The sequence below is a fragment of the Nicotiana tabacum genome, chromosome 20 (genome assembly GCF_000715075.1).
Source record: "Nicotiana tabacum cultivar K326 chromosome 20, ASM71507v2, whole genome shotgun sequence".
Lineage (NCBI taxonomy): Eukaryota > Viridiplantae > Streptophyta > Magnoliopsida > Solanales > Solanaceae > Nicotiana > Nicotiana tabacum.
The window spans coordinates 136,236,156-136,308,244 of NC_134099.1; the positions used below are offsets into that span (position 1 = coordinate 136,236,156).

The 72,089-nt window shown below is 37.5% G+C and overlaps 3 protein-coding genes across 6 annotated transcripts; 2 read left to right on the forward strand and 1 right to left on the reverse strand.

Moving 5' to 3' along the window:
- The first annotated feature begins 1,996 nt into the window (after window positions 1–1,996).
- On the forward strand, window positions 1,997–5,243 carry LOC107764761 (ethylene-responsive transcription factor RAP2-12). Its single transcript, XM_016583363.2, has 2 exons — window positions 1,997–2,394; window positions 3,938–5,243. Exons 1-2 carry the CDS (start codon window positions 2,109–2,111, stop codon window positions 4,807–4,809), a joined length of 1,158 nt encoding a protein of 385 aa, XP_016438849.1. The 5' UTR covers window positions 1,997–2,108; the 3' UTR covers window positions 4,810–5,243.
- Window positions 5,244–26,320: 21,077 nt separating this feature from the next.
- LOC107824420 (uncharacterized) lies at window positions 26,321–26,659 on the reverse strand. Its single transcript, XM_016651204.1, has one exon. The coding sequence runs from the start codon at window positions 26,657–26,659 to the stop codon at window positions 26,321–26,323; it is 339 nt and encodes a 112-aa protein (XP_016506690.1).
- A 3,422-nt stretch (window positions 26,660–30,081) lies between these two features.
- Window positions 30,082–59,647, forward strand: LOC107824498 (GDSL esterase/lipase 5). Of its 4 annotated transcripts, XM_016651307.2 has the most exons (5): window positions 30,082–30,578; window positions 30,866–30,993; window positions 47,097–47,318; window positions 47,875–48,130; window positions 59,338–59,647. In XM_016651307.2, the coding sequence occupies exons 1-5, from the start codon at window positions 30,308–30,310 to the stop codon at window positions 59,361–59,363; spliced, it is 903 nt and encodes a 300-aa protein (XP_016506793.1). In that variant the 5' UTR covers window positions 30,082–30,307; the 3' UTR covers window positions 59,364–59,647. The 4 variants fall into 4 exon arrangements, 1 of the variants encoding a protein (XP_016506793.1); XR_012703774.1 differs by lacking the exons at window positions 47,097–47,318; window positions 47,875–48,130; window positions 59,338–59,647 and adding an exon at window positions 32,113–36,248 and having other exon boundaries at window positions 30,098–30,583; XR_012703772.1 differs by lacking the exons at window positions 47,097–47,318; window positions 47,875–48,130; window positions 59,338–59,647 and adding an exon at window positions 37,090–40,909 and having other exon boundaries at window positions 30,106–30,583.
- Window positions 59,648–72,089: the final 12,442 nt, after the last annotated feature.

Consider the following 72,089-nt stretch of genomic DNA (forward strand, 5'->3'; position numbering starts at 1 on the left):
AATTAATTATTCTATACGCAATTATGCGTTTTTGCATTGTCCATTCCTCATCTATCCAATGACTTGTAACAGTTAGATAATCACAATCATTACCACTTCTACCAATATCAGAAGTAATAGAAATCCGATTAGGTATATGAGTAAATAAATACCGCAAATATTGTTCATATTCATGTTTGAATTTATAAATATCACTCTTAACTGTTGCGCGAGGCCAACCTTTATAAGTAGGATTAAAAACTCTTATAATATAATGAACCCAATTAGGATTAGAAGCAAAAGTATAAAGTAAGCACATAACAGTAATCATCTTTGCTAATTCTTTACGATCTCTATTTGGATCGTAATATAAAATACCTCCGGTGACAGTGTTAATTCCTGGTTGAACTAGATTTGAACCTGTACTAGGGTTAACCGCAGAATCTACACTTGTCCCCTCTAGCTGCGCTTTCATTTGTAAAAATCTAGCCTTATCTCTAGGGTGTGTTTTTATGTGCCTAGTCAAACTACCCGTGCCGCTACGGTCTCCAGTATATTTATGCGACATTAATTTCCCACAAGTTTTACACTTAGCCTTATTTTGTTCTCTTACTTGAGTAAAAAAATTCCAAACTAATGATGTTTGTAGGCGTTTAGCAGGTTCTCTATTAAAAGTAGGAGTTTCTACGGGTGGGTCGGCCGGTGCATCAGTTGGGTTATTAAGATGACTAATAGGTGTATCATCTAAATCCGGTGCTTGGGTTTCATCATCATCCTCATTTTCCTCATTATTTTCTAAGATAGTTTCATTAGGATAAAGAGCATTCATAATTTCATCATCTAATGTTTCACCTGGTGCAACATTATGGCAAAATTCACTATCGGTAAATTGAAAACAAGGGTGATCACTATCAAGAATTACGGAAGGAGGAGGACGTCTAGGTTGGCGACTACTTTCAACTTGCTTATCTTTTCTAGGTCGGGGAGCCGGGGGAAGGGTAGTTGGTTGGCCACTACTTTCACCGGTTTTATCTTTTCCTTTACCAAATATTTTTTTCAAAGAAAATGCCATATTAATTATAATTATGCAAACTAAACCACACAAAAATATATTCTTAAAACGTAAGAGTTGAAACGAGTTTACCGGATTGCCGAACAACTTCTTGAAAATTGAAAATCGTTGAACACTTGAAAACTTCAATTCAACAACTTCACAATTTTTCACGAAATTTCAACAATAAATTAAGTAATTGTAGTAGAGAGATTGAGAGATATTGATGAATTGGTGAATAAAAATGAAAGAATGAGGGGGTATTTATAGTTGAGAAATGGAAAAAAATGTAATTATGTAAAGTTTGGGGGCCAAATGGCCATTTTCTAAACTTAAAAACGATCAAATTGTCACCCCAAACGGCTAGATTTTAAATATGGACAATTTTTTTTTTAAAAAAATAGCCGTTGGGCCCGTTAGGCCCGCCAGGCCCGGCTGACGGTCCCGGGCTCGTGGGCTAATCTATGAAGACCGGCCTGTCACGGGCTTCTCAGGACCACCAGGACCGGCCCACCAGGCCCGTTAGGACCGCGGGCCCGGTCCGGTTCAGGCCCGGCCCACCAAGCAGCATTACCTCAGTAGAAGATTATCTATACCTAGTACAATGAGCTTATCCTTTCAGTACTCCGTTATGGATAAATATTACTCTCAATAGAAGATTATCCATATCTGGTATAGTAGCAGCTTACACAACAGCTCGCAGTAGCAACTTACACAACAACTTCCTTTATTCTATAAATAGAAGAGATTTCAGTTCATTATATATATCAGTTTTAATTCGAATAATATATCAATTTCTCTCTATACTTGTCTTTATTTTATGTCGTTATTTTATAACATGGAGTCCTTTTTTCGTTTTCAATATTGGTAAAATGTAATTAAGCGCCTCCGAGAGGGGCATAAATGTAAACTAGGCCAACCAAATATCCGCCGCGCCTCGTTGCTGCTATATTACAGCTCCACCATATTTAAGAGTTATCGTATCCCTTAGCATAATTCCTAACTCGTAGTAAGATTCTTTCTCGGAAAATCCGCAATAAACAAACTTTCCCAAGAAAATAATAACTTAGCAAAAAGAATGTGCGGTGGTGCCATAATCTCCGACTGCATACCCCCACTCCGATCATCCCGTCGACTCACCGCCGACTTGTTATGGGGTTGCTCCGATCTGAACCAAAAGAAGAATCCTTTTAATTACCAATACTCAAAGCCGTTGAGATCTGAGGTTGTTGATTTAGATTATGATTTTGAGGCTGACTTTCAGGACTTCAAGGATTGCTCTGATGATGATGAGGACTCTTACAAGGTGGACGGACTCAAGCCATTTGCTTTTTCTGCTCCTGAACAGTCTGGAGCTTCTGTTGGTAATTTTCTCACTATTTTATTTTCTGGATTTTTAGAAACTGCTGAGGAACATTAATATATACTGCCTGCGCCCCAATTTTTATGTGATGTGTTTGACTCGTCACGCGGTTTGTGGTCTAAAACAAGCTATACATATTTGTGGCTATAAATCATTTCATTAAGTGTAAATTTAGAAGTTCTTTAGTGATAAACTAAAAAGAAATACCATTATAAATTAGGGCGATGGAGGTATTAATTAATTTTTTTTTTTTTTTTGGTGAGTGAAATGAACTCAAGTCGAGTGAAATAGATGTTGAAGATTAATATAGCTGACCCAAGCTAGTTGGGGTTAAAGGGTAGTAGTTTGTTTTATTTTCTGGGTCGGTTAGGTTTTTTTTCTTCTTCTTTTAGATTTAGTATCCTTTAAGTTTGGGCATTTCTTCTCGGGTTCCGGTGAGGAATGTATTTTTTTTGGGGGGTGGGGTGGGGTGGGTGGGGAGTGAGATTAGCAGCCAGCAGTTGACGTTATTGGGTCAATGTTATCATGTATTCTTCACTCGATTTATTCCAGATTATATGGCTTTTCGTTGGGCTTACAATAGGATTTGTCGTTCTACCTAAGAAGCTGAATTAAAAAGCTGAACTTCGCTTGAAATGAGTTGTAAAAATTAGTACTTTTATTGAAACTATGGTATTCCATTTAGTATATGGCTACTCCATGGGCTGGGATTGCATTTTTTGCCAAAATGTTAGCTCGAAATGGGTTGTAAAATTATTACTTGTTGAAATTATTGGTAATTTATTTAGCTAATGGTTATACATCTAAGAAAATAAGATAACTTTATCTGCACCACTGGAAAGAGAAGCGAAGACGCTATTTCCATTTTTAACCGGAAAAATATTGAAAATTTATCAGGATAGAAGATGGCCATTAATTTCATTATGGTTCCTTTGGAAGTTCTTGTTCGGTGTATGATATTTTCATAGTCTGTCGTGGTTGTGAGCATAATTAGATGGCTCAGTTGCATTTAGTTTTAGCTAGCTTCAGTTGTCAATCTTATGCTGGTTGTCTGCTCTTTCTAACAAATTCTTTTGGTAAAATTACCAAGATTCATGTAATCTGTTTATTCGGGCCGGAAATTAGTGTTCAACTAGAATTGGATTGTGAAATTGATTCTTGCATAGCAGGTTCCCTAGATTATGTTTCCTCTACCTGATAGGGGTTGCCACATGATGTGTCTAGAAAAATTCTAAAATAATTTTGTTTTATCTAAGCTTTGATCTTTTGGCAGTTTAGTGCAGGTATTCTGGAACATGCTCTATACTTGTTTTTTAATTAAAATACCAAGACAAAATTTTCGCAATTACTTGGCTTGATGAAACCTGTTGTTTATTTGTAATTCACTATCAGCTATTATCAGGGAGCACGTTCTGTGTGAGTTCTTTCTCTAGGTTGCTCAATTTCTTAGTCATCTTTATGTAATTGTGTTGCTGGATTGGTTCTTAGAAATTACGCTGCCATTGTGGATGACTGAGGTGCTTATTTCATTTTATATGTGAAAGGCTCCAAATCCTTGAAATCTGTTGATTTAGACAAGGAAGTTGAGAAGTCTTCCAAGAGAAAGAGGAAGAATCAGTATAGGGGGATCAGACAGCGTCCTTGGGGTAAGTGGGCAGCCGAAATACGTGATCCACAGAAAGGGGTCCGAGTCTGGCTTGGAACTTTCAATACTGCAGAAGAAGCTGCCAGAGCGTATGATATTGAAGCTCGGCGGATCAGAGGCAAGAAAGCTAAGGTAAACTTTCCTGATGAAGCTCCAGTGCCTGTCTCGAGGCAGGCTGGTAAGATAAATCCTCGGAAGGAGCTCTCTAACCCTGTTCTGTGCGACACCACTTTTGTGAACAACTTGGACTTTGGATGTTATGATAACTTGGGCTTTTTTGAAGAGAAACCAACAAAACATCTTGGCTATCAAGATTTGTGCCCTACTCCTGGAGATATGGGGCCTAACTCATATGTCCCTCCAGCTGCTGCTGGTGCTTACTTCAATTCTGACCAAGGAAGTAACTCTTTTGAACCTTCAGATTTTGGCTGGGGAGAAACGTGTTCAAGGACTCCAGAAATATCATCTGTTCTGTCAGCTGCTGTAGAAAGTGATGAAGCTCAATTTGTTGAAGGTGCCTGCCCAGAGGAAAAACTTAAATCTTGTTCCAACATTTCAGCGCCTAACGATGGGAACACAGCCCCCAAGCTATCTGAAGAGCTTTCAACTTTTGAATCCCAGATGAATTTCTTCCAAACCCAACAATCGGAGGGAAATTTGGATGCATCAGTTGATGCCTTCCTCAATGCAGATGCAACTCAGGATGTTGAAAATGAAATGGACCTTTGGTTCTTTGATGAGCTTTCTTCTCTAATGAGAGGTGTCTACTAAGCTAAGAATGCTTCTATGGGGACTCTTTGTAAATAAAGCTTCACATGAGTGAAGTTCTCTCGTCTCTCCTCTCGAAGCAAGACTGAGTTACTTGCTGTAAGCATTTATTTAAAACTTACCAGTTTGATCTGTGTTTCGTTCTTCTTTTAGGCGTCTCTGGAGCAGGAGGATGGCAAAGCATTCAAGCGATGAGTAGATGTTGGTTATAGACCAATAGATAGGTAATTAGGTTATTAACAACTGTAGAGAACAACGTGAAGATTTCAACTTGGTTATTTGCTATGGCAAGTTGCTTTACATGGTCTGTTCTTTGTATTCATTGTTATGCATATGCTGGCTAAATATAGTTCACCTAGCCTGCTTGTCTGTGAGACTGACTGTATTACAATGCATTTTGTTGGCTATAGCAGTCCTGCAACAGAAATTAATTAATGTAAGTGGATGATTTAAGCCGTAAAGGTTGAAAGCAGAGATGCACGATCTTTTGATCGATTAAGAATTGAATTCACTGGAATGTAGTTATGTGTTGATCAGGATCACAATTTTGAAGGCAGATGTTAATGGTAGGACACCATGACAGCAGAGATATAGTAACAAAATCACAATAACTTTCTCATCTTGATCATTACTACTACTCCATTATATATTAGATGGCTTTAACATTTCGCTATTTCATGACTGCCAGTCCTTTCCCTCACCTCAGCTCAGGCTCCATATTTAATTCCTTGATGACTGCTCCAAATTCAAAATAATGTGGTGTATTTCTATTGCATAGTAGCTGCTCCCCACATGGAAAGTGAAATTCCCACATCAAGGCAGGTAGATCTTTTCTCCTCCTCTTCTCCTCCTCCTCTTCTTCTTCTTCAAGAATTGCTCTGCATCTATTTACATCTAAATACTAATCTGATATCCATTTTATGGCACAAAGTGTAATGTTTCTAGTCACTTTTTACATTTATTCACTATTTTTTTTGTTTCCTATCCGGTGTCTAATACCCGCATTAGGCTTCTGACTATAATTCGGATTTGTATTGCATAAGGCCTATTAAAAGGGGAAGCACTCGGGTGCAGATTTAGTGCCAAAAATATAGTGTATGTGAACTCATGGTCTCTCCGTTAAATTAGGTATTTTATGTACATATTCTCCAAAATTGATCTTATATTATTTGCTTGCTTTAATGCTCCAAAAGGATGAATGGTGCACACTTAATTGAATGTTGAGTTATTTACCTAGAAGAATAGGGATCAATTCCCACTTAATATTCTTTTTTCTTTTTTCTTCTTTTTTTAGTAGTGTACCCATATTCTAAAAATTCTAGACCCGTCTTTGAAAATACTGCTTATCAGGATTGTTTCCATTCCAAGGCTTGAATCCTAGACCTGTTCATTCATCCGCCATTCATTTCTTTTACCTCAAAGCGTTCTTATAGTAGTTAAATTTGTAGTAAGTAGAGCCCTTGTTTCCGGATACCTATACACCTCATTCGTGACTGCAATTATAGCCTCAAACATAGATATTCTTTGTCCTAACTACTTTAAAAACATTTTACAAATAACTCAGGACGTCGTAGTGATTATTGTATTTCTACACTTTGCCGTGAATCAATGTGAAAGGAAAAAAATGTTGGCGCATCATAAATCGGTTCTGAATTTGGAGAAATGTTTGAATTAGTCTTGGTTCGCCTTAGAAAGTCAAAATGCTAAAGTTCACATTGATTTGAGAATAATGATTTCGATACCTTAAATATTAGCAAATTGACTATTGTGATTCTCGTAATATGTGACTAAACTTATTTAATCTTCAATTAGTTAAATGTGTTTAATCCTATGTTACAAGAATTGAAGTGAAGCTTATCAATAATTGAGGAACTTAAAACACAACCATTCTTTTGTTAGATTTACTTTGGAGCTTAGCATTTTACCCTCTAAAAAGGAAAATAGTAAATTCAAAATGAAATATTCTTTTTCCACGAATTTGTTGGAGGTTGTGGACAGGGGCAGAGCTACAAGTCCGGATGTGGGTTCGGTCGAACCCAGTAACTGATAGAAACATAGGGTCCACCAAACTGTATAGAGAACCTGGTTCTCTATTAGTTCCCACAGAACACACACAATAAGAGATAAGTAAATAACACATCAGAGTTATATGTGAAAAACTCCCAGCTCACAGGATAAAAACCATGACCTACACTCGTAGGATTTTAACTTCACTACTGAGCAAACTTCAGATTACAAACTATTGTAACCTAGGAATTAAACTCTTAATCTCTCACTCACTTGTAATAACTCTATTACAAGCCTCTTTGTAATAACTCTATTACGAAGATCACAGCTCGACTAACTCTAGCTAAGACACAAACACAATATTTATGGTTTTACAAATGTTTTCCTACACAATGCTTTTGGCTAAGCTAAGTAGGATTACAAGTAGATCACTCTAATAAAGTTACAACACAACTAAGGACATGTGGTAACACACTACATGAAACTATTCCTTTGTTCTGTTGTTCTTTGTTCTTGAAGCCTTGATTATCACTTGTAAGATGACAGCACACTTGAGAGAGAACTTGATCAATTTTCGGATATGCAAGTGTGTGTTTTTCCTTTGCTTCATGTTGATAATATACAAGTGATGTAACTTGGATAATGCAAGCAATTATCAGGTACAAGGCATTCCCCAATAAAGTGACTGCTGCACTGTTGCGTATGTGCAGAGGAACAGTTGTAGCGACTTTACAGCTGTGGGGAGTTGATTGGTACAGTCAACAAGGGAATTATGTCCATCTGTTCCCTTTGTCGTCTCTTTGAGTCTAGTTGTTGGAACTTGTGCTCAACTTGAGATTTGTTGTTCTTGACCACTTTCAGAATGTGTAATAGGTTCCCGATCTGGTTCTTATCATAAAGTTTGTTAGATCATCAAAATATAAAAAGGCACATAACTTATCAATTTTTCCCTTTTTGATGATGACAACTTATAATTGAAGTTCCCCCTCAGACCCAGATCACCATACAATATTTCCTGTATTCCCCCTGAGAACCTATTCTTCATATCAAAATTTTATTCTCCCTTTTGGCATCATAAAAAGATTATGCATAAGTAATAAGAAAAAAAAGTCCAGCATGGTTAACTCATGCCACACGTGTGCACACAAGCATGGCTAAAAACAGAGCATAAGAGTAAAATATACATAGCAAAAGGACGAGATGCTCATTAATTTGAAAGATAAGAGAATAGAAATAGCAGTACCATTGTTATACAACAATTCACAAAAAAATAACTTAAAAGTACCAGCCATGAAAACAACAAAAAAGACCAAGATAGGATAGACATCATTGATTTGGACATTGGAAGGGGACTGTTTTAAGGAGCACTAGAAAGAGGAGGCAAGGGTTCTAAGGAGAATATCCATTCGAGCATTTGCAGATACTTGTTCGTTAAGCAGCCGCTCCTTCAAGTCCTCAACCTGTTTCTTGAGATCTGCATTTTTCTTAGTCAGGCGAGCAACCTCTGTGCCTTAGTGCACTGCTGGAACCAGGTGCCTTCTGGGCCTGACTAAGTTGCCCTTCAAGAATGGCATTCCGTGCCTTCATCCTCCTTATCTCCTCATTCGCAACATTCTGAGCATCAATCAATTAAGAGATAGTGGAATTGCTGCCGACACCTCCTTTCTTATCAATACACTCACATTCTTCTAAGGTGGTATTTGAGAAGGTCTGCTTGAGAGTTCCCACTGTTGCTTTTCCCAAAAGGACTTTGAAGAAGTTAAACACCTTGGTGAGCAAGAACTCATATGGCAAACCATGATTCCCATCCTTAAAATCTGCTACTTTCGTCATATGTTCTATCATGAGACCAAGCAAATTGATAGTGGTATAGACATCTAGTGCTTTCATGAGGAATATGTCTGCTTTTGACGTAATGGAACGCCTATTTGCACGTGGAAGCAAGACCTTATTCGCCATCTCGAACAAAAGTTGATACACTGGACGGAGGGCCTTCTTGTGTACCCGTTCCCCTTGCTGCACAACATTATCCTTCAGAATGACACTTTTGAAATTTGGAGAACAAGTCCCCTCAATGGATGAGATCCGTTGAGGAGGCACTCCCAAAATGTTCCCCAACACTGCCTCGTCCATCACAAAATCTACTCCGTTTACCTTTAAGCAGATGTTGTCATCTTCCACAGTGAACATACCTACGTAGAAACTACTCACCTCTTCCTCATACACCGTGGGGCTTTCACTGGTGAACAAGTGTGTCTACTTTTGAAACTCATAAATATCAACCAGTTGACGCATCCCTGTTATGTCAAGAATGTCAGGAGCAAATGTTCTGCCCCACAACAATCTCTGTTTTCTAAGGTTCTCGCTGCCTTCATCCTTAGACACACTCACTTTGACCTTCTTGGAGGAAACAGGTTCCTCGTTGTCACCAGCCTTTCGCTTCACAGACTTTCTCACATTTTTTTTCTTTGTAGATTTCTCAAACAATTTTTCACCAAACTTCTCAGAAAATTTTTTACACGACTTTTCTCCCTCAACATTTTCTACTTCCACAGTTTTCACAAATGTCTTTCTCCTTGGTTTTGAAACCACGGTTTTCTTAGAGTACTGGAGGCACTATCTCCTTATCAATATCAAAAACAAGTGCTGGAGGCACTATCTCCTTATTCACCAGTTTCCCTTCTTTCACAAGCTTCCTCATTTTCTTCTCTTCTTTGTTCTTCAGAATAGATTCAAGGGCTTTGTCACGACCCAAACTGAAGGGCCATGACTAGCACCCGACCACACTTGCCGAGCACCAATGCACATTTCATCTAACCTTCATTATTATCTTTTAGGGCTGACGAGATCAATATAAATGGTAGACCTAGATCATGGACAACCAGCAATAAAATATGACGGCATGAACATACATAGCAGGGGATGACCAGACAATCAAGAAACTACATATAAGGTATGAGCTACCACGCTACTATGAAAGACTATACAACAAAAACTAGCCGACAAGGCATACCAAGCTATACATGAGCCGACACCTGTCTATGAGCCTCTAAAAGAACATAAGTGTTGCAACATAGCCGGAACAGGGCCCCGACATGCCCATAATGTCTATAACAAAAATTGCATACCAAGACCAAGGCAAGTCCGGAGAAGGGATCTCGCCAATCACCGCTGAACTGGACAGTCTACTATGGTGGGGGAGCTGCACCTGCCTGTCTATCAGGACCTGCAGCACGACATGCAGCGTCCACAAATAAAAGGACGTCAGTACGAATAAAGTACTGAGTATGTAAGGCAAGGAACCATAAATACGATCAGTAATGTAAGCAAGGATAAAGAATATACCACCTGTAACATCTTAGTACCTCTGAGGGCTACTTACATGAAATGCATGATACATATGTATAAATACATAAACCTTTAAAGCATTCGCCTCTGTGGGCATCATCATCATCATATCGTACCCGGCCATAATAGGCTCGGTAGAATCGTACCCGGCCACGTGGAGCTCGGTAAAACCCAACTGATCAGTGGTTGCACAATAGGTGCCGTACCCGGCCAACTATAGCGTGGCTCAGTAGAGTAAAATAGATACATATATATAATGCATGCTCGACTCATGGAATCACATTCTAAACCTTTCGGAGTGACGTAAGGTCGGTATCCTCTGTACGCGTTATTAGGACTAACTCTTCACTATGAACCTTATAAGATTTAGGAAGTACGAACAACATTGATAACATAAGAATAAGAGAAGCAACATTAACATCAATCGTTCCATAAGAGGGAAAACAATGTAAGTACTGCTAGCTTCTAAGAGTAGAGTATCTTGGAAGCTCGTTCATTACATTATGTACAATCGGAGTCGTGCAAAAGAAGGAAAGGGATAGCCTCACATACCTTGTATATACTTCCCCAATCTCAAGCTATGCAATTGTCAAAACTCCTTAGTCTACAATAAGAGAAACGATACTATCGTTATCATTTAAGCGTCATAACTATTATGTATCGACCACAACCTATTTTACGATGAAACGGACAGCACCTCCCCTATATATATGACCTCACACCATTCAAAATAGTCACCAAACAGCCCAAACAACATCAATAATAAACATATTGAGCCTCCCAATATAGTCCACACGCAGCCTAATCACTCCATACATACGACGACCACCATAGTCGTGTCAAACAATCTGGAAATGTTAAGAATAACTATCAGCCCATAACCCTACATATATATGGTGTTTCTCCACACCCTTCCTCCTCCAAAACTCCACAAGATAGTAGTAAAATACACAGCCCAACAACAACGCAAAACAGTCCACAAAACAATAACATTACTTCCAAGCCTTTCGATATGTATTTCACAAGTTCTAGCTTCAATGGCTTAGCTGCAACTTGGATAATCTTAAATACATATAGAGTAAGAGGTTCCTTACCTTTATACAGAAAGAACAACTCCAATTTGACCTTAAACTTCCATGAAATATCCCTCCAATGCTGCCACAACAACAAAAAAGCGAAACTAGCGATCAATTAGTGTTTTTCGGCACTAGAATCACTTTAGAAGGCTTGAAATCACCTAGGATTGATATTAAGAACATGAGGGAGTATTTACAGAACATAAACCCTTTAAAACAACCTCCCACACGGGCTGGAACGACACAAAAATGAGCAACAACAAGAAGAACAAGAGACTTACTAGCGCCACGGAATTCCCGACACTTGATTTGTGTTGTTTGCCCTTTTTTGGGTCTTGAATCTTGAGAGAACCTTGAGAGGATGTTCCTAGGGTTCTAATGTCTGAAAATAGTGAAAAGAAATGACTTAAAACGGGTTGTAGTCATCCTATATAGGTCCAAATATCTTAAACCGACTTAGTGGGCCCCATAGAGAGGTGCTTGGTGCAGTCTCGCGAAAACGCGAATATCTCTCTACTCCGAGATCGTATCGATGAACGGTTTAATGCGTTGGAAACTAGACTCATAGATCGTTAATTTGGTGGGTAGATCACCCCGTAATTCCTTGTAAATATTGAGAAAAGATTAGAAACATTTGACCTAATGTTTAAGTAAAATTATGAACCTAAGTTGCGACAACTTTTGTCGACTTTTGTTTCATAACTCGTTTGACTTCAAGACTTATGATACGGATATTATATGATTAAAATACCTTAATAAATGACCTCTTGAGTGTATTAAGCACCGCTAGATTACCTGAAAATACGAGTTACAACATCCTTGATTCGTTTAACTTCTAATACTGGTTAATCACCCTTATACACTCTTGTATCACTTAAGACCAATAGGATTGACTTCTTATCATCTCAAAGATAATTCCTTCTTGGATTTATGTTAACTAATATATGGCATGAACTAACACATGTGGATATGGGTTGTAACACCCTCCCCCCTTAGGAACATTCGTCCTCGAATGTAAGGGTTTATGGGGAGTTTAAATCATCGTGGATTCCAATGGAAATTTCCGATCAATTTTCCCCTATAAAATGGTCACTAGCAAAACTTGCAAGTAATTAAGCCCAACATATGGTTTCACAAGTCTACACAAAGCATTATGCGTATTTACATTATCTACATATCATCATTTTGTATTAAGGAGGAGTATTCTCAAATTATTGCTTACCTCATAGAGCCGTTTCTTCTTCCAACGTATCCTGTCTTCCACCAGCATCCTTGTTATATTCATTCTGGAATAAGTAAGGGTATTTTGACTTCATCTCCTTTTCTGCTTCCCATGTCATTTCTTCCATATTTTTGTTCCTCCACAATACTTTGACGGAAGCTACATCTTTTGTTCTCAGCTTGCGGACTTGCCGATCTAATATCGCCACTGGCACTTCTTCATATGATAGGTCCTCTGTAACTTGTACATCTTTGATAGGGACGACTCGAGAAGGGTCTCCAATACATTTTCTCAACATAGATACATGGAATACCGGGTGGACAAATTCCAATTCGGATGGCAATTCTAACTCATAAGCAACCTGTCCAATTCGTCGAAGAATTTTATACGGCCCGATATACCTTGGACTCAGCTTACCTTTCTTCCCAAAACGCATAATACCCTTCATTGGTGAGATCCTCAGGAAAACCCAATCACCAACCTCAAACTCTAGATCACGACGTCGGACATCAGAATAAGATGTTTGCCTGCTTTTTGCCGTCCTCAATCGCTCTTGTATCACTTTCACCTTCTCAATAGCTTGGTGAATCAATCTGACCCATATAATTCTGTTTCACCGACTTCGAACCATCCAACTGGTGATCTACATCTCCTCCCGTATAGTGCCTCGTATGGGGCCATTTTAATACTGGAATGGTAGCTATTATTATAGGCGAATTCTATGAGTGGAAGATGATCATCCCAATTCCCCTTAAAATCTAGAACACATGCTCGTAGCATATCTTCCAGTGTCTGAATGGTACGTTCAGCCTGTCCGTCAGTCTGCGGATGAAATGCAGTGTTGAGATTTACCTGTGTGCCTAAACCCTTCTGGAAAGACCTCCAAAAGTTAGCCGTAAATTGAGCTCCTCGGTCTGATATAATAGATATGGGCACACCATAAAGCCTAACAATCTCCTTGATATACAACTTTGCATAATCTTCAGCCGTGTAAGTTGTCTTCACTGGCAGAAAATGGGCACATTTTGTAAGTCGATCAATTATCACCCAGATGGAGTCAAACTTATGATAAGAGCGAGGTAATCCAATAATGAAGTCCATATTAATCACCTCCCACTTCCAGGTCGGAATCTCTATATTTTGAAGCAATCCACCGGGTTTCTGATGTTCTATCTTTACTTGTTGACAATTGGGACACTGGGCTACAAATTCAGCAATAGACTTCTTCATATTATCCCACCAATACTGCTCCTTGACATCATGATACATCTTTGTCGAGCCGGGATGGATGGAATATCGGGATTGATGAATCTCATTCATAATCTTCTCTCGCAACCCTACCACATTAGGCACACACAATCGGCTCTGGTATCTCAGTGTCCCGTCTTTTCCGATCCTAAAAGCCATACTTTTACACTGTTGAATGCTTTCTCTTAATCGTACTAAGATAGGATCTTCATATTGTCGTGCTTTTACCTCGGCTACCAAAGATGATTCTGATGTATTCTGTACAGTAACACCTCCGTCATCAGAGTCTAACAATCTGATTCTCATATTGGCTAGCTGATGAAGCTCTTTAATCAACCCCCATCTACCTGCCTCAATATGTACTAAGCTTCCCATTGATTTACGGCTGAGAGCGTCTGCCACAACATTGGCTTTACCGGGATGATACAATATCTCGACGTCGTAGTCTTTCAATAATTCAAGCCACCTACGCTGCCTCAAATTCAACTCTTTCTGCTTGAAGATGTATTGTAAACTCTTATGATCTGTGTAGATGTCAACATGGACGCCGTATAAGTAGTGTCGCCATATCTTCAAAGCATATATTACTGCAGCCAATTCCAAATCATGGGTTGGATAATTCTTTTCATGCTTCTTCAATTGTCTTGATGCATAAGCAATCACATTCCCACGCTGCATCAATACGCACCCCAAACCTATACCTGAGGCATCACAATATACCACATAACCTTCTGTTCCTTCAGGAAGAGTGAGCACTGGTGCAGATGTCAATCGATTCTTCAACTCCTGAAAACTACGTTCACAAGTGTCAGACCACTAGAATTTGGTAGCTTTTTGTGTTAACTTAGTCAATGGTGATGATATAGAGGAAAATCCTTCTACAAACCGCCTATAATATCCTGCTAGCCCTAGGAAGCTGCGGACTTCTGATGGTGTTGTAGGTTTCGGCCAATTCTTTACTGCATCGATCTTCTGAGTGTCGACACTAATACCCTCATCAGATATCACATGGCCAAGGAATGCTACTGAGTTCAGCCAGAATTCACATTTGGAGAGCTTAGCATATAACTTACGATCCTGAAGCGTCTGTAATACTATCCGCAAGTGGCCCGCATGTTCCACCTCCGAACGAGAATACACTAGAATGTCATCAATGAATACAATCACGAACACATCAAGATAGGGCCTGAATATAGTATTCATGAGATCCATAAAAGCTGCTGGGGCATTTGTTAGCCCGAACGACATCACCAAGAACTCAAAGTGCCCATATCTTGTCCGGAAGGCCGTCTTTGGAATATCCTTCTCCCTAACCCTCACCTGATGATACCCTAAACGTAAATCAATCTTAGAGAAATACTTGGCACCCTGGAGTTGGTCAAACAGGTCATCAATTCTTGGAAGTGGATACTTGTTCTTTATAGTAGACTTATTCAACTGTCGATAGTCGATACACATCCGTAACGACCCGTCTTTCTTCCGCACGAATAGGACTGGTGCACCCCAAGGTGAAGTGCTAGGCCTAATAAAGCCCTTATCCAGCAAGTTCTTCAACTGCACCTTCAACTCTCGCAACTCTGCCGGGGCCATTATGTATAGAGGAATAGAGATCGGTTGAGTGTCAGGCAACACATCAATGCTAAACTCAATCTCCCTTTCAGGAGGAAGGCCCGGGAGTTCATTTGGGAAAACATCTGGGAATTCGTTGACCACAGGGATTGATTGTAAAGTAGGCGGTTTCGCCTCCGCATCCCTAACGCGAACGAGATGATAAATGTAACCTTTTGAGATCATTTTCCTTGCCTTAAGATAGGAAATAAACCTACCTTTCGGTGTAGCAATGTTCCCTTTCCATTCAATGATGGGTTCACCCGGAAATTGGAACCTAACCATCTTCGTACGACAGTCAACATTTGCATAGCATGAGGCCAACCAGTCCATTCCCATTATCACATCAAAATCAACCATTTCTACCTCAAATAAATTTGCCGAGGTTTGACGACTACAAATCATCACAGTGCAACCTCTATATACCCTTCTAGCAATCACAGAATCTCCTATCGGAGTAGATACCGCGAGGGGTTTACTTATCAATTCAGGTTCAATGCCAAACTTATTAGCCACAAAGGGTGTAACATATGATAATGTAGATCCCGGATCAATTAGCGCATATACATCATAAGAAAACATAGATATAATCCCTGTAACAACATCTAGAGACGACTCGAGATCCTGTCGACCTACTAGAGCATAGGTTCGATTTTGAGCACCACTCGAACTCGGCACTGCACCTCTACCCCTACCACGACCTGTCGACTGCTGAAAACCCCGTGCTGGAGGTCGAACTGATGAGGAAGAACCAGACACAGATCCAGTCGGCTGAGCTATACCATCACCTCCTCTATTAGGACAATCCCGCATCATATGGCCAGGCTGCCCGCACGAATAGCATGCATCAGAACCTCGACGACACAGTCCAAAGTGGGCCTTGCCGCACTGATCACAATGTGGTGTTGGGGGTCTCATCTGACTAGTATCCCTGTGATATTGCGAGCCAGATGCCCGCGAACTCTGACCTGGACCAGAATAGGATCGATCATATCGAGGCCTCTGAAACTGTGGAGGAGCACTAGCTACAGGTGGCGCCGAACTCCTCGAAAACTGTGGCCTAATGCGGCCTCTGAAGTCATCAGAATACCCTGCAAATCTCGCCCTCTTATGCTGGCCCCTATCCTGCTCCCTAACTGCCCTCTGCTAGCGCTTACGATCCTCTAGGGTCTGGGCATAAGCTTGAATACGGGAAATATCCATGCCCTCCACCAAGGAGGCTGTCGTACACTCATTTATTAGATGTGGTCCCAACCCATTCACGAACATATGCACCCTATCACTCATCTCGGCCACCATATGGGGAGCATACCTTGCCAAAGAATCAAACTGCATACTGTACTCTCGCACACTCATATTACCTTGTCTAAGGTTCAAGAACTTATTAGCTCTAGCTCGTCGTATCTCAACTGGCAAGTAGTGACGAAGAAAGGCCTCAGAAAATTCCTTCCACACAGCTGGAGGAGGGTTCGGACCCCTGGATCTCTCCCAACTATCATACCAGAGAACCGTTAAATCCCGTAACCGATAAGAAGCCAACTCTACTGCCTCTGTATCACTAACATGCATAACCCGAAGTGTACGATGAACCTGGTCAATAAAAGTCTGTGGGTCCTCCTTGGGGTCTGATCCGGTAAACACTAGAGGGTCTAAATTAATAAAATCACGAACTCTTGTACTAACTGGTTTCTCAGCAGCACCTGTATTCTGCCTCTGAGCCTGAGCAGCTACCAAGCTAGTCAATAACTGCAAAGCACTCCACATATCCTGGTCTGGAGTGCCAGACGGAGGAACTGGAGGCGCTGGGTGCCTTCTAATATCCTCTGGAGGAGATGGAGTAGATGAGGTATGAGAGGGCATCTCACTTTGAGCCTCACTTTGTCCTGCTCTAACTTGGGGCACCTGACTGGTACCCTCTCCCGCTGCTGTATCAAGCCGTCTACTAATCGTTTGCTTCCTAGTCGAAGGCATCACTGAAAAAAATAAGGTGAATATTAGAGACGAACACTTACGACTCAACTCTACGCACGATCTAGATTCAAGAAGAAGGTAACAACCCTAGATGTCATGTAGCCTCCTGATTATAAATGTGGCGCGCTACACATCCATAATCAAGACTCTACTAGACACGGCTCATAGACAACCCCTAGGACAGACTTGCTCTGATACCATGTTTGTCACGACCCAAACTGAAGGGCCATGACTAGCACCCGACCACACTTGCCGAGCACCAATGCACATTTCATCTAACCTTCATTATTATCTTTTAGGGCTGACGAGATCAATATAAATGGTAGACCTAGATCATGGACAACCAGTAATAAAATATGACGGCATGAACATACATAGCAGGGGATGACCAGACAATCAAGAAACTACATATAAGGTATGAGCTACCACGCTACTATGAAAGACTATACAACAAAAACTAGCCGACAAGGCATACCAAGCTATACATGAGCCGACACCTGTCTATGAGCCTCTAAAAGAACATAAGTGTTGCAACATAGCCGGAACAGGGCCCCGACATGCCCATAATGTCTATAACAAAAATTGCATACCAAGACCAAGGCAAGTCCGGATAAGGGATCTCGCCAATCACCGCTGAACTGGACAGTCTATTGTGGTGGGGGAGCTGCACCTGCCTGTCTATCAGGACCTGCAGCACGACATGCAGCGTCCACAAATAAAAGGACGTCAGTACGAATAAAGTACTGAGTATGTAAGGCAAGGAACCATAAATACGATCAGTAATGTAAGCAAGGATAAAGAATATACCACCTGTAACATCTTAGTACCTCTGAGGGCTACTTACATGAAATGCATGATACATATGTATAAATACATAAACCTTTAAAGCATTCGCCTCTGTGGGCATCATCATCATCATATCGTACCCGGCCATAATAGGCTCGGTAGAATCGTACCCGGCCACGTGGAGCTCGGTAAAACCCAACTGATCAGTGGTTGCACAATAGGTGCCGTACCCGGCCAACTATAGCGTGGCTCGGTAGAGTAAAATAGATACATATATATAATGCATGCTCGACTCATGGAATCACATTCTAAACCTTTCGGAGTGACGTAAGGTCGGTATCCTCTGTACGCGTTATTAGGACTAACTCTTCACTATGAACCTTATAAGATTTAGGAAGTACGAACAACATTGATAACATAAGAATAAGAGAAGAAACATTAACATCAATCGTTCCATAAGAGGGAAAACAATGTAAGTACTGCTAGCTTCTAAGAGTAGAGTATCTTGGAAGCTCGTTCATTACATTATGTACAATCGGAGTCGTGCAAAAGAAGGAAAGGGATAGCCTCACATACCTTGTATATACTTCCCCAATCTCAAGCTATGCAATTGTCAAAACTCCTTAGTCTACAATAAGAGAAACGATACTATCGTTATCATTTAAGCGTCATAACTATTATGTATCGACCACAACCTATTTTACGATGAAACGGACAGCACCTCCCCTATATATATGACCTCACACCATTCAAAATAGTCACCAAACAGCCCAAACAACATCAATAATAAACATATTGAGCCTCCCAATATAGTCCACACGCAGCCTAATCACTCCATACATACGACGACCACCATAGTCGTGTCAAACAATCTGGAAATGTTAAGAATAACTATCAGCCCATAACCCTACATATATATGGTGTTTCTCCACACCCTTCTTCCTCCAAAACTCCACAAGATAGTAGTAAAATACGCAGCCCAACAACAACGCAAAACAGTCCACAAAACAATAACATTACTTCCAAGCCTTTCGATATGTATTTCACAAGTTCTAGCTTCAATGGCTTAGCTGCAACTTGGATAATCTTAAATACATATAGAGTAAGAGGTTCCTTACCTTTATACAGAAATAACAACTCCAATTTGACCTTAAATTTCCATGAAATATCCCTCCAATGCTGCCACAACAACAAAAAAGTGAAACTAGCGATCAATTAGTGTTTTTCGGCACTAGAATCACTTTAGAAGGCTTGAAATCACCTAGGATTGATATTAAGAACATGAGGGAGTATTTACAGAACATAAACCCTTTAAAACAACCTCCCACACGGGGCTGGAACGACACAAAAATGAGCAACAACAAGAAGAACAAGAGACTTACTAGCGCCACGGAATTCCCGACACTTGATTTGTGTTGTTTGCCCTTTTTTGGGTCTTGAATCTTGAGAGAACCTTGAGAGGATGTTCCTAGGGTTCTAATGTCTGAAAATAGTGAAAAGAAATGACTTAAAACGGGTTGTAGTCATCCTATATAGGTCCAAATATCTTAAACCGACTTAGTGGGCCCCATAGAGAGGTGCTTGGCGCAGTCTCGCGAAAACGCGAATATCTCTCTACTCCGAGATCGTATCGATGAACGGTTTAATGAGTTGGAAACTAGATTCATAGATATTTAATTTGGTGGGTAGATCACCCTGTAATTCCTTGTAAATATTGAGAAAAGATTAGAAACATTTTACCTAATGTTTAAGTAAAATTATGAACCTAAGTTGCGACAACTTTTGTCGACTTTTGTTTCATAACTCGTTTGACTTCAAGACTTATGATACGGATATTATATGATTAAAATACCTTAATAAATGACCTCTTGAGTGTATTAAGCACCGCTAGATTACCTGAAAATACGAGTTACAACATCCTTGATTCGTTTAACTTCTAATACTGGTTAATCACCCTTATACACTCTTGTATCACTTAAGACCAATAGGATTGACTTCTTATCATCTCAAAGATAATTCCTTCTTGGATTTATGTTAACTAATATATGGCATGAACTAACACATGTGGATATGGGTTGTAACAGGCTTCCTTCTTTTGAAGTCTAGTAGTAGGTCTTTAAAGAGTGGGCTCTTTGGGAACTGCCTTTCTATTCCTAACCGTAAAGAAGCTTGCTACAAACACATTGTCATAATCTTCCTCACTATTTTCATTTTCCTCTTCATATAGAGATCTCATCTCAGGAAAGACCATGGTTAATAGTTCAACATCGAAGTGAGGAGAAAGAGCAGGATCCGTACTAACCTGGGGCTCTTTTGAGGAGCAATGTGTTTCATCCTAAGTAGGAGGAGAGTGCTTTTCTAGGGCAGAGGGATCAGATCCCTCTGTTGGTTCCCCAGTAGTACTGATAGGTGCCAAATGTTCAAAGGGCACTAGGTCCCTACCCTCATCTTTGTGACTTTCACCTTCCCCATGAGACCCAATGGTCTCATTAACACCCTCATAACCACCAACCAAACCTCCCTCTACAACAATTAGTAACGTATTCTCAATGTCTTCTTGTTCATTTACCCCCAAATTAGAGTCAGAGCTTACAGGAGGAACATTACCTGTGGGATTGGTAATATTCAGATCAAAGCTTGGAATGGGCACTGCTGAGCCTTCACTACTATGAACCACATCTTGTTGGGCTTCAGAACTCTCCCCAACTTTCTGACTAGAAACTTCCTCACCCTCGTCTCCATCTACTGTTTCTCCTTTTGCCATTTTTTCTGGTGAGGCGGAAGGAGAGGTCGCAACAACAAATCTTTTGGGGTTTTGAATCTTATGACCGCGGTGAGAACCAGAACTCGATTGGGTTGGAGAGGAGGTAGTAAGTGGTTGTTGGCCTGGTATAGGGTTTTGACTGGGTGTCAGAGGGGGCTCAGACTCTCGCTCATGTACTTGGTGAGATGAAGACACAGTGCGGATTACATTAGAAACGTTTGAAGGTTCTGGATTTTGAGACATAGTGGAGATTTGAAGTGAGGACATGAGAGGAAGAGTGTTTTCTTTGAGAGAGAAAAGGGAATTTTTGGCTTTTATATGCATAGTGAGGAAAGAGACAGCGGTTGGGGTTATTTAGAGGAAGTGAGGGACCGGTTACAAACGGGTACGAATTACTGGATAGACGGGTCGTTTAGCAACAGGTGTGACGTTTGGGTTCTAAAGAGATGAGAGACAGAGATTGAAACTTTTAATAATGTGGCACTTTTATAGCCGTTAAAAATATGCAGGGAGTACAAATGAACTACTAACCTGAGTCAAGGGAACCAGGTTCCCTGACTTCGTTTTGTAAATGTGAGTCTCATCCTTTTATCAAGATGCAATGTCATTAGCTACTTGTTTGCTCTGTAGTTGCCATGCGTGTTTGCCTGTGATGGTATAGAGATGAGTTAGAACTTGCCAGAAAATACTTTTAGCTTGTTTACATGTTCATTCTTTCATAGCCAATCATTGAGGGACTTGGTGCTCAGTTTGATTTTATCAAATTCAATGCCAATCGATTCTTTTCAAAGTGCTCTCTGCTCAGTGCTTTGGTGAAGATATCTGCTACTTTTTCTTTTGTTTTACAAAACTTCATGCAGATAAGACCCTTTTTAACAATGTCTCTGAGAAACTGATGTCGCACATCAACATGCTATATTCTCTTATGCTGAATCGGGTTCTTTGACATGTTGAGAGCACTGATGTTATCACACAGTAATAGCACACAATCGAAAAATACACCAAAATCCTTCGGTTGCTACTTGATCCACAGCAGTTGAGCACAGCAAGAGGTAGCTGCCACATACTCAGCTTCTGTAGTTGAAAGAGCTACATAGTTTTGTTTCTTTGTACCCTATGAAATCAAACACGATACCAGAAAATGTGCCATGCCAGATGTGCTCTTTCTATCCACCAGATAACCAGCATAATCAACATCAGCATACCCAATTAAGTCGAAATTGTCCCCTGAAGGATAGTAGAGAACAAAGTCATGTATTCCTTTAAGATACCTTAGAATCCTCTTGGCAACTTTAAGATGAGATTCCTTTGGACTGGGTTGAAATCTAGCACATAATCCCACACTAAATATGTTATCAGTTTTACTAGTTGTGAGATGCAAGAGTGAGCCAATGATACCTCTGTACATAGTTTCGTTCATAGGAGAACCAGGTTCATCCATGTCTAGACGAGTGGTAGCAACAATAGGAGTATCAATGGTCTTCGAACTTTCCATATCAAATCTTTTTAGGAGTTCTTTAATGTACTTCTACTGACTTATCATTGTGCCCTTAGGAGTTTGCTTAACTTGCAGCCCTAAGAAAAAAATTCAATTCCCCCATTATGCTAATTTCAAACTTGCTTCCCATAAGCTTAGAAAACTCTTCACACAGAATCATTTGCCGCACCAAAGATGATGTCATCAACATAGACTTGCACAATGAGCAGGTTCCTTCCCTGTTTCTTCATAAATAAGGTGTTGTCGATTTTTCCTCTTGTAAAGCCATTTTCAAGGAGGAACTTGGACAAACTTTCATACTATGCAGGAGGGTCCTGCTTCAGTCCATATAATGCCTTGTCACGTTTGAATACATGTTCAGAATGATCATGACACTCAAAATCAGGTGGTTGTTTGTCAAAGACTTCTTCCTTTAGATATCCATTTAGAAATGCACTTTTGACATCCATTTGGAACAATTTGAATTTCATATGAGATGCAAAGACAATGAGGATTTTGATGGCTTCCATTCGAGAAATTGGGGCAAAAGTTTCATCATAGTCGATCCCTTCTTCTTGATTGTAGCCTTGCACTACTAACCTGGCCTTGTTCCTTATTGTATTTCAAATTCATCAAGCTTGTTTCTGAACACCCACCTAGTTCCTATATTAGTTCTGTCTGGGGGTCGAGGAACCAGGTGCCATACGCTGTTCCTCTCAAATTGATGGAGTTCATCTTGCATAGCAGCAATCCAATTAGCATCTTTCAATGCTTTCTTGATATTCTTGGGCTCAATTTGAGAAAGGAAAGCTAAGAATGCAAATGAGCTTCTTGTTTTTGATCTGGTTTGAATTCCTGAATCAAGAGGAGTGATCACATTTTGGAGATGATGTGAACTTTTATGCTTCCAGTTAGACCCCAAAATCTTATTGTGTGAAGATCTAAATTCCTCAGAAGGGGCCTATTGCTGGCATCTATGGATGGGTGAGTACCACTTCTCTGCTCGGCATCAGGAGTTCCTTGCACAACATCAACAAATTTATATTCTGATTCAGTTGTTGTGATGAAGGGACCAGGTTCTTCTGCATCAGCCGAGGATTTAGCTGCATCATCTTCATTTAATTCCTTGACTTGACTCATCATGTCAGCCTTTCCATTTTCAATATCAATAACTTCACCAGGAACCTTTGACTGCTCTCCGCCTTGATAAACCATGTCGTGTGGATCTTTCCCATATAAGTATTGTGATTCATCAAAGATCACATGTATGCTTTCTTCAACACATTGAGTCCTTTGTTGTAGACCTTGTAAGCTTTTCTTTGTAATGAATAGCCAAGAAAGATTCCTTCATCACTCTTGGCATCAAATTTTCCTAGTGCTTCCTTACCATTATTGAGAATGAAACATTTGTAGCCAAACGTCCTCAAGTGTGTTAGCTTGGGTTTCCTCCTGTTCAGTAGCTCATACGAGGTTTTGTTAAAGAGGGACCTGATCATGCACCCTGTTCAGTAACTCATACGAGGTTTTGTTAAAGAGGGACCTGATCATGCACCTGTTCACCAAGTAGCACGCAGTGTTGACTGCTTCTGCCCAAAAACTTTTTGCAACACCACTGTCAATCAGCATTGTTCTTACCATGTATTCAAGGGTCCTATTTTTCCTCTCCACAATACTATTTTGTTGGGGTGTTCTAGGAGTTAAGAAATTATGACTTATACTATTTTCAGCACAGAATTCGTCGAATTTTGCATTGTCGAACTCTGTGCCGTGATCAGATCTTATACTCACAATATTATGGCTCATCTTCGCGAAGGCAACAAACACTAAGAAAGTTTCATCCTTGGTTCTGAGGAACAATATCTAGGTGAATCTGGAAAAGTCATCCACTATGACGAAAAAGTAGTTTTTTCCTCCTCTACTTGGCACCCTCATAGGTCCACACAGATCCATATGAAGGAGAGCAAGTGGCCTTGAGGTGCTTACTTCCTTTTTGGTCTTGAAGGAGGACCTGGCTTGCTTTCCTCTTACATAAACATCACACACCTTGTGATCTTTGAACCTTGACTTGGACAGCCCACAGACCAGGTCTTTCTTGACCAACTTGTTCAGCAATGAAAAGTTTGCATGTCCCAATCTTCTGTGCCACAGTTCAACATTGTCATCAACAACACTCAAGCATGTAAGATCTCCATTGTTCAAGGACTTAAAATTTGCAACATAGCTATTTTTGAATCTTTTTGCCAACAGAACCACTTCACCAGTTACAAGATTTGTAACAGTGCAAGTCTTTGATAAGAATTCCAATTTATTTCCTTTGTCGCAAATTTGATAAACACTCAGTAGGCTATATTTCAAACCATTCACATAGTACACATTTTCAATTGAATGAGTGAGTGTCTTCCCAACTCTCCCTACTCTCAGAATGTATCCCTTTTTGCCATTGACAAAGGACACACTCCCTCCTTGCAGGGCTTTGAGTGAAAGAAAATCATCGATGCTTCCAGTCATATGCTTAGAGTAGCCGCTATCCATATACCATCTTTGGCTGCTTCCTTTCACTGCTCTGTGCACAAGGAAATCAAGAGTTAGACTTAGGAACCCAAACAAGTTTGGGTCCCTTGTAATGAGGACAAGGGTGAATTAAACTTCTTCTTGTCCAAACAGGCATCACACATTTTTTATTTGGGGGACCAGGTGCTTTAGTAGTTACTTATTAGCAAAAATTTTATTTTTATGTTGGGACTGAAATCTAAATTTACAGGTTTCTTTAAAGTGTCAGTGTTACCACAGTGAGTGCAAATCCAGTTATCAGGGCGAGTAACATACTTGCTATATGGATTGTAGGGAGTCTTTTTCTTTTGGAACCCGATTCGTAGCCTGTTCCCCCCATTGTTCTTATACATGGCAGTGATCGCATCAGAGGACCAGGTCCACTTGAGAGATTTTTGTAAGTCATTTTTACTCTGCCTGGATCTTCCTGGAGTTGTCTGTTTCTTTCAAGCTCAGCACACATACTAGATTTCACAATTTTTAGCTCATTTTCAATCTTAAGTTGTGCCTCACTTGCAACTTCCTTTCACTTTTGAGTGTCCCCAGAGTTGTTTTCCCTTTTTAGTTCCTCAATTATTTCTTTTAGATCCACAACTACTACCAACAAGTCATCTCTCTCATGCTCTTCGGTTGTAATTTTTTCCAGTTAAAGCATCCTTTTCCTTTTTTAAAACCTATATGGTTTCCTTTAAATCAACCACTACAACTAATAAATCATCTCTCTCATGTTCTACTTTTCCTAGTTCCACAGTTAGCATTTTATTATTAATGAGATTATGATTTGTATCAATTAGGACATTTGCCAAAAATATAAGTTTTTTTAAGAATGACTTCAAATTTCTTTGAACATCCAGAAAGTTTACCTCATCGCCATCATCATCTTCATTCTCATCAGACTTTGCCATTAGGGAAAAGATAGAGTCATATTCAACTGCTTCGCTTTCAATGGCCATTATCGAGGTGTCGCCTTGTTCATCATCTCCTCAGATTAATTGGAGGAATATCCCATGCAGCAAGAGCTTGTTTCACAACATTGTCAATGGCAACTTTTCTTTTGAATCTCCTGTCAGGAATCGGGTTCCTCTTGACTGCTTTGTCTATGTTATGTTTGTACTGATCTTGCTTGTGCAGAGGACAATCTTTGATGAAATATCCTGGCTTCCCACATTTATGACACAAGTCATAGTCTTTTGATCTGCTGGAGCTACCCATTTTTGGAATGCCTCCATTCTCGCGCACCATTTTCTGAAATCTTTTTGTGGATAAGCCATGTCAGTATCCTCGCCACTTGAGTCATTGCTGTCAGCCTTGAGGACCAGGTTCTTCTCCTTCTTGGGTTCTCTTCTTTCATGGTCTTTCTTTTTCTTCATTTCATATATCTTTAGATTTCTGATGAGTTCATCAATGGTAAACCTTTGTAGATCCTTTGCCTCCATGATAGCATTTACTTTACTTTCCTAGGAACCAGGTAATACACTGAGTATATTCCTGAAAAGTTTGTTCCTTGGAATGATCTCTCCTAGAGAGTGGAGCTCGTTGATGATAGATGTGAATCGAGTGTGCATGTTCTGAATGGACTCATCATCCTTCATCTTGAAGAATTCATACTCAGTGGTGAGCATGTCAATCTTTGACTGCTTGACTTGAGTTGTTCCTTCATGTGCTGTTTGGAGATCTTCCCAAATCTCCTTGGCAGATTGACAGGCAGAGATTCTTTTGTATTTGTCTGGATCAATACCACATACAAGGATTTTTTTGCTCAAAAGTTTTTCTCTACCGCTTTGGGTCAGCATCATTGTATTCCTTCCTTGTTTTTGGAACTGTCACTGCTGGCTCCCTAATGGTCTTCATGGGAACGAAGAGGCTATCGTATATGACATCCAGCACTCAGAATCTTCAGCCATAATAAAATCATACATCCTTATCTTCCACCATCTGTAATACTGTCCATTGAATCTTGGTGGTCTGTAGGTTGATTGATCTTCTTCAAAGTTTGGTGGAGTAGCCATGTGGATTCTTTCTAGGTGCTAGCCTTGTAGAAAGAACCTACTCTGATACTAATTGATGGAAACTTAGGGTCCACCAAACGGTATAGAGAACCTGGTTCTCTATCAGTTCCCACAGAAAAATATAATAAGAGATAAGTAAATAACACAATAGAGTTTTACGTGGAAAACTCCCAACTCATAGGACTAAAAATCACGACCTACACTCGTAGGATTTTAATTTCACTACTGAACAAACTTCAGATTACAAACTATTGTAACCTAGGAATTAAACTCTTAATCCCCACTCACTTGTAATAACTCTATTACAAAGTTCACAACTCGACTAACTTTAGCCAATACACAAACACAAAGTTTATGATTTTACAAATGGTTTCCTACACAATGTTTCTGGCTAAGCTAAGTAAAATTACAAGTAGATCCCTCTAACAAAGTTACAACACAACTAAGGACATATGGTAACACACTGCATGGAACTGGTCCTTTGTTCTGTTGTTCTAAAAGTCTTGAATATTACTTGCAAGATGGCAACACACTTGAGAGAGAACTTGATCAATTTTCGGATATGCAAGTGTGTGTTTTTCTTTTGCTTCATGTTGATAATATATAAGTGATGTCACTTGGATGATGCAAGCAATTATCACGTACAGGGCATTCCCCATAAAGTGACTGATGCACTATTTGCACTGTTACGTGTGTGCAGAGGAACAATTGTAGCAATTTTACAACTGTGGGGAGTTGACTAATACAGTCAGCAAGCGAACTGATGTCCATCTATTCCCTCTGTCGTCTCTTTGACTCTAGTTGTTGGAACTTTTGCTCGACTTGAGACTTATTATTCTTGAGCACTTTCAAAATGTGTAACAGGTTTCCGATTTGGTTCTTATCATAAAGTTTGTTAGATCATTAAAAGGGAAAATACATAAGTACGCCCACCTATACCCGAGTTTTCAACTACACACTTTATCTTTGTGGGAATCTTATTATCCCCGAAACTTTTTTTAAATGGAATAAATACCACCCTGAAACTAGACAATCAAACTCTTGGCAAGTGGTAAACTACATGCGCTGCCACGTGTATATCTAGTACTTTTTTATTCTTTCTTCTTTTTCTTATTTCTTATTATTCTCATTTTCTTTTGTTATTTCGTTCTCTTTCTTTTTGTTTTGGTCACCGACGACATAAAATGGTGGTCGTCAGAATTTCAAGGACACCATTTTTTCTGGCGACAGATTTTTATCCTGATCTGAGTGTGTTTCTCTTTATATATATCTTGAAACTGTAATTTATGTGTGGGAGGAAGAGCAAAAGAAAGAAAAACGAATATAAGCTGAGAAGACTTTTTCCAGTTAAAATTTCAATACCTCAATTTTTTCCAGCATGAGAAGGTTTTTCGATAATGAATTTCCCCCCCCCAAATCTGAGTGTATTTTGCTTTGCTTATGAATAGGTCTTTTTGAGAGTTTAATTTGTGTGTGAAAAGGATAGAAAGAGAAAAAAGAAAAACAGAATAAATGGAAAAAAATGGTTAGACAAAGTCCTCGGTGAATGAATATCCGCTGGAATTAGAGAAGAAACGAAAAAAAAAAGTAAAAGAAAAAAACAAAGAAAAAGGAAAAAGAGAAGGAAAGGGAAAAAAAAGTAAGAAAAAAATGGTAAAAAAGCAAAAAAAAAAATCAGAAATCGTTTTTTCTTGATTCTCAAAATACACACACTCTACCACGTCAACTTTAAGGATGCAAATAATTCTACTTTAAAACTGTTTTGGAGGGTAATAAAAACCCTGCAAAGATAGAGTGGGTAGTTGAAAATCCGGGTATAGATCAGGAGGTACTTATGCATCCCATCATTAAAATATAAAAAAGGCACATAACTTATCAGTAACTTTTGCTCAAACAATGTGTTTATGCTAATAAATTTCTCAAATATGTACAAATATTACATTTAGAACCCAGTTATTAGTACTTAAAGTCGTCGTTCTGAAATTCATAACTTATAAAGTTGAAATCTTGATTCCGATTTCCGTCTCTAGTTGTAGAATGTTATTTTTACTCTAGGTGAATTTAGAGGTGTTGACTTTAGTAAACATATAAAAATTCAAAAAGTTCAATTCGTCTGATCACTTATTGGATTCGCCTAAGTTTTCAATACAACAAGAAGCAGTAGAGAGGACAGTTTCATGGAACGAAAGTTGTTCGAAATATATATGAATCAGTTAATTTCCTTTCCAGTTGAACCTGTTATCTACTACTCCATTCATTAGTAGGTTTTCCAACATTTTTCTTGTTATTGAAGTGCTATTTCATAAAGTCGTCGATTAAGATGGTTAATATTAAATTGAACGAATCATTGCGTGAATAACTCATCTTCTAACAACATCTGTTGTCATGCTTGACAAGTCACAACCATAGACCATAACCATCTTATCTTTATTTTTGTTTCTTTTGACTAGAGATTCGTTTTGAAAGAACCCACAATTGTTTTATTTCCTTAGAAAAATGGTAAATTACATGTTGTAATATACTGTATTAAACTACATTAATAGCGTAAAACTTATTTATAATAATGGTATATATATTTTAAAAATCCTAGAGTTATCAATAATAGTGTTCTTTCTGTCTCAGTTTATGTGTTATACTTTTCTTTTTAGTTTGTCTCAAAAATAATGTCATACTTTTTTATGTAAAAAAAATTTAATTTTACCCTTAATAAGATGATTTATAGCTACATAAACGTCAATAACTTGTTTTAGACTCCAAAATTTTAAATTCTTTCATTTTGTCTTAAACTACTTGCTCAATCAGATATTATCACATAAATTGGGACAGAAAAAAGTATTTAACAGTTAATATGCTCAATCATCTTCCTTCATCCGCCTTGGAATGGATTATCCTTTCAGAAGCTCACACAAGCAGGGTTCGAGGGGAAATGTTAGCATATTTTAGGCAATAATAAATACTTGTAATTAAGGAATATAGTATATACTATAATTAAAAAGACATTGTTTTAATTATAGCCTGTTTGACCAAGCTTCTTTTTGACTAATTCTTTTTTTTTTTTGTCAAAAGTATTTTTCTTTCAAAGCTAAAGTGTTTTTGGCCAAGGTTTTAGAATGGAAAAATGTACATTTGAGTAGAAGGAAAAGACACTTTTTTGAGAAATACACTCAGTAATATTTTGAAAAGCTTGGTCAAACACTAATTGTTATTTAAAAGTATTATTCAAATTAATTAGTCAAACATAAACGGTTTCTACTTTTTTGTGAAAAGCAGAATTAGATGTTTGGCTAAACAAACTATTGACTCAATTATGCATGTTTTTCAATTCTTAGACATGTATAATGTCAACCATATATATAATACATGATTCTTGGCTACTTTGAAAAGAGAAGGGAGGGCGCAAAATCTTACAAATCATTGTAAAGCTAAAGCTAAGAAATGGCAAAGCCTTTGGGCGCAAGTCCTTCATTCCTTGTGGTTTTATGTATAACAGTACTGTGGCCAACATTGCATACTGGGGAATATTGTCAAAAGCCAGAAGGAAAGACCGCTCTCTTCATATTTGGGGACTCATTATTTGATGTGGGAAACAACAATTACATCAACACCACTACTCTTGACCAAGCCAACTTCTGGCCTTATGGAGAAACTTACTTTAAGTCCCCCACCGGTAGATTTTCCGACGGCCGTTTGATTACAGATTTCATCGGTACGGTAAGCAGGGGCGGAGCTAGAGTTCTAGTTATGAATTTTACTATATAACTTTAGTCAAAATTCTTTATTTATGTTAAGATATCTACTTAATATGTACACTAGAATTCAGAATTTATAAACTAAAAATTTTGAGAGGCTATCATAAACAACATCTTTACCTTCACAAAGTAGGTGCGTACACAAGTATTTGTTGTTGTAAAAATCTGAATCTGCTTCTAACTGTGTGACTGTGTGTATTTGTTTGTGTCTTGACTATTTTTGGTTGTTTTTATTCGGTGACAGCTACATATGCAAAACTGCCATTGCTACCGCCCTTTCTGCAGCCTGGGGGGAGTCAACACAGCTATTATGATGGGGCAAATTTGGCCTCGGCGGGGGCGGGAGCTCTTGTCCAGACTTTCCATGGATCGGTATGTTATTTCTATTGTCGTATTAGTCGGAAATTCTAATAAGGGAATATATCCAAAAAAATGCAAGAATACAACATTTAGAATTCAAAAATTTATATATTGACAAAAAGAAATTTTGACCTATTTGCATACAATGGCAAAGCTACACTTTGGTAAGGAATTGATCACCCTTTACCGGAAAATTATACTGCGTATATAGGTAAAATATTAGGTTTTAGAGGTACATAACATATATTGAACACTCTTTGTTATGATTCTTTTTTTACTTCTTTCAAATTTGAACACCCTTGAGGGAATTTTCTGATTTCGCCGCTGTTTGAATAACGTGTGTGTATATATATATGTGTGTGTGTTTGTGAAAAAACTTTTTATACTATCGTGTGTTTTGTAACTTCATTAACTAATAATATTGGTAAAAAAAATATTTCCACCAACTCATAAAAAGTTGGAGTACAAAAGAATAAAAGAAAAGGAGGAATGAAGAAGAAACTTTTTTTTTTGGTTAATGGGATTTTTATATATTAGCAATTAAGAGGAAATAGGTACATCATCTTTAGAGGGATATATAGTACCCCTAAGTTTTGAACCACAGTATTAATATTACATTCCAAAATGTTTCTTGAAAACACAGTTCCTAGATGTTTGTCCAAAAAGCTTCATTGCAAACACAGAAAAAACTGTCAACATTGTTGGTCTTCCAAAAGATCTTTCTTTCCACCTTCCTTTGCTAGTAGGTCGCTACCCTATTCTTTTCCCTGTTGCTAGCTTTGTTTCACCACTATGTCTCTCAATCTTTGGATTATTGGCCTGCATTCAAAGATAATAGAGTTATAAACATAGTTTTTCATTTTAAGCATTCTTATTACTTCCGTTGAGTCTGTGTTAATTCCGGTGGTATTCAGTGGCGAAGCCACATGATCACAAGGGTGGTCAACTGACCATCCTTCGCCGAAAAATTGTATTGTGCATGTAGGTAAAATATTACGTTTTAGTGGTATATAACATATATTGAACACCCTTTGTTCGGAAATTTTTTCACTTCTTTCAGATTTGAATACCCTTAGAAAAATTTCTAGCTTCGCAACCGGTGGTTACACCACTTTATTCTGCAATTTGCAGTCCCTATAATAGTGCAAGAAGCTCAGCTTGGGTATTAATGGGAACTTATTTGCAAGAAACTTATTTCCTCCTAAAAGGTTAGTACTACACTAATTAGTTTGTTGACTTGGCGTATGAACTCAGGGAGCTAGCTACCTATATTAGGTAGGAAACTGGGAATTATGTCTAATAACGACACCTATATATGAGTTATCACCAGAACTCAAATTAAATGACTATTGCTTTCTGTATCCATAAAAGTAAGAGACGACTTTTCCAAAAATAACTTACAAGTAACTTTGACTCACTAATTGCGTTGAAATATTATGTAGTAGGCTCCACTAAGCTAAAGTTCTTTATATTTCAATGGCTAATGGAAGAACTCCAATCAATGAAATCATCAATTGAAGTGTGCATATCTACTTCTCCAAGTTTCGTCAACTGTTTTTTTTTATGAAAAAATTTGAAGGAAAAATGATTTCTACTATCACTGTTACTGTTTTGTACAACATATGCATTATTTCATACGTAGTCTCTTTCAAATTATATATAATAAAACGGAGCACGTATATGCAATGGCGGAGCTACATAGCTCTAAGGGGTGTCAAATTGACACCCCTTTGCCAGAAAAATATATTGTTTAGATATAAAAAAAAAATTATGTCTCTTAGCTCCACTATTGCGTATATGTGTATATGTAGAGTCCTATTCAGTCATGTATTTCCTAGTTCCGATATTGTGAAATGAACGGATGGGATTTTTCTCCATTTTTCATTATCTTCATTTTTTCAAGTTCTTGCTTGGATGGGGACACATGTCAACAACAACAACAACTCAGTATAATCCCACATAGTGAAATCTGCAGAGGATAGTGTATACGCAGACCTTACCCCCACCTTGTAGAGATAGAGAGGTTATTTCCAATAGACCATCGGCTGAGGAATCATAGGTACCACAATAATAACAAAAAAACAAAACAGGACAACACCAGAAATCATGTAAAAACAGCATATATAACAAGATAGTAAGATAATCAAAATGCACAAAAAAGGCAGGTATTCAAAGAAACCTAATACCAACCAAATGCGAGAGTACGTTCTAACACTACCAATATGAATAATCTAGACTACCTAACCTACTATCCTAATCCTCGACCTCCACACCTTCCTATCTAGGGTCCTCGGTCAGCTGTAGCTGCGCCATGTTATGCCTAATCACCCCACTCCAGCTCTTCTTCGGCCTATCTCTACCTCTTCTAAGACCCTCCAATGTCAACCTCTCACACGACCTCCTTATCGGGGCGTCTGTGCTTCTCCTCCTCACATCTCCAAACCACCTAAGTTGTGGTTCACGCATCTTATCCTCAATAGGGGCCACCCTCACCTTGTCCTGAATAACTTTATTCCTAATCATACCTAACCTGGTGTGCCTGCACATCCATCTCAACATCCTCATCTTTGCTACCTTAGCTTTATCTTCTGGACGTGGAGCTTTTGACTGGCCAACACTCAGCCCCATGCAACATAGCCAGTCACATGTCATAGTTTAGAATTCATCATTAAGATTTAGATAATTAAACATGATATATATTTCTCATCCAAGCAGCAAAAAATCCGGGAAATGGAGACAATGAAAAATGGGAATTAGGAGAACATCCAAAATAAACTATGCAGGGAAACTAAGTAGGAACCTCTTTAAAGTCGACGTGCTTCACTTTTACTTGTTCAGTATTCTAAAAATAAATTTTTACTTTTATTTATCACTTTTAGCATATCAAGAGAAGACAATTTCTTTTTTCCTGTTATACCCATAGTATTAATTACTCATTTCAAATCATTTTCTCAAATTCATTAACAATATGCATCAATTAATATGAGTACCGTGATAAATTAGACACTTCATTTATTATTTCTTAAGGGGTATGTAAAGTTCATAGTAAATAAGTAACAGTGAACGGAGGGAGTATAAAGTATTACTTTGTTCTCAAAAGCCGTTATATGTTGCATTAGCTGCTTTAAGTTAGGATTATTATGTAATTGGAGATGAGAGAGAGACCACGGGGTTGCATGTCACAAGTAGTTACAGTGAGGGTCCGACCCTTCGATTACAATCAGTAGAGACAAGTGACAGCTTTGTCCGTGGTGTCGAGTTGCTACAGGCCATGCCTTAAAACAAAGACACTGCTGTCTTGGACTTCTGATGCGTCCACACCACTTGTAGGTAGGTGGTCCAGCAACCTTAGACAGCAATTAAAAATCTCAAATTCGGTCCCTACTCACCTTGAAAGAAATAAGTTTTTTTTTTTAATAATCATCTAGTATTTGAGATTTGCTGTCCTGACTAATTCATATTCGCCCCGTATTATAGTGATAGCACATACCTTTGTTTGCCATATTGAATTATGAAAATCATATCTTTCAAAAAAAGAGATATTGTAATTTTATTTATTTATTTTAGGTAACAATTGTTTTCTTTCCCCCAAAAGAAAACAACTCAACAAATTGCTATAGCTTGACTTAGCTACTCAGAAGTCTTTTTTACCCCTTCAAAAGATATAGATATGTTATGGATTGTGGGTTAAAGAGCTTTCCAATTAAAGTGACAAATTTGAAATATGAATTATTTATTTACAGAGTCGCCACTTGGAATTGATTTTTACCGGTGTTCCAAGTCACCTCTTATTTGAATCCCTATTCAAAGGAAGGTTTGACTCTATTATTATTAGTCTGCGAAAACAAATTCCGGGTAAGGAATTCTGTTGACCGGGAAGAAGGTGTAAGACATTCCCCGAGTCTCGTGGTTCTAGCACGGTCGCTTTATTGACTACATTTGGCTTGAATTGATTCTTTAATTGCTCATCTTAGAACCTATGTACATTTTTACCTTTTACCGCTTTTTACTTGCTTGATTATTCGCAATTTAAGAATTGAGTTACGCGGACGTATATTCTTTTCCTTTGGCGCGTCAAAAATCATGTCACGCGAACGTATCCATAAACAATAACGCTTTGTTCATTTTTTTAAGAAAAAGTTTGGTTGAAGTTACGCAAACGCATCCCTCGAGTTACTTTTAGAAATAAATTCGCAATTATGTTACGCGAACTACATAATCACAATACTAGTCTAAATCGAGCCTAAAGCAAACTACGATTATTCAAAATACTTTCTACACTAATTGTTGTTAATGTGAGGGCATGAGTTATAGATTTTATTTGTGGATGAAGGTTTTAACTATTATTATATTTGATAAGATCATCTACATTACAAATTATTAACGGGCTAAAAGGCATCTCAGACTTATTTAACAGTTACGAATTAAATGATAGGCTAATCAATTAATCAAATTTAAGCTCAATACAACTTGGTCCACTTAGTGGCTCAAATCAGCCTAAATCCAATACCCAATGTAAAGCACATGACCCACTTCAACTTTGAAAAATCAAACACTGACCTATTTGTTCTAAGAAAACAAACCAGTGATAAGTTCCAATTTATGAAATAATTGGATTAAACTCCATAATATCTAATAATTATCTAAGTGAATAGCAGACTAACATGGATCAAACTTTAACTAAGACAAAGAAACAACTAAATCAAAGCAATCATGAGGAAATGAACAAAGAAATTAAAAAAAATCAACGAAAAGCATGAAATTTAAAAGAGAAAAAAGAATAAAACAAACATTAAAGATGGGACAATAGGTGAAAAACAGGCCTTTCTTTAGCTTTCAATAACAACTTTGCACAAAGGAATCTGACATCGACAAACTTTGTAGAAAACGAAAACAAGAGCTAGGATCTACATCCGGCGAACTCGAACGATGGCCTCGATAATCTTGACTCAAATGGGTTGATTTTTGCTGATGTTTTATGTGAAAAAGGAGAATGCTTCAAGGTATTTTTTATGGTATTTTGGTAGGTTTAAGGGTGCATTTTGGGGCTGATTTTAGCAGCTTTTGGACCTGTTTTGCAGCATGATTTTCGCTGCTTTTGAGCTGTTTCATAGCTGCTGGGGTTTGTGTTCTTGTGTGTGTGTTGGTCGTTTTTGATTAGGAAGAAACCATGGCAGAAGGCTGAAGAAGAAGAAGATAGGATAGGGGGTGGGGTATTTTTGTTGTCTCAACTGAAGAAACGGCGGATCAGATGGGGTTTTCGGCGTAGGTCTATATTTAGTTGTTAAGTACTATTATATAGGGGTATGAATTATGTTATGGGTGTGAGTCTAGGAATTATGGGCTTGGTAATTATGGACTAGGTAAAAAAATTAGACCTAAAAATAGGTTGTTCGAGCCCAAGTTTTATTCTTTTCCCGCGAACGAGATTTAAATACGACCTCATTTATTAATTAGTCCTACTTAAGTAAAATAACTGTTAAAATAAGACTGACCGTTAAAACAAAACTATTTTTTGGTATTTTTCAAGATTAAAAAAAATGACTACAAAACATTAATGAAACTATTTTTTTGTAATTTTTATTTTCTTGTAATAAAATAAAGTAAAAGAGTCAAAATTAGTTGAAATAGTTATATTAGGCCTAAATTAAATATTTACGTGCTAAAATATGAAAAATTTTGGGGAGGGTCAAAAATCACATGTCTACAACTGCCCCTCTTTGACTGGAAACGCAAAGAGTTTTCAGACAAAGAATGGCTAAACAGGTTTTTTGACCCGACCCTTATTTAAGGAGACCAAAAGAAAAGAGAATGTGATCGAGTCCTGGTATCTGAGCTGCCTATATATCCTTAGCTATAAATAAATCAGACCACGTGTAGTTCAGAAGTGAATGAGGTGATGAAGTACCGAGGTTGAGAGCCGATCGAGGTGCCGTCGAGGTTCCGATCCGCGGTCCTGTCATTACATCAAAATCAAAAATTAAAAAAATTAACTAAGCCTATCAGCTACGAGTTACAAAATTTCTATCTATGAGTCTTCTGAAGCTTGATCTTTAGTCTTGGTTGGTTCTTCATGCAGACTCTGATTTGGATCTTGATGCTTGTTAGCTGCAGGTGCTAGTCTGCTCTTCTTCAACTTTTTCAGGTCAAGATGGGGCATGCAGAGCTTGCGACTTCAATTATGTCTTGAGCAGTCCACATCTTTTCTCTGGTTTTGCACTTTGGATTCACTTTTTTTCTTTTCTTCTTTTTCCTTTTATTCAGGATTGAGACTACTTCTTTTGGTCATGTCGATCCCTGTGCCTCGAGGTAAAACCTGCTCAGACACCAAAACAAACAAACAAACAAATTTTTTTGCCCTAGTTTTCACTAGGAAAATTTCGTGAGTTATTGTAACAAAAATCTAAACTATTTCTTTATTGAAAGCAATAAAATCAGGATTGTGTATCTTTAAGAGAAAGAGATTAGGGAGTGGAGCCTTATATCTATACTAAAAATCAACCAGGAAGTGGAGACCTTGTGTTTGGAAAAAGCGACTAGGGAGTGGAGACCCTATGTTGGCAAAATACGACTAGGGAGTGGAGACCCTGTGTCTAAAATAATCTCAACTAGGGAGTGAAGACCCTATGTTGGAAAAAGGCGACTAGGGAATTGAGACCCTATGTCTAAAATAATCTCAACTAGGGAGTGGAGACCCTATGTTGACAAAAGGCGACTAGGGAGTGGAGATCCTATGTCTAAAATCTCAACTAGGGAGTGGAGACCCTATGTTGGCAAAAGGCGACTAGGAAATGGAGGCCATATGTCTGAAAATCTCAACTAGGGATTGGAGCCCTATGTTGGCAAAAGGCGACTAGGTAATGGAGGCCCTATGTCTAAAATCTCAATTAGGAATTGGAGCCCTATGTTGGCAAAATGCAACTAGGGGATGGAGACCATATATCTAAAATCTCAACTACGGATTGGAGCCCTATATTGGCAAACGGCGACTAGGGTAATGGAGGCCCTATGTCTAAAATCTCAATTAGGAATTGGAGCCCTATGTTGGCAAAATGCGACTAGGGGATGGAGACCATATATCTAAAATCTCAACTACGGATTGGAGCCCTATATTGGCAAAATGCGACTAGGGAATGGAGGCCCTATGTCTAAAAATCTCAACTAGGGATTGGAGCCCTATGTTGGCAAAAAGCGACTAGGGAATGGAGGTCCTATGTCTAAAAATCTCAACTAGGGACTGGAGCCCTATGTTGGCAAAAGGCGACTAGGGGATGGAGACCCTATGTCTAAAATTTCAACTAGGGATTGGAGCCTTATGTTGGCAAAAGGCGACTAGGGAATGGAGGCCCTATGTCTAAAAATCTCAACTAGGGATTGGAGCCATATGTTGGCAAAAAGCGACTAGGGGATGGAGACCTTATGTCTAAAATCTCAACTAGGGATTGGACCCCTATGTTGGCAAAAGGCGACTAAGGAATGGATGCCCTATGTCTAAAATCTCAACTAGGGATTGGAGCCCTATGTTGGCAAAAGGCGACTAGGGAATGGAGGCCCTATGTCTAAAATCTCAACTAGGGATTGGAGCCTAATGAGACTAGGGAATAGAGGCCTTATGTCTAAAAATCTCAACTAGGGTTAGAGCCCTATGTTGGCAAAAGACGACTAGGGAATGGAGGCCCTATGTCTAAAAATCTCAACTAGGGATTAGAGCCCTATGCTGGAAAAGCGTAAAAGATTAAGATTGGGGATTCTAAACTATCATTTTTTCGAATTTTCTTCTTATCTCTCCTTTTTTTTCATTTCATTTTCCTTTCTCTTTTTTTTTATTTCTCGGAATGAGTAAATGCGGGAAAAAACTTGGAGGGGACTTCCCTTTTTATGGATTGTTGCTGCAAAGCTATTTATAGCATCTGCGCATTTCTTTTTTTCTTTTTGGTGGCACTTGCTTCTTGCACGGTTGCTTTGGATTGCACCTGCTTCAAAATTCAAACAAAGAAAAATTGTTAGTTTGAAACGGTGGTTAGTTTTGTGTCCTTGATTGTTTTTTATCACGGCTCGGCTTCTTTGATGAAGATCTCAATTGCAACCGCTCATTTCCTGGGGATCGATTTCACTTTAGGCCCTGAGAACCTCTGGGTTTTTTTTTTCAGATTTTGCCATGACGACTGGTCAGCTGAACTCAACTTTTTCGACTTTATTTTGCCTTCGTAGGCCTTTCCTTTCTGACTTCTTTTTTTTTTCTTCTCTTTTTTTTTAACTTTGGAGCATTGGGGAACTTTTGACTCCTCAAACTTTGCTGCAATGGCTAGTCGCGCGGGACTTGACCTTTTCCAACTTTGTGTCGCCTTCGTAGGCCTTTCTTTTCTGGCTTCTTTCTCCCAACTTCAAATCTAGAGCATTTAGGGTATCTTGGCTTTTTTTCAACTCTTTGTCTAGACGGTTAGCCACGTAGGACTCAACCTTTTTAACTTCATTTGCTTTATAGGCACTCCATTTGATTTTCTCTTTCCAAGAGTTTTGATTTCGAAGCATCGGCCTCCATGGCTAGTCGGGGTCGACTTGATGGCCGTGACGAGGCTGGGTGCCTTTCTGCCCATTAACTCGCGCCAAACGAGAACCCTGTAAATCAGTCTTGCCATCCTTTCTTTGTCTTAGTTTCAGAACAGTGTTAGACCGAAAGGGATTCAAAGAAAACAAACAATGGAATGGAGAATGAGTTTAAAACAGGAAGTGTCCCTTTCGGGGAAAGGAAAGGACTTATCTAGAGTACATGCGAACTTTAATGAACATGACATGCCTTTTGGACTGGATGCCTGATTTGTGTAAACCATCCGACTCTCAGAAATTCATCACAATTTTTGCCTCAAAATTGAGAAACCTTGCCAAGACTCTGTTGGTGCCGTTGGCTGTGAGGATCCTCTTTTCGATTAGGGACATCCTTTTCGGGTTTTCACGAGCTGACCTCTCTCATTTCTCTTCTCACCATCGCTTTTAGTGCTTTTTGCGAGTTTTCACTAACAAGACTCTCATTTTCAATTTCTTTGCTTACTGTCGCCTCACGGTGCCCATGTGGGTTTTCACCAATAAGACTCTCTCATTTTATTTCTCTCATTTTGTTGTATCAGATCCGAGTAACTGCATTCTCCGATCCTTGGACATTCTCACCGATTGGTCAGAAGGACTTGAACAGGGTTTTGGGGTAAAAAGGATTTGGATTGAGTTACAACTTTGGAACCATTCAGGCGGGATCATCGCCGAACCACTATAACATTTGCCCCAGTTTCACTTTTGGGGGAAATTGGAGTTTTGTTTTGGTGTGACTGAACCCAGAGAGGCTGCCTAAGTATCCTTTCGAAATCAAGTCAAACGTAGTTCAGGGAACTTTGTTTTTGATTTTCTTCTGTTTTTTTGCTTTGCTTTGTTTTCTCTTTCTTTTTCCTCTCTCTTTTTCATTTTTTTTTCATCATCATTTTTTTTTCATTTCATTTTCTTTTCTTTCTTTTTCTTTTCTTTTCTTCCCCTTTTTGTATCTTTCTTTTCCCTCTCTTTTTATTTTTCAAATTTTTTTCAACAATACTTTCAGGTTCCAAAGAGGGTAATCAAAGATGGGTAACCAACTCAAAGGGTTTGCAAAGGGTTGAATATTTGGATGGTGAGAAAGAAAGCTTTCTTTATCCCAACCGGAGAATATTAATTCTATATAAAGGATCCAACATAGTACCTTTTGACTGCATTTGCATTGACAGTTGTTTCAGGGACATTTCCTTCGATGTGTCCCAAGTACAACACACTCTTGTGGCATTACCCTTGTTGCAATGTATGGACCTTTCCAATCTGGGACCAATTGTCCTTCGGATGTTCCGAATCTTTGTTTTATTTCCTTAAAATTACTTCATTGCGATCTAATTCTTGATTCATTATTTCGGGGTCTGACAGCTTTCACGATTTGGGCATGAAGTCCGTAAGCATGTTATGTTATTGAAATTTGCATTTAACAGAACTAAAAAGAGAATAAGAAAGAAAAAGAAAATGGCAAGATTAAGAAAAGAGACATTCCTAGACAATGAAATATTAATTTCATTTCATTTTTTGATTTTTTTGATTTTTTGGTTTTTTTTGATTTTGAATTTTAAAGATAGAAGGATTTAGATCGGAAAGTAAGACAATAAAGTAAAACATCCGGATCACACCCTGAGATAATCCAGACACAGAAAGGATAGCAAGACTGGCTACCGAGACTCCCGTCTGATAGGGAACTTTCAGGCTTGACGACCGTTTTTTGGCTTTTCTTCTATCTCAGTAGTGACTACAATGGCCTTCAGTGCCGGATCAAATTCCTCATCTTCACAAATCATTCCGACTATTGACCCGTTGTTGTGGGCGGGCAACAAATTGTTCATCGCATCAAGAGCTTCTTCATCCTGAAAAATAATTTTTTCGGCTTTAATCAAATCTTCAACTGCCCTTTTGAGGATCCAACAGTCCTGTGTACTGTGTCCCACTGCTCCAGAGTGGTATTCACATATAGCATCAGCTCGGTGCGAGGGGGACTCGGGGTTCGATCGGTTGGGGCCACTGGCTGCAATAGATCTAGCCTGATTAGCTTTTGGAACAAGCTTGAATACGATTCACCAATAGGGGTGAACTGATTCTTTCTGAAAGGCTCTCTTGGGCGAGGATTGTATTGTGGATCATTTGGTTGATGATTATATGGAGCTTGGTAAGGATGGGCATTTCTGGGAGGTGGAGCTCGGTTTTGTGTATAATGTTGTGGCTGCGCGTAAGATTGTGTGCTCATCACCGCATATGGAGGCAGTGCCACGGCATACGCAGCATCTTGAAGAGGATAATAATGTTGAGGGACCTCAGGAAGCATATATGATCGGCTGGATGACCTGCGGGTCCCCCTCGAGCTCGAAACCATCATGGCTCCTTCTTCTCTCCCGTTTCCATTTATCAAGTCCTCTGAACCATTTTTAACATTTGGTGATATGGCTTTAAAAGCAACATGACTCAATATTCGACCCGTTTTTAGCCCATTTTCTACCATCTCCCCAATTTTGATAGCCTCAACAAATGGCTTTCCTATAGCGGACATCATGTTATGGAAGTAGTCCGCCTCTTGGGCCTGTAGAAAGACTGTGACCATTTCAATTTCATCCATTGGAGGCTTTACTCTGGCAGCTTGCTCACACCATTTGACAGCATATTCGCAGAAGCTTTCCGTGATTTTCTTTTTCAAATTGGACAAAGAGTTTCTGTCTGGAGCGATGTCCACATTATACTGGAACTGGCGAACAAAATCTCGGGCCATATCGTCCCACACGTGACAATGGGTAATTTCTTGATCTGTATACCACTCAGAAGCGATTCCGGTGAGGCTTTCCCCAAAATAGGCCATTAGCAGCTCCTCTTTTCCACCAGCACCCCTCAACTGGTTACAATATCATTTCAGATGAGCGACCCGATCTCCGTGCCCGTTGTACTTTTCAAATTTTGGCATCTTGAAGCACTGGCAAGTGGACATGGGGAAACATACAGATGCAGAGTATGAGACACTCTTCTGACCACTCAGACCTTGCATGTTTTTCAGGTTTTGTTCTAGGCCCTTCATCTTCCGAGCCATCTCCTCTTGCTCGGGATTTTTAACAACATTTTCTTGCTCCCCCGAGAGATCATATTGCGGAGGTTGAGTGAAAGAGTACGGGGTCACATATGCTATTTCTGACTGAAACTGTGGACCCTGAAAGATGAACATTGGAGGTGGTGCCTTTGAAGTCGATGCCTGAGGGCGAACCACAGAAGGCATGCCAGGATCATTGGAAGGTGCCCACATGGAATGCGTGGGTTTGGCACAGGGGCGTTGATAATCTCACTTAACCTGGGGATCAACTCAGGGAACCCAGGGATTGCACTTGGCGGTTCCCTACCATTAGACTAGGCATCCCACATTTCCAATATGCGGAGACGCAACACCTTATTCTCTTCAGCAGCTGCTGATTCTAGCTGTAGAATAGCCGATACTGGGCTATCCTCAGGACCGATGATTGGTAGATTGCTTGCGGAGGCCATCTGTGCCTTTGAATTTTGTGAAAGAGGGGAAGCTAGACTACCAACAAAACTAACCACCAAAACCTGACTAGTTTGCACATCCAACAACCTTGTTAGTTTTCAAACATTTAACATATAGGAAATCGCACGTTGGGATGCAATGCACCTAACAGTTAAACGCTTCTACCGTGTGTTTGAACGGTTGCATGTTTCATCCCGGTCTTAACTAACTCTCTTTTTCACTCAATATCTCTTTTCTTTTATTTTTGCTTCTTTTTAATCCCTCTTGATTTTTTTAATTTTGTTTCTGTCGCTCTTTTATTTTGGCACTCTTTTTTCCCTTTTTTTTCACTTAATTTTTCTTTCTCTTTTTTTTTCACTCAATTTTTCTTTCTCTTTTTTCAGTCTATTTTTCACTCAATTAATTTTATGGATATGATCGAATCCGATGGGGATTGCCTACGTATCATGACCCCGCATGAATCAGATGTTGCGTAGTTCGGAAAGATCGAGAATAGAGTAAATAAACTAACTCTTTTTTTTTTGGTTGGAATTTTTGAAAGAAATGCTTTAAAAAAAGAAAGAAAATATCTTTTTTTGATTTTTATTTTTTAAAGAAAGACTTCTAAAAAATTCATTTGCTTTTGATTTGAACTTTGAGAATTTTAAAAGTAAAAAGAAAATATTTTTGTTTGAATTTTCATTTGTTTTCTCTTTTTCTAAAAAAGAAGGAAAATATTTTTGCATTTTGGATGTTGCCTCTTAATTTTCGAAAGAGGGGCCTTTTAAGAAAATGTTTTGAATTTCTGAGTTTTTTTATTTATTCACAAAAGCACTTCTAAAGAAAAGCAAAATATTTCTGAACTTCAATTTTCAACTTTTTTTTTTGGAAAGAGAGACTTTTAAATAAGGAAAAGAATTTTTTTTCAATCCATTTTGTTTTGAGAAAAATACTTCAAAATAAAGGAAACCCGTATTTTGGATTTCGATTTTTTTATTTTATTGATTTTTTTTTTCATATGAAAGACTTTAGAAAGAAGGAAACTACTTTTTGAGTTTTTTTTAAGGAAAGTTTTCTAAAGAAGGAACTAATGGAATTTGTTTTTGGATTTTTTGAAATTGGGGTCGGAACCGATGAGGTTTGCCTACATATCTCACATCCGGTGAGAATCAGACCCGCGTAGTTCGGTCAAAACTGTGTACTTTTTCCTTTTGATTTTTATGAAAAATAATCTTTACACCTTACACCAGACTACTACAAAATATTTCTTTTAAAAGGGTTTATTTGCGCTAAACTAAAAGAATGACTATCTTTTTTTCTCTTTTTTATTAATTACACTAATTTTTAAAATCGGTCAACAATGCAAGTAAGCCTTCCAAATGATGTATCAAGTAGCACATAAGTGAATATGATGGTCTCAAAGAGGATACCTGTCTTATACGGACCCGGCCCCTGTGCCGAATTTTGCTAAGTCACATGCATGTGATGCACATAAAGCGAACCTACTAGGGACATCCAGCATGAGGTTTGTTCTTCTAGGTTTAAATCCTGGTGGAGAAGGTATCTAGACTGGCTTACTCGAGCGGACAACTCGAGCCGAGAAGGGTCAGTGTACCGGTAGCATTGCTTTCCGGCTTTAACTGATGGTGCTCCCCGCCTAAAACATGTGTGACTAAAATCCTTCACCGGGTGACAAGCACCTCGGCTATCTCAAAGAAAGCGGGCTATGTCGAGCAAATGCCTAATTTTTAATTTCAAGAAGACTTAGAGGGGTGCGTGAGAAGACAGTTTATATGTACAGTTCAACAATATTGAACCAGTAAAAAGCGAACAGGTAGCACATTAGGCACAAATAAATCACAATATATACAAAATTAATAAAGCCAAATAAAAGTCAACATGTACAAGCTCGAATTCTGGTTAGTCCCCAGCAGAATCGCTAGAGCTGTCACACCCCTTTTTTACCCCTCCAAAAGATATAGATATGTTATGGATTGTGGGTTAAAAAGCTTTCCAATTAAAGTGACAAATTTGAAATATGGATTATTTTATTTACAGGGTCGTCACTTGGAATTGATTTTTGCCGGTGTTCCAAGTCACCTCTTATTTAAATCCCTATTCAAAGGAAGGTTTGACTCTATTATTATTGGTCTACAAAAACAATGTCCGGGTAAGGGATTTTGTTGATCGGGGAGAAGGTGTAACGCATTTCCCGAGTCCCGTGGTTCTAGCATGGTCGCTTTATTGACTACATTTGGCTTGAATTAATTCTTTAATTGCTCATCTTAGAACCTATGTACATTTTTACTTTTTACTTGCTTGATTATTCGCAATTGAAGAATTGAGTTACGCGGACGTATACTCTTTTCCTTTGGCGCGTCAAAAATCATGTCACGCGAACGTGTCCACAATCAATAACGCTTTGTTCATTTTTTTAACAAAAAATTTGGTTGAAGTTGCCGCGAACGCATCCCTCGAGTTATTTTTAGAAATAAATTCGCAATTATGTTACGCGAACGTATACATAATCACAATACTAGTCTAAATCGAGCCTAAAGCAAACTACGATTATTCAAATACTTTCTACACTAATTGTTGTTAATGTGAGGACCATGGGTTATAGATTTTATTTATGGATAAATATTTTAACTATTATTATATTTGATAAGATCATCTACATTACAAATTATTAACGGGCTAAAAGGCATCTCAGACTTATTCAACAGTTACGAATTAAATGATAGGCTAATCAATTAATCAAATTCAAGCCCAATATAACTTGGTCCACTTAGTGGCTCAAATCAGCCTAAATCCAATACCCAATGAAAAGCACATGACCCACTTCAACTTTGAAAAACCAAACACTGATCTATTTGTTCTAAGAAATCAAATTAGTGGTAGGTTCCAATTTATCAAATAATTGGATTAAACTCCATAATATTTAATAATTATCTAAGTGAACAGCAGACTAACATGGATCAAACTTTAACTAAGACAAAGAAACAACTAAATCAAAGCAATCATAAGGAAATGAACAAAGAAATTAAAAAAAATCAACTAAAAGCATGAAATTTAAAAGAGAAAAAAGAATAAAACAAACATTAAAGATGAGGACAATAGGTGAAAAACAGGCCTTTCTTTAGCTTTCAATAACAACTTTGCATAAAGGAATCTGACATCGACAAACTTTGCAGAAAAGAAAACAAGAGCTAGGATCTACGTCCGGCGAACTCGAACGATGGCCTCGATAATCTCGACTCAAATGGGTTGATTTTCGATGATGTTTTATGTGAAAAAGGAAAATGCTTCAAGGTGTTTTTATGGTATTTTGGTGGGTTTAAGCGTGCATTTTGGGGCTGATTTTAGCAGCTTTTGAACCTGTTTTTGCAGCATGATTTTCGCTGCTTTTGAGCTGTTTCATAGTTGCTGGGGTTTGTGTTCTTGTGTGTGTGTGTTGGTCGTTTTTGATTAGGAAGAAACCATAGCAGAAGGCTGAAGAAGAAGAAGAAGAAGATAGGATAGGGGAGGTGGGGTATTTTTGTTGTCTCAGCTGAAGAAATGGCGGATCAGATGGGGTTTTCGGCGTAGGTCTATATTTAGGTGTTAAGTACTATTATATAGGGGTAGGAATTAGGTTATGGATATGAGCCTAGGAATTATGGGCTTGGTAATTATGGACTAGGTAAAAAAATTAGGCTTAACAATGGATTGTTCGAGCCCAAGTTTTATTCTTTTCCCGCGAACGAGATTAAAATACGATCTCATTTATTAATTTGTCCTACTTAAGTAAAATAACTGTTAAAATAAGACTGACCGTTAAAATAAAACTATTTTTTGGTATTTTTCAAGATTAAAAAAAATGACTACAAAATATTAATGAAACTATTTTTTTTGTAATTTTTATTTTCTTGTAATAAAAAAAAGTGAAAGAGTCAAAATTAGTTGAAATAGTTATATTAGGCCTAAATTAAATATTTACGTGCTAAAATATGAAAAATCTTGGGAGGGTCAAAAATCACATGTCTACCCTGCTCAAAAGTACTAATATTTTTTTGTTCTTCAGGTAATTAATATGGAGACTCAACTCAAACACTTCAAGAAGGTGAAGACTTGGTTGAGAAACAAAATAGGCAAATCAAAATCAGCCAAGATTTTGTCAAAAGCAGTCTATTTATTTAGCGTTGGAACGAATGACTACCTAAGTCTCTTTGTGACCAATTCCACAGTTGAAGACTCTCCTGAATACGTACAAATGGTCGTTGGCAACTTGACAGCCGTCGTTAAAGTAAGTTAAATTTGCAAATTTGTATTCATCTAGAGGTGGTAAATGAGCAGATCGGATGAAACTTGAACGAGTTAAACAATTCAAATTAATAAACAGGTCGTGATCCATTAATCTGTACAAAGTTTGTTTGAGTCAAAATGGATTGGATGATAATAGTCAAATAATAAGATCCAACCTTCCTTACTCTCTCCTGTCCACTTTAATTGATTTTTTGGTCTTTTTCTTGTGGTCCAAAATATTTATTTTTTTGGATATCAAGAAGGAAATTAACTTTTTTTTTTCAAAGTTGCCTTAGAGTAAAGAGTACTGTAGGAGTATTCATTGTATTTCCAATGAATAAATTAAGGTTAATATGATCAATTTCATTGTTAATTAATATTGAAAAGTGGATTTCTTAATATGTGTGAAAACAGTTAAAAAATTAATTAAAGTGAACCATAGTGAGTACTTTATTATTTTTCTTTTTTAAAAGAAAATGTGAAAGTTAATGTATTTTTAAAAGTTATTTGCTTTCAAATTGCATTGTATAATCCAGAATACATATGAAATTCCGCAGGAGATACACAAAATTGGAGGCAGGAAATTTGGGTTTCTTAATTTGGGAGACTTGGGTTGTCTACCTGGCCTAAGAATACTTAATCCATCTAGCAAAAATGGGTGCTTGGAAAAAGCTTCAAACTTGGCCAAACTCCATAATATTGAGCTGTCCAATATCCTCTCAAGAATGGAGAAAGAGCTGAAGGGGTTCAAGTATTCACTCTATGACTTCAATAGTAGTGTGAGGGAGAGGATGGATCATCCCTCCAAATATGGTATGCAATAAATCAAATCATTTATGTATTGATATCCACGTAATTTCTTCCCGTCTATCCAGGCCTTGATCAGTATTGTCAAAGGCTCATTTAAAGCGTGCTTAAGCCCTGGAGCTGAGAAAAGCTCCGGGAGGGCGCTACGCCTCGCTTAAGTTGCACTTCAGTGTAAGTGATCACGCCCAACTCTAGTTCTAAAAAGGATAAGCGGTCGCTGCAAATATAATCCGATCTAAAAGTCCGGAGTCGAATCCCACATAGAACTAAAGCTTAGCTATATCTGTTTAATATCACTAAAATGACAAGTTTGAACAATTTTCTAAATTATAAAGATTGAGATTTATATTTCTAACTAATTAACTAGCAAATACTAAAAAACGGTAAAATTATCAACTAACGAGACAAAGGGTTGGAGACTAAATTAAGGAGGTCTAGAGTTATGATTTCCCCAATTGTCGGAATCCTTCTAGCTATGTTCCTTACAATTTTGCCAATGTATTCTCTACTGATCGTGAGCACTTTAGGTGTCGTAATTCTCTCTCAAGCAACTACAATAATTTACTAGACATATTCTCTCGAACTACGCTAGTTGGCTGTCACGACCCAAAAATCCCTCCGAAGGAATCGTGATGGCACCTAGTCTCTAAACTAGGTAAGCCTAACATTAACTGAAATAACATTGACATTTGCCAACTTTAAATTCAATAACTCTTAACAATTTACAATTCCCAAAACCGGTGGTACAAGTCACAAGCCTTTCTAAGAGTAGTTATACAAAATAAGTACATCACTGTTCCGAAACAAAGGGGACAAGTGGAAATAAGTACAATTTAAGGTGACTCCGAGGACTGCCAACGCTGCAACAGGTTTACCTTGAGTCTCCACCGCAACGAACAGTTACTATCGATCAAATACCTGGATCTGTACACAAAAATGTACATAAGTGTAGTATCAGCACAACTGATCCCATGTGATGGTAAGTGCCTAGCCTAACCTCGGCGAAGTAGTGACGAGGCTAGGACCAGACTACCAAATAAACCTGTGCAATATAGCGTACAAAAATAATAGGAAGCAGATAACAATGATGGCAAAAATGATCAACCAGTGATATAAATAGCAGGCAACAAGAACACCATAAATGCTTCTCAACAAAAATAAATAAATACAAGTGCAATAAATTAATCAAGTCCTTCAAATATAAATCTTTCGCCTATAAATCCTTCAAGTAATAATCTCTAAGATATAGTGCCCACATATTTCTGTCTCATATTGCACAACAATATTCTCATATTACTCAGGAGTATTCACATAAGTAGATTTTAGGATTACAAAGTTCACTCATGAGTGGAGGATAGTAGGAGGACTTGCCTCGATACTCAGAACCGAATCAAGTTAAGAAAATTGTTACTTTATAATAACTCGAGATCGTACTTGCAATGACACCATCTGATGTAGCGACCTCAGCTATACAATAGCAAATATATCAATGGGTCGGGCCTCCACCTCTTAGGCTCCATCTACCCTCTTTTTCCTCCACCCTTAATTGGTAGTGTAAGTAGAGTAATAACTGTAATGGAGTACGTGTCATGTGTGCTCTGATGGAGTAGATTTCTCCAAGTCTGGGACAATTTCTCATGATGTTCCTAGCATCACCATATTCATAACAACCAATCTGCGGTCCAATTGCTCATACTGAGTTTATACTGGTTAACTAGGATAACCATTGTAGGAATTCTTTACCAGTGGTGCATTAAAAGATGATTGCCCCACGTAAGTGCCCTGATGAACTGGAGCACTATGAGTATTCTGAAATTGTTTCCATTTCCCTGCTGATACTGAAATGTAGAATTAGTAAGGACGCAGGAATATCTCAACTCTCATCATCATCCCGTTCAAATCTTAGCTCTTGATCATATACAAGTTTTGGAAAACCTTTTAATACCACACAAATACATCTCAGGCCAAAATTGGTATAACACACGACCCCGCAATCTGATCGTTGATATTTGACTTCCCCCATTTGGTGCGAAATCATAAGACACATTCCCGATGATCCACGATACTAACCTTCATCGCTCATACGATACCAGTCATAAGACACCTCAAGCCATTTACTTGGCACTTGTCACCCTCATGACAGTCAAACTTACTTCCTCCAGTGTCTCGGCTTGCTAGTAAATACTATTCTCTAAATAAAAATCCCATACAAAACACATAGTCTCTAATACGACTAACTATTTTTTAGATCTACATCCACCTGTGATGATTAGGCAACCAACTAAACCTTCTTAAGATTTTACTTATCAATCAGGCGTCAAAATCGGATGCACCCCCATGCGCACAACTGAAAGATCTCTCTGCACTTCTATATCATCGATTCTGAACGACACGTGGTAATAATGGGTGAGCAACCCTGGCTCTCTTATAACCCTTTTTACGGTATCACAACCCATTGGCGTATTGCGCAATTCCCTACATGAGTGGATGCAAAAGAACATAAGATATATGCTTCAAGCTGAATAAATGTCGCACGATAAGGAATGAATGAAGTAGAAATTTTTCCAACTAGTTCTGTATCCTCTCGAAGATAAGTACAGACGTCTCCGTACCGATCCGCAAGACTCTACTAAACTCGCTTATGACTTGTAGCACCTATGAACCTAGAGCTATGATACCAACTTGTCACGACCCAAAAATTCCTCCGAAGGAGTCGTGATGGCACCTAGTCTCTAAACTAGGTAAGCCTAACATTAACTGAAATAACATTGACATTTGCCAACTTTAAATTCAATAACTCTTAACAATTTACAATTTCCAAAACCGGTGGTACAAGTCACAAGCCTTTCTAAGAGTAGTTATACAAAATAAGTACATCACTATTCCGAAACAAAGGGGACAAGTGGAAATAAGTACAATTTAAGGTGACTCTGAGGACTGCGAACGTTGCAACAGGTTTACCTTGAGTCTCCACCGCAACGAACAATTACTATCGATCAAATACATGGATCTGTACACAAACATAGTGCAGAGTGTAGTATCAGCACAACCGACCCCATGTGCTGGTAAGTGTCTAGCCTAACCTCGGCGAAGTAGTGATGAGGCTAGGACCAGACTACCAAATAAACCTGTGCAGTTATATCTTACAAAAACTATAGGAAGCAGATAACAATGATGGCAAAAATGATCAACCAGTGATATAAATAGCAGACAACAAGAACACCATAAATGCTTCTCAATAAAAAAAATACAAGTGTAATCAATTAATCAAGTCCTTCAAATATAAATCTTTCGCCTATAAATCCTTCAAATAATAATCTCTAAGTTAATATGCTTTTCAATAAATATATTTCTAATATATTTCCTTCAAATAAGTATCTTTCAAATAAGCATCTTTCGAATATAATTCTTTCGAGTAAAGGTCACCTTGTGACGCCTCATTTCATAATCATAGATAATATAGGTCTCAGCCCACTTTCATATTTTCATGGCACCTCGTGCCACATATTTTTGTCTCATATTGCACAACAATATTCTCATATTACTCAGTTCATAGGTTCCATAACCCAATACAATTAAGAATGTTCAAGGAGCCTCATTCACTTAACATAAAGTAGAGTACAGCCCCCAACCCAAATAGAAAATCAACAAGAAAAGATGAAGTTATTTTTAGAAATCATTTGATAAAGAAAATACCCATTTCAATTAAAGTACAATATCAAATGAATCATTTCCTTTAATACGAGAAATCAATAAATCAAGACATAGAAGGAATTTCCTTTTAAGTAAAGTACAACCTCAAACGGTTTAAGGAAAAATTTAGTTGAGAAATCAATTGAGTTAAAAATGTAAAATTTATTGAAATATGAAGTATTGAACATATAAAAAAAATAAGGCGAGGTATTGTAAACATTATGGATTCCAACACAAAGGATCACAGCAGTAAAGAGATCTAAACAGTTAATACACTTGAATTGTTAATAACAAGTAAACACATCAAATAGAAAGTGCACGGCATCACCCTTCGTGCTTTAACACTCTCTCACCAAAACAATACACGGCATCACCTTTCGTGTTTTAACACTCTTTCACCAAAACAATACACGGCATCACCCTTCGTGCTTTACACTCTTCCTCACCCAAGAAACAAACACAAGGCAAATAGGGTAAGTGAATCTATAACATCAAAATAAAATCCCGACAACAACAGAAAATTAGTAAATAAATGTAAAGGAGAACATAACTCAATTAAAATCAGGAAAAAATCAAGGATAAGTGCACGACATCACCCTTCGTGCTTTTACTCTCATCCTCTCCATAAGAATCAATATAAACTGCACGACATCACCCTTTGTGCTTTTACTCTCAATATAATAGGCACGGAATGGTACATCGTGCGGCACGGCATCACCCTTCGTGCTTTACATTCTTTCCTCAAAAATCATACACGACATCATCCTTCGTGCTTTAACACTCTTCCTCACCCAAACAACAATTACAAGAAATAAGGGCAAGAAAATAAATAAAATCACTATAAAATCCCGGCAAGGGAACAATAGTACAACAATCAAATCCCGGCAAGGGAAACAACATCAAAACAATAACATCCCGGCAAGGGAGACAATGTCATGATTCTCTCTCTTCTTTATTCACAACTTGAGTCAATGCTCTACAATGTTTAACAATTCAATTGTCAACTTGAGCCAATGCTCTATAACGTTCAACAATTTTATTCTTAACTAGAGTCAATGCTCTACAATGTTCAACAATTCAATTCTCAACTTGAGTCAATGCTCTATAATGTTCAACAATTCAATTGTCAGCTTGAGTCAATGCTCTATAATGTTCGACAATTTTATTCTTAACTAGAGCCAATGCTCTACAATATTCAACAATTCAATTCTCAACTTGAGCCAATGCTCTATAATGTTCAACAATTTTATTCTTAACTAGAGCCAATGCTCTACAATATTCAACAATTCAATTCTCAACTTGAGCTAATGCTCTATAATGTTCAACAATTCAGTTGTCAACTTGAGCCAATGCTCTATAATGTTCAACAATTTTATTCTTAACTAGAGCCAATGCTCTACAATATTCAACAATTCAATTCTCAACTTGAGCCAATGCTCTATAATGTTCAACAATTCAATTGTCAACTTGAGTCAATGCTCTATAATGTTCAACAATTCAATTGTCAACTTGAGCCAATGCTTTATAATGTTCAACAATTTTATTCTTAACTAGAGCCAATTTTCTACAATATTCAACAATTCAATTCTCAACTTGAGCCAATGCTCTATAATGTTCAACAATTATATTTTTAACTAGAGCTAATGCTATACAATGTTCAATTAACAATAATACTTCCGCAATTCATATTCCTCAATAGAAATTATCATATAGAGCATATACAATACGAAACGGAGTCATATTAATCAAAGTATAAGACTCACGGGCATGCTTGACACCAACGTATAGATACTCGTCACCATGCCTATACGTTGTACCAACAAATAACACATAACAAATAGGACATAACTCCTAATCCCTCAAGCTAAGGTTAGACCAAACACTTACCTCTCTTTGCAACCAATTCAAAATTTCAACAAGCCTTTGCCTCGCGAATTCGTCCGAAGCTTCAAATCTCTTAGATGAAGATCTTGTGATTGAGTTCCTTGATTCTTGAAGATTAATGCAAGATTAGATGATTGGAGTGTTAGGCCTCATCCTTCTCTCTCTAAAATGCTCTCACGTCTCTCTAGAGTGCTCAAAAAATTCCACCAAAATAAACCCCAATCGAGTTAAATAAAATGGGGTTCGGGTCTAAAAACTCGTTTTTGTACTGCCGCGGCACATGGGGCGCCGCGGGGCACAGGTTCGGGCCCTTTGAGTTAGCTTTCCAACCATATATTGTGGAGCCAAAATGGAGTTTTTGAGCAAAAAATTATGTTCATTTTACTAGACAGTGCACAATATGCCTACTCGATTCTTCGTTTTGTTGCTCTATCATTTGTCGATCCCCGAATACGATCCTGGCTTAATTCCTTGGGCGTTTTCTAAGACTTGAAAGCTCCAAATCACTTGAATTCATTCCATAACATCTATATAGCTTGGAATTACTCCTACAATGTATAAAATACACAATTAGTGCAAAACACTAACGATTAAAATACAAACTCAACTAAATTGCAGTAAATTTGAGTGTAATAAGCGACTAAAATACGTAATTATACCCTATCATCAACACCCCACACTTAAATCATTGCTCTTCCTCGAGCAATCAAACTACACTTTTTTTATAGACACGACCTTTTTAAACAATTCTCCTAACTCATCACACCAAGAGTATTTAAAATAGACTAAGCACAAAAGCGTAACATCTTCACCTCAAGATTTGACTCACAAGTACAACGCATTATTCACAACTCACCCATTTACTCTAACATAGAGGTCACTGGCATTACCTTTTCTTCATGAATCAAGTGCCCTCACACAACAAAAGGGAGTAGTTCCACACAATAAAATTTAGGAACACTTAGGAACTCAAGATAGAAAGTATTCACTAACTCTCAGAAACAATATTCATATGCCACAAAAGATGCACCATAAGCTTGCCCGTAGTGTACTACTCCACTAATCGAGTTCATTCAATCTAGGATCAATTAGGACTTTATTTGGTTGTAATGTAGGCTATGGGATGGGTAGGATACATTTAGATATAAGAGTGACTACACCTCCCTAAGCACTTTAATACATATACTTTGACATTCAAGCCTCATACTTATGTCAAACAAAGACTCCACCTTCACATCAATGTATATTACCCCATTCTTCTTTAAGCACACTTACATCAAGATCCACCACTTATCAAGGAATTTTTTTCACAACAATCCAACTATTTTTTTTTATTTTTTTTTCAATTCAAGTGTCTCTTACTTTTTCAAAACAGTGCACCTTTCTCCTTATTTAATTAGTTCCACTCAAAAGTCAAACCAACCACCCCACACTTTAACCTTTACAAAGTTCATAAACAATTCAAGTGCTCATGAGAGGTTATAATGGTTTAAATAGATGGTTAATTCAAACAAATGGGTAAGGCTTGTAATGTGGTTGCCAAAGAAACAAGATTACAGGCTCAAAGGGGTTAACTACGATACATACAATTAGGTGGGTAAAATATACATATTTGACTCAACAAAGAAACGCCTATATCACTTCCAAGACTGAACAAAACCAGTATTTCGCTTTGTAAACACACAAGGCAAGTTCTAGGCATCAAATGCAATGCACAAAATATAACAAATTCTTACACACACAGGGCACATAACTCACTCAGGATTGCACTCATCAAAACACTCTAGTCAAAGTAGTTAAGCAAATTTAAGGTACTTATACAAGAGTCAAAAACTGAGCCTAAGAGTCACAACCAAAGTACTCACTATTATCAAGGCATAACAAAGTCAAGAGATATTGCTTCATTTCAAAACACAACACAATGGCTCCTATTCCTAAAAAAAACTAACTACACCCGGTTCAAATAAAACCTTTGGAAAAGAACCGCGGCACAAAGAAAAATCAAGGGGGAATTGCTACACTACCTAACAAAAGAAACTCTTTTTATTTTATTTTTTTCTTTAGACTTAAATCCCTCAAGAAAATTGTCTAATAGATCCATCGTCGGGAAAAGTCCAATCTTTTCTATTAAAAAAAATTATTCAATTAAACTAACACAACTAAAATAGCATAGAAAGTCACCCAGACAATCTCCTCACCTCATACTTAAAATTGTGCATTGTCCCCAATGCACACCATAACTAATAAAAGGTAAAAGAGACTCCCTGTTAGGCTAAAGGCCGAAGCACTAACAGCTCATGGGGTACTCAGACTTCTCCCAAGTTTGGTCCTTCGTGCGGGTACCTCACACTTAGTTCCAACCATTTGGTTTGCTGTTGCATCCTTCCAATACCTTTGCTTTCCATGCTCCTAGAAAATAAAAAATTGACACTACAAAAGTAATACAATTGATACGTCGCGCGCACGACGCGAATCACTTTTTGCCTCCACCTCGAGCTTATGAATTGAACCCCCAATTTGGCATCAAGTTTTCGGCTATGCTCCAGGGGTGGAGGAACAAATCTAATTGGCCCAAGAAACCGTTATACTATTCTACACTTCTTGGCTTTTAGATGAGGTATATAATCCTGTCTTTCTGGCAAGAAAAATTCCAGAATGTAGGCACCTTGTTCCTCATTCCTTGACTTCTCAATCAGCTCGGATGACTCTATTTCCATATCGTCATCCAAGCACAATGTAGAAAAATGTTTGGAGTGAGGACCAATGCGCTCACACACATGAACTTTAGGACTTTCAGCATCCTCAACATCAATGATACTAGAGTCAACAAAATTTGTATCCTCAATGTCCTTGGCTGACTCTAGTCTCACTTCTTCAACATTGACATCCTCAAATTGTAGTTGGCTAGGTTGTTGATGTTCTACTCTGACCTCCCCAGTTAACACCTCAAATTCATTCTCTTCTTGGCTACTATCATCAATATTGGCTTGTTGAGCATTAAAAGCTCCAACCACTTGACTCAATTGAGCCTCCAACTTGTGAATAGTTGCCTCTTGCCTTTCTATCTGCAATTGTTTTTCATTATTTTGTTTCAGAAGGCACTTTAACATATCCTTGATCTCCTTTAGGTCTACATCCCCAGGTTCTTTATTCCTGTTAACTTCACAAGAAAAGGTAGAACCATCATAGCAAGGGGTTGAGGGAAGATAAGAAATATAAGCACAACCATAAAAGTGACCATTTTTACCACCACACACATCAAACATATTTCGTAAATAAGATTGAGTTGGTGCACATAACTCGCTCTCAGGAACGTTTTGAAAATTTTGTCATGGGTGGTTTCCTTCACAATATGTATGGAGATCAATAGTAGAATTATCTACACTTAAATTCCCATAATTCCAAGATGTCATATTTCTCAAATCAACAATTATAAAACAAATACAAAAAAAGTTCAAACTTGAACCCTAGCAATATATACAGCTACAACTACACCGTTAGCTCCCCGGCAACGGCGCCAAAATTTGATCACGCCCAACTCTAGTCCTAAAAAGGATAAGCGGTCGCTGCAAATATAATCGGGTCTAAAAGTTCGGAGTCGAATCCCACAGAGAACTAAGGCTTAGTTATATCTGTTTAATATCACTAAAAAGACAAGTTTGAACAATTTTCTAAATTATAAAGATTGAGATTTATATTTCTAACTAATTAACTAGCAAATACTAGAAAACGGTAAAATTATCAACTAACGAGACAAAAGGTTAGAGACTAAATTAAGGAGGTCTAGAGTTATGATTTTCCCAATTATCGGAATCCTTCTAGCTATGTTTCCTACAATTTTGTCAATGTATTCTCTACTGATCGTGGGCACTTTAGGTGCCGTAATTCTCTCTCGAGCAACTACAACAATTTACTAGACATATTCTCTCGAACTACGCTAGTTGGCTTTATCTAACCTCTTATTATGACCACGTCAAGGCTTTGTTATTTCTAAACCTACCTTTAAACCCACGGTATTGATTTCTCACATATGTTAGGAGTGACGTTGTTCAACAACCACCTAAATATGTATCCTTTTCTCAAGCAACACATAATAAATAGGTACAGTCAATCGATGGCCATTCAATCAACAACAATAAATACATAGTTGAACAAGTAGAAAATCCAACGGCTCAATTATATAAAAATATAACAAGAATTTATCCTACAAAAGGTTCTATCAAAACCCTAGATAACAAATTAGTTATTCATAATAGTATGTAAAACTACAATACTAAAAGTCATAACCACAATGAAAAAAATAGGAAGAGGAAGGAAAAACTCGTAGAAGAATTCTCCGCCTTGCTCCTATTGTGTCTCTACTTCCTTAGGTCGAATCTGTGTCAAAAATTGGTCTCCTCTCCTCCTTAGGTCTAAATTATGTCAAAAGTGTGTCCTCCCCCTTAAAAATACCGTTTTTCCATGTATATATATACCAAGTAGGGTCGGACCCAAACAATTATACCTTCTTCTATGCGAAAAAGGACAAGTTTTCAGGCCTGGATGGCCGCGGTCGCGGTCGGGGCGCGGCACGGACGTGGTATTTGGCAAGTATACTATTTTGGCCCGCCTCAGGTCCGCGGTCGCGGTTTTGACCGAGTTTTTCACCCTGTTTCGTTTGGAATTTGGAAAAATATAAAACATGAAAGTTGTATCTCTTTGAGTTAGCTTTCCAACCATATATTGTTGAGCCCAAATAGAGTTCTGAAAAAAAAAGTTATGTTCATTTTACTAGATAGTGCGCAATATGCCTACTCGATTCTTCGTTTTGTTGCTCTATCATCTGTCGATCCCCGAATACGATCCCGACTTAATTCCTTGGGCTTTTACTCATACTTCAAAGCTCCAAATCACTTGAATTCATTCCATAACATCTATATAGCTCGGAATCACTCATACAAGGCATAAAATACACAATTAGTGCAAAACACTAACGATTAAAATGCAAACTTAACTAAAGTACAGTAAATTTGAGTGTAATAAGCGACTAAAATACGTAATTATAGCCTACCATCAGTAAGCAAGGCACTAAGTCGCGCGCCTCATTGCCCATATGTCATATTTTGAACCGTTCGATACTAAACAACAAATATCAATGACATATAAGTATATTAATTATTAAGAAAAATATTATAAATGAATTTGTTATCCTTTTCTTGAATTACATATATTTATTTATTTATTTTTCCTTCATTGGGTTTATTTTTTCTTCCTAAAGCCACACTTAAATTGCGCTTTGTGCTTAAAGCCCCAAAAGATCTGAAGCACTTTTTAGAGCTTTTGCCTTTGATGACACTGGTCTTAATGGGCAGAGTTACCTAGTACCTGTTACTGGTGGTAGCTAGCGGGTATCGTAGTAAATTAGTCGAGGCATTCACAAACTGAATTTAAATCGGTAGCGAATTTATAATGTTAGAAATGGATTCAATTGAACGCCTTTTTAAGATTTAGATCATACATATATGCGTGAACCAAAAAAATAGTCCACATATTATATGTTTTGAACTCATGTTTTCAAAGAGTTCATAGTTTGAACCCATAAAAATTAAATTTTGAATTCGCCCCTGTATCAAACAGTGACATAACAATTGTTGCAGGTCTCAAAGAAGGAAAAAGAGCATGATGTGGGAGGGGGCAATATAGAGGCATATTTAGCTGTGGAGGAAAAAGGCCAGTAGGACATGAATTTGAGCTATGTGAAAATCCAAGTATGCATGTATTTTGGGACTCCTATCATCAAACAGAAACTATTTACCAGCAAATGGCAGCTGAAATGTGGAATGGGCCTTCTAATTTCAAGTCTCTCTTTCAATGCTTGTAAAGTTTTAGTTCAATGATAGTGATGTTTTCTTGCAAAAGGTTCAACTACAACATCATTTACAAACTAACTTGGAAATACATTCTTCTAAGATACTTCATCTGCTTAACAAACAACAAATTTAGCTTAGCATCGGATTTGCGGGTTCGGTTGAACACAGTATTTTGGTCTAAACCATGTATTTGTCTTAAAAAATTTATTTTATATTGTTAATTTAAAACTCAGTAACATAAATGAACTAGAATCCCGAACCAACAAATTTCAAATCCTGACTCCGCCTCTGTTTAGCTAGACTACGAGCTGAATCTCCCTCGGTGCGTTGGTGAGGCAAACCTCAGCGAGGACGCTGAGTCCCAAGGGGTGAATGTGATGCCCATGACAGAGGGTGGGCTGCTAGGGCGGGTCAAGCGAAACTGACAGGCTTCTAGGCTAGCAAGCTTCTGAAGAAAGGGTGCACATGTCACCTTAGGTGAATCCAGTCCAAACAGGACTTTACTTGGGTTGCACACTGGGCCATAGTTAAAGTTGAATAGTGATCCAGGAATGGTTGAGGCGAAAACTCAATTTTCTTCTGTTTCCTTACTTACACTTTCCTCTTAGTTTTTCTCTTGGTATTTTTACCTATATGTACAAAATTATAAATCTAATTATTTACTATTAGGGAAGTTTCCATTTAATTACTTAACATAACTTAGTTACTATTGTATACAAAGTAAAAACAATTCCTGAAACTTAGAATGAAAAATTAGTGTTGAAGCAGAGCAAGAACAAAAAAAGGTTTATTCTTCCTTTCATCTTTTATAGATACAAGAACTGATTATATCTCCAAATGCAAATCATAAAATTTTGAAGCCTTCACCCAAACTTCCACAAAAATGAAGGACATTTCAAGGAGAAACCATCTTTGGAGAATTTCTTCCAACCCTACCAGGAAAATCACAATCACAAACATGCAACAAACTACTTAAGAAAAGAAGATCTAATGTTATCAAAGAGTTAAGTTTTATGCTGCATAAAAAAAAAAAATTTGAAGCTTTGAATTCGATAATCAGATTTTCTGAAATAGTTATTTGTTTGTGTTTTCTTTTTGGGTAATAAAATACTTTTATTCAAACAACAACCAGTGCAGGATTACAACTAGAGAAAAGCCTAGATAACATATTACCTATTCAGCTATTCTGTCCCTTTCAAAAGCAGAAATAACAGAGTAGATAATTAAAATGCCAAAAACGTCCAAACTACATTCATTCTTAGCTAACTAAACGTCCAAAAACTCAATGGTGCACTTGGGTTAAGATTGAGTTATTTATCAAAAAGAATATGGATCGCTTCTCACTTAAAATAATTTTTTCTCTTTTTTTTAGTGGTGCATCCATATACAAAAAATTCTATATCTCGCTCTGTCGTACCAAAGATTGATAGAGTCTATTTTAGTAGAAATGGCGTGGGATAACCACTTTTTAACATGGTATTTAGTTTTTATCCAGTATATTTGATGCTGAGCAAAAATAACCACTGCTCTATTAAAATTAATACGAAAAGACGTTTTTACCCTTTCTTCATGAGCGTTGTATAAATATTAAGGACATGGTGTCCTTAACATTTACACTGCACACACAAAATTAAGGATGCCATGTCCTTAATATTTACACTGTACACACGAAGTTAAGGACGCCATGTCCTTAATATTTACATTGTACACATGAAGTTAAGAACGCTATGTTCTTAATAGTTATACTGCACATATGAAGTTAAGGACATAATGTCCTAAAGTTTAATAAAGGAAAATGCAATTTCATAGATGGTTCTTTTAGTGATGGCCCGAAAGCCACAACAATTGCAACAAAAGAAATAGACCTGATAAATTTGAAGTTTTAATTCTCATGAATCCAACAAAGGAGAATGCAGAGAACAACAGAAAAAAAAAAGCATGAGGAACAGACGAAGATATACAATCATACAAACAAGCCCAGTAGAAAGATACTCAAAGTTTGTCTTCCCTTATAAATGGAACTGAACAGATTTCTTGAATTACACAATTCATATTCTATAGCTACCGTTATAGAAGTTCCTCTAAAAATTTGAAGATTTAGGATATCAATGTCCTTAATATTTACACATCATTCATGAAGTTAATGATATCATGTCCTTAATATTTACATAATACCCATATCTAGCACAGGGTATTTTTGTTCGTGTGAGTAAAAATTTATTAAGCACTAACTAAAGAGTAAAGACATCTCTAATTAGTAGCTAACTGTGCACTTCCCCCTCTATTTTATTATGAATAACTTTCGGGAGGTTATAGATTTGCATAGAACTGTTAATATGGGCTGGGCTGGGCTAGATTAGCCCAGCTCGGCCCACGTGGGCTTTAGCAATTGACGGGCTGGGCTGGGCTAGCCACCAGGGCCTTATAATAATCAGCCCACCCCAACTCTATGTGGGTCGCGGGCCTACACGGATCGGCCCATCATTTTTTAAAATATAATTTTATATTTTTTCTTTAAGTTCTAACCTAAAAAAGATAAATATTTAAAAGTTAAAAAATATCTTATTGGAAAAATTTCGCAAAACTTAATAACTTTTTATATTGTTCCAATATATCACAATAAACACTAAAAATATAAAAGTCAAAACTCAAAACAAACTATTCAAGAGAATGTCCATAACGCTTATGGGATATCCAACACATCATCTTCATCAAACATATTTGAATTCGCTTGTGACAAGGTTGTCTTAACATCTTTACTTTCATCTACATCTACAATTCATATGCAATATTAATTACTTAAATATTAAGAATAATAAAATTTTAAAAACTAATAATATTCAAATTCACATAAAAAATATTACCAGTTTGAGTTTGGTAAAAGTCGTACAACCAATTTCGAGTAGTAATAAGTGTTTGCACATTTTCATGATGGATGCAATTTTTGTACTTTGTCAGAACACACCCACTAATGCTAAATGTTGATTCCGATGCTACAGTGATAATAGGAATACTAAGTACATCACGCACCATAACTGAAAGATCGGGATATTTTCTAGGATGGTCCTTCCTAGGGATGTACATAGGTCGGGTTGATTCGGATTTTATAATTATCAAACCAAACCAATTGTGTCGGGTTATTAAATCTAAAGACCAAACCAAACTAATAAAACTCAGGTTTTTCACTCTCGATTTTTCTATGGTTTTCTCAGGTTATTCGGGTTTTTTTCCCCGATAAAATCTTCGTAGAACAAAACATACAAATTGTGCTCAAAATATTTCTTTAATCCTAGTAAAATATAACTATATAAAGTATTTTCCAAGAAAATAATACAAAATATGAGATGTGTCATGGCATTATTCTAAAATATTCAACTATAAAGACAATAAAATTATGTAATATAAATATTGCTAATTAAAAAGCCATAATAAAAATAAACATAATCTAAAAATGCTAAGTCATGCTAAAATAAGCAGACTAATAAGGGAGTATTAATTACATGACTAAACGCTAAAGAAAAAAATAAAAATAGGTTATGCATTTTTATCTAAATTATTGCAAAACAAAAAAATAGATATTCAATACATTCTTGTTCGTAGTATTGAATTGAATGTCTTTTGTTAGCAATAATATTGATTTAATTTTGGTTTGGGCCTTTGTTAGCATTATTTAATTTACTAATGTTAATGGCTATAAAACTTATTGGAACATTCAAAAGTTCTAAGTCCAACCTTGAAATAATACCTTAAAAGATAAAATTATGAATTTTTTAAAGAAATATTTATAAATGACATCACAATAAGTATATTTATATATTAAATATATCTAAAATTTTTATATATGTAATGTCGGGTTGGTTTGGTTTCGGTTTGACTTTCTTTAGTTAAAACCAAACCAAACCAAGTATGGTCGGTTTTTTTTTCTAATGCTAAACCAAATCAAATCAAACCATAATCGGATTTTTTTTCTCGGTTTGACTCGGATTATCGGGTTGGTGCGGTTTGTCGGTTTCCTTTATACACCCCTAGTCCTTCCAATAAATAACAACATCCATTTCTTGAAACTTCTTAAGATCAAACTTTGGTTCTTCTAAGCAAAGATCCAATTTTGACTTTCCATCGCTAGAGACAGTATACTTTTTATATTTTACATGTTTTAAATAAATATTTTTATTAGGCCCACGGGCCGGTCCAGCCCACCTTCAAGCTTCGTCAAGCCTCATTTGCAACGGGCTTATTTTGGACGGGCTTAAAACTTTGTTTTTAAATTAGCTCCATAAATTCTAGCCTAGTTCTACTAAATCATGGGCTGGACTAGACTGGTCCAACGGGCCAAATCCATATTTACGGCTCTAGATTTGCATAACGCGACTAGAGATTGGCTGCTATGGTGGCTTTAATAAGAGTAGAACGTCTCTCTATATTTAAGAATTTTGTCTTCCACCCCTTAAGCCTACTATTAAGGAGGTCAATGATAAATAGGAAGTTTTTTTTAGAAGGTCTTGACCTAGTCATGGGGAATCCAAGATATGTGAAAATTATTAATATGCCTCACGTAGAGGCAATTGCTATAATTATGTCAATTAGCGTTTTGGCTCTTTCCAAACTTGTTTTTAATTTTATGATTCTACCTCTTTTTTTTATACATGGGAGATTTACTTTTACACGTAGAGATGTCTTTTACACATAAAAGATCTAAAAAGACCATTTTCTTACATTTAAAAGTGTAAAGGGGCATGATGTACAAATAACACTATCTCCAGGGATGTGTTGTTGCAAATTAACAATTTCGAATTTATTAAAGTTAGTTTTTTGATCTGAGACAACACAATTTATTGAGTGTGTCAATTAGCGAATTGCAACTCTTTCGATTAACATCCAAAAGTAGGATGCGATCATCCGCAAAGAAGAGGTGTAAAATACCCCTCGAAGGCTTAAAGAATTTGTATTGAAGCCACTAATGATTATTGTGGTAGATGTAGCAGAAATAAAGAATTGGATGTTGTTGTAAATAACTGAAAATATTCTTTGAAGTTTATATCTCAATTTCTTAAGGAATTTGGTAAAATTAGAATTAGTATTGGTTGAAATTTCATATTGAAACTGGAAGAGGAAGATATAAATAAGTTGTATGCAAATTGTATAGTTGACCGGAATACAAAAAAAAAATTATATGCCAGTTGTATGTTTTGATCGAATTCTATACAATAAAAAATTGTATATAAGTTATATACTCCTATATGTTATATGTTTTGAACGGATTTAAATATATATTTTATAAAAGAAATCTACCTACTTTTTAAAAATCCAAATGCCAAGCTAAAGAAGATAAATATTATCCTTTCTTTATATACTCTTTTCAATTTTCCTTCCTTTACATTGTTTGTTTCTCCAGTTCCCCGTCAAATCTTGATGTTAAAATTGTTGCGGAAGCCAAATTTATATAGTGTGAATAAGTCACAATTACTATACCAAAAATTATGACAGCCACCAAATAATAAATAAGACAATAAAACAACAATAAAGGAAACACCAGAATTTACGAGGTTCGGCTAATTTTGCTTACTCCTCGGACACAACCAATATTTTATTCCACTCCAAAAATACAAGTGAAATAATACTAAAGAGAGAAGATACAAATGCCTTAAACAGATGAGAAGGCAAATGAGAGGTGTGTTTCAATCCTAAACATTAGGCCTTCTTTTATAGGGGAAAAATCCCCTCCAAACTTAACTCCCAACCAATGTGGGACTTTGGCATTTTGCCAAACTTCAACAAATCTCCACCTTGGCAAAATTCCACATTTTCAATTCTCTCTCAATAACAAATTTTGGTTGTGTCTTCATCTTCAATCTTCAGTGTTCAACAATGTTGATCAAATCCAAACAATGTTGAAACTTGACCGCAGTCACCACCTTTGTCAGCATATCAGCAGGATTCTCTGTAGTATGAATTTTCTTCACCGTGACTCCACCTTCTTCTATGATTTCTCGTACGAAATGATACCGAACATCAATGTGCTTCGTCCTTGCATGATAAACTTGGTTCTTCGCTAATTGAATAGCACTTTGACTATCACAAAAAATTGTGATACCTTTTTGTTCAACACCAAGCTCCTTTAGCAATCCTTGAAGCCAAATTGCCTCTTTCACAGCATCTGTAATAGCCATGTACTCTGCCTCTGTTGTAGACAAAGCAACTGTTGACTGCAAAGTAGACTTCCAACTAACTGGTGCCTTTGCAAAAGTAAACACATAACCAGTAGTTGATCTTCGTTTGTCCATATCACCCGCAAAATCTGAGTCACAATATCCAACTACAGACTGATTGTCTTCCTGCTCAAAAACTAACCCGACATCTACAGTATTATGAATATACCGTAGAATCCACTTCACAGCTTGCCAATGCTCCTTCCCTGGATTGTGCATATATCTGCTAATAACTCCAACAGCTTGTGAAATGTCAGGCCTTGTGCAAACCATTGCATACATCAAGCTACCAACAACATTTGCGTATGGTACCTTTGACATATACTCTCGTTCAGCTTCATCCATTGGCGACATAGTAGTACTTAGCTTAAAATGGGAAGCAAGTGGAGTACTAACTGGCTTAGTCTTGTCATCTATGCCAAAACGTTGAAGTACTCTCTTCAAATATTCCTTTTGAGATAAACAGAGTTTCTTTGAACGTCTATCTCTAATTATCTCCATGCCAAGAATTTTCTTTGCCTCACCCAAATCCTTCATCTCTAACTCCTTCTTCAGTTGAATCTTCAACTTATCAATTTCTTCCAAATTCTTGGAAGCTATCAACATATCATCAACATATAGGAGAAGATATACAAAGGAACCATCTTTAAGCTTATGCAAATACACACAATGATCGTATTTGCTTCTCTTGTACCCTTGCCGCAACATAAACTCGTCAAATCGCTTGTACCATTGTCTAGAAGATTGTTTCAATCCGTACAACGATTTTTCAAGTTTGCACACCATATTTTCTTTTCCAGCAACTTTGAATCCTTCTGGCTGAGTCATGTAGATTTCCTCCTCCAAGTTTCCATGTAAAAACGCAGTTTTTACATCCATCTGAACTAGTTCCAAATCCAATTGTGCTACCAAAGCCAACATAATTCTAATGGAGGAATGTTTTACAACTGGAGAGAACACTTCATTGTAATCAATTCCCTCCTTTTGAGCATATCCTTTGGCCACCAATCTTGCTTTGTAGCGAACATCTAATTGGTTAGGAAATCCTTCTTTCTTTGCAAATACCCATTTGCACCCAATTGCTTTCTTTCCCTTCGGGAGATTGGCCAATCTCCATGTATGATTCTGATGAAGGGACTGTATTTCATCATTCATGGCAATCCTCCACTTATCTTCTTCTGAACTTTGGACAGCGTCTTTGTAAGTAGTAGGAACATCATCAGCTACAATTGAGGTTGCACAAGCAACCGTCTCTATGAGACGAACAGGTTTCGTTATTGTTCTTTTTGGCCTGCTGGTTGCTATTGATTCAAGTTGTTGTTGAGATTCCTGAGTTGGAATCTCCTCTACTGGCTCTCCTTCCAGAGGGTAATTTTCATTTGTTTCCTCCTCTGCTTCTTGTGTAGGAAAAATAAATTTTCCCTCAAACTCCACCTGCTTAGAAGCACCTTCATTTTGTTTGGTATCTTCTGTTACCTTATTTACCATAGCAAATTCATCAAAGGTAACATCTCTGCTGAACATTACTTTCTTTGTCATAGGACACCATAAGCGATATCCTTTGACTCCAGAAGTAATTCCCATAAAAATAGCCTTCTTTGCCCTTGGATCCAATTTTGACTCCGTCACATGATAATATGCAGTTGAGCCAAACACGTGCAAAGAGTTATAATCTACAGCAGGTTTTCCGTACCATTTTTCAAATGGTGTTTTGCCATCAATAGCAGCAGATGGTAGACGATTAATGAGGTGGCATGCATATGTAATTGCCTCAGCCCAAAATTCTTTGCCCAAGCCAGCATTGGACAACATACACCGTACCTTCTCCAGCAAGGTCCGGTTCATACGTTCTGCCACTCCATTCTGTTGTGGTGTATGTCTAACAGTGAAGTGTCGGATGATGCCATCATTTTCACAGACCTTATTGAAATGATCATTTTTGTATTCACCTCCATTGTCTGTGCGAATACACTTGATTCTCCTGCCTGTCTGATTCTCCACCATCATCTTCCATTTGAGAAAAATTCCCAACACTTCATCTTTGCTCTTCATTGTATACACCCATACTCTTCGGGAAAAATCATCAACAAAGGTTACAAAATAGTGCTTCCCACCCAATGAAGGTGTTTTGGAAGGACCCCAAACATCAGAGTGTACATAATCCAAAATGCCTTTAGTATTATGGATCGCTGTACCAAATTTAACCCTTGTCTGTTTCCCTTTAACACAATGCTCACAAAACTCCAAGTTGCAAGCCTTTACTCCTTTTAACAATCCTTGATCTGATAGAGTTTTCAAGGATTTTCCTCCAGCATGTCCCAAGCGCATGTGCCATAACTTGGTTGCTTCTGCCTCTTTGTCGTCACTGGATGTTACTGTCGCTGTCCCAATAACTGTACTGCCACGATAGCGGTACATATTATTATTCTTCCGATTAGCCTTCATTACCACTAGTGCACCGGAGCATACTCTCATCACTCCATTTTCTGCAATGATTTTGAACCCTTTTGATTCTAGGGCTCCCACAGAGATGAGATTCTTCTTCAAATCCGGTACATATCGAACATCTATCAATGTTCTGATCATTCCATCATGGTTCCTTAATCGTATTGAACCAATGCCATATGAGGTAAGAGGGCTGTTATCCGCTGTGTGGATGACTCCATATTCTCCTTCTTGAAATTCCACGAACCAGTCCCTGTTGGGACACATATGATAGCTACAAGCCGAGTCCATCAACCATATGTCTGATGATGTTGATGACTCTGTTGTAACTAATGAGAAGTCTGAATCATCACAATCAGCTACATTTGAATCCATAATAGCCTTTCCATTGTTATGTTTGGCCTTATTCTTCAACTTCGGACAGTCTTTCTTCCAGTGCCCTTTTTCTCGACAAAAGGCACATTCATCTTTGCTGGGTCTGGATCTTGACTTGGATCTTCCCTTCTTTGTCCTCGTTTGATTTTGAGGACGACCCCTCACAAACAGTGCTTCTCCTTCTCCGCCCTTCTGTTTTTCTCGCTTTCTTTGTTCATAGCTGTACAAAGTTGAACAAACTTCTCTGAGAGAAATTTCGTCATTTCCATGGAGTAGAGTAGTTTCAAGGTGCTCGTACTCATCAGGAAGTGACGCCAACAACATTAAGGCCAAGTCACCATCATCATAAGTTGTATCCATATTTTGCAAATCTGTGACCAACTTATTGAAACTGGTGATATGTTCATTCATCGTGGTATCAGGAACATAGGTGAAGTGAAACAGTCTCTTCTTCATGTACAATTTATTTTGACTGTTTTTCTTCAAAAATTTATCCTCCAGTGCTTTCCATAATTTACTTGCAGAAGTTTCCTTTGTGTATGGATATTTCTGCTCTCTAGCAAGGTAGGATCGAATGGTACCGCAAGCAACACGGTTGATAATTCTCCAATCTTCTTCTCCAATAACATCTGGTTTCTTTTCTTCAATGGCCAGATCTAGCCCTTGTTGAAAAAGGACATCTAGAACCTCGCCTTGCCACATCCCAAAATGTCCGGACCCGTCAAAAATTTCTACCGCAAATTTCGCATTTGACACAATTCTTGTCATAAGCGAAGATGCCAATGATGACGTATTGTTGACACTTGATGTAGATTCTTCTTGTTTATTGTCTCCCATATTTGACACAAATATTATTTAATAGCTGACGACACAAATCAAGATTATTTCCTTTCTGATGTAGAAGATCAGACTAAGCTGCAACTACAGAGCATACTCAGACAGAACCTTGACTCAGTTACCAAGATAAATCTTTTCTGATGTGGAAGATCAGACTATGCTGCAACCACAGAGCATACTTAGACAGTACCTTGGCTCTGATACCAATTGTTGCGGAAGCCAAATTTATATAGTGTGAATAAGTCACAACTACTATACCAAAAATTATGACAGCCACCAAATAATAAATAAGACAATAAAACAACAATAAAGGAAACACCAGAATTTACGAGGTTCGGCTAATTTTGCTTACTCCTCGGACACAACCAATATTTTATTCCACTCCAAAAATACAAGTGAAATAATACTAAAGAGAGAAGATACAAATGCCTTAAACAGATGAGAAGGCAAATGAGAGGTGTGTTTCAATCCTAAACATTAGGCCTTCTTTTATAGGGGAAAAATCCCCTCCAAACTTAACTCCCAACCAATGTGGGACTTTGGCATTTTGCCAAATTTCAACAAAAATATCCAAAGCCTCTCCTCTTAAATTTCCCTCGCTTTTTGGATCATATACTCATTGAATTTTACTTACTATAAAAATAAATTTATATAAAAATATTGCCATGTTAAAAAATGTAAATTGTGTGTGAATTGTTCAGAAAATACAATTGACCGCAAGGTCAAAATTTAGAGGTCATAGCATGCCACTCGTTACTTCAGTGCGCCACTCTGTAAATTACACATCAAAAGATTTAAACAAATTACCATATAAAAGAATTCAACTTTCCGTATTTTAAATAAATGCGTTTTCGAGGTCAGAGGTGGCATAACACAAAAGACAAATTCGTGTGGGCCTAGGTCCAAAGGGGACAATACGTGTCATGGTTTTAGGTCGTGACAAATATTGTATCAGAGCCGATCTCCCTCAGTACGATGGTGGAGCAAACCTCAACAGCCAACTGAGTCAGGCGAATCCCACATATTTGACAAGGTAGTGGAGCAAACCTCAATGAGGATGCTGAGTCTCAAGGGGGAGGGGTGAATGTGATGTCCATGATGGAGGGCAGGATAATGAGGACAGGTCAAGCAGGACTAGCAGACTTTTAGACTGGCGAGCTTCTGAAGAAGAGGTGCACATGTTTCCTTAGGCAAATCTCACGTCGAAATAGGAGAGAAAAGTGAAGAGCTTTATAAGGCATGCCACAGGTTCACATAGTACGTGTATTTTTGTGGCTCGATATGGCGTAGCCCAAAAAATAAATTCGTACGGATCTAGACCCAAAGTGAATAATATGTGCCGAGAACTTAGACTGTGACAAATATTAATCAAAAAATTCAAATGAAACAGAGTGGCAGAAAGTCCTCTCGAATTGTAAGGAGAGGCATTTACCCCGTATATGTTTTTCTGATTCATTTGAATGTTTTGTTGTAGCCTTTTGATGGAATTACACAATGAAATATTTTAAGATAGAGAGACAAAGTACTAACGTGGCAAGTGCGTAACATAACCTAACATTGAAACTTTGAGCTTTCAAATACTTTACTATCACAAAAATAGTTTGGTGATCTTATCATATTAGTAATTAAAGTTTAGTAATTGTACGTGAAATCAACCTATTGTAATAGTAAAAGCACTAATATCTTTTGTTTTAAATGGACTACTCGTTAAAATTTTATTAATAAATACATTAAATGCTTTGCACAAGAATGAAGCAGGACATCAACATTGCCCACTAAAAATAATGCGAAGTAGGCGAGAATCCTGTTTACATAAATATAATAGGAGTATATGAATTAATCCAAAATAATAAGCGTTACCTTTTATTGATCTTCTTCGCCTTTCTTCAAAGTGGGATCCTAAATGACATTGGACGTCAACTAAATATCCAAATTAAGTTGTTTTCTCATTCGATTAACTTTCTCGAATAATATGATTTTCATTAAGATCACATGCATCAAATCTACTCATCAAAAGGTCCAAGTTAATTCGGTTGCTAATATCCTCAATTTGCTGTTTAACAATTTCACTTTCCTCTTGAGAATCAACAATATTAGCAGTACCCACATGATTAATTACTTACTCATTAATCACGATAACTAATTAATTACTTGCTCATTAGTCACGATAACTATTGGAATTAAACCAAAAAGGCTTGAAAAAGACATGTTAACAGGAGCACTAAGTAACTTTTCCAAATTCTTCTTCATAAAATAAAGAACATATAATTTTGAAATTACACCTTGATATTTATCTTCAAATCTTGCCAAAATAATGCTATTTTACACTTTTCGTCTTTATTTTTTCTTCTGGGCCATTTTCAAAATTTTGAGGCGATTGAATACGGGTGTAAGAGAAAATTATTCCAAATAAAGCATTTATATTGTAAGAGATCATTCATAGCTTTACTTTTAATTTTTTGACTGTATTGTCGCGACCCAAAATTCCACCAGATCTGTAATGACGTCTAACTCCGTTTGCTAGATTAGCCAACAATAAATATGTAAAAATAAACTTCAACAACAATAAGAAATAGTCTTAACTGTGAAATAGCATAAATAACTGAAGTGCAAATGACAATACAACTAAAACCACCCAAAATCTGGTATCACCGAGTGCATGAACTCTATGAA

Bases quoted from the DNA above. Each gene is read 5' to 3' on its own strand.
- LOC107764761 (XM_016583363.2), top strand. From the start codon at position 2,109: ATGTGCGGTGGTGCCATAATCTCCGACTGCATACCCCCACTCCGATCA. The intron at 2,395-3,937 runs GTAATTTTCTCA...TATATGTGAAAG, and splicing joins ACAGTCTGGAGCTTCTGTTG to GCTCCAAATCCTTGAAATCT.
- LOC107824420 (XM_016651204.1), bottom strand. From the start codon at position 26,659: ATGATGCTGACCCAAAGCGGTAGAGAAAAACTTTTGAGCAAAAAAATC.
- LOC107824498 (XM_016651307.2), top strand. From the start codon at position 30,308: ATGGCAAAGCCTTTGGGCGCAAGTCCTTCATTCCTTGTGGTTTTATGT. The intron at 30,579-30,865 runs GTACGGTAAGCA...ATTCGGTGACAG, and splicing joins TTTGATTACAGATTTCATCG to CTACATATGCAAAACTGCCA. The intron at 30,994-47,096 runs GTATGTTATTTC...TTTGTTCTTCAG, and splicing joins TCCAGACTTTCCATGGATCG to GTAATTAATATGGAGACTCA.